The sequence below is a fragment of the Malaclemys terrapin genome, chromosome 8, assembly GCF_027887155.1.
Source record: "Malaclemys terrapin pileata isolate rMalTer1 chromosome 8, rMalTer1.hap1, whole genome shotgun sequence".
Lineage (NCBI taxonomy): Eukaryota > Metazoa > Chordata > Testudines > Emydidae > Malaclemys > Malaclemys terrapin.
This window is the reverse complement of record NC_071512.1, coordinates 45,364,490-45,435,366: the sequence shown is the minus strand read 5'-3', so window position 1 is coordinate 45,435,366 and position 70,877 is coordinate 45,364,490. Positions and strand designations below refer to the sequence as shown.

At 50.3% G+C, this 70,877-nt stretch overlaps 2 protein-coding genes across 2 annotated transcripts; both read left to right on the top strand.

The window, feature by feature from the left end:
- The first annotated feature begins 8,216 nt into the window (after positions 1-8,216).
- PLPP6 (phospholipid phosphatase 6) lies at positions 8,217-17,734 on the top strand. Its single transcript, XM_054038042.1, has 2 exons — positions 8,217-8,545; positions 11,184-17,734. The coding sequence occupies exons 1-2, from the start codon at positions 8,236-8,238 to the stop codon at positions 11,552-11,554; spliced, it is 681 nt and encodes a 226-aa protein (XP_053894017.1). The 5' UTR covers positions 8,217-8,235; the 3' UTR covers positions 11,555-17,734.
- Positions 17,735-27,127: 9,393 nt separating this feature from the next.
- LOC128842334 (flavin-containing monooxygenase 5-like) lies at positions 27,128-63,327 on the top strand. Its single transcript, XM_054038267.1, has 10 exons — positions 27,128-27,245; positions 50,025-50,121; positions 54,270-54,448; positions 55,918-56,106; positions 56,541-56,703; positions 58,281-58,423; positions 60,123-60,322; positions 60,838-61,190; positions 62,046-62,118; positions 62,930-63,327. The coding sequence occupies exons 3-10, from the start codon at positions 54,308-54,310 to the stop codon at positions 63,273-63,275; spliced, it is 1,608 nt and encodes a 535-aa protein (XP_053894242.1). The 5' UTR covers positions 27,128-27,245; positions 50,025-50,121; positions 54,270-54,307; the 3' UTR covers positions 63,276-63,327.
- Positions 63,328-70,877: the final 7,550 nt, after the last annotated feature.

Genomic DNA, 70,877 nt, shown 5'->3' with positions numbered 1-70,877 from the left:
CCAGTGCATCCGAGTTCGGATTGCTGTCCAGAGCGGTCACAATGATGCACTGTGGGATAGCTCCCGGAGGCCAATACCATCGAATTGCGGCCACACTAACCCTAATTCGAATTGCTAAAATCGATTTTGGCGCTACTCCGCTCGTTGGGGTGGAGTACAGAAATCGATTTAAAGGGCCCTTTACATCGAATTAAATGGCGTCGTTGTGTGGATGGTTACAGGGTTAATTCGAATTAAAGCTGATAAATCCGAATTAAAGTCGTAGTGTAGACCAGGCCTAAGTGCCTTGCCAGTGTGGACACCTCAGGAGCCAGGGCTGATTTAATGAGCTCTAACTTGCAAGTGTAGCCAAGCCCCCAGAAAGGCTCACCAGGTGGGAGGTAAGCTTCTCCTAAGGCCTATTGTTTTTCCTAATGGCCCATTAACATGAATAGGTCCTTCCCAGCCAGCTCTCTATACTGATAGCATCTTGCCCAGTGGGTGTTGCCCAGGTCTGACTACATGTGAAATACAGATATATAGACAATATTCGTAACTTCAGATACAAAAATGATACATGCATACAAATAGGATAATCATATTCAGCAAATCATAACTTTTCCAAGGACACCTCACATGACTTATTTTGTACAAAATGCATAAATATGCCATAATCATATCAATAATATCACTGTGAAGAATATGGGGTGCAGTGTCACAGATGTCTCACCAGTTACTCTCATAAAGGTTGTGGAACACACAGCAAGCAATTATCATAAGAGCCAGATATTTCTCATCAGCTTCCAACCAAAACAGAAGACATCTCCATCTACCTTTCAGTCTCCCAAGTATACATTCCACTGTCATTCTGCAACTACCCAGACGACAATCTAATAGCTCCTTTCTGTCATCCAAGGCCTGGTCTACACTGGGAGGGGGGGGGGGAATCAATCTAAGATATGCAACTTCAGCCTCGAGAATAGCGTAGCTGAAGTCAATGTATCTTAGATCGACTTTCCTGCGCCGTGAGGAAAGTTCGACGGCCGCTGCTCCCCCGTCAACTCCGCTTCCGCCTCTCGCGGCAGTGGAGTTCCGGAGTCGACGGAGAGAGCGTTCGGGGATCAATTTATCACATCTAGACGAGACGCGATAGATCGATCACTACCCGCCGATCCAGCGGGTAGTGTAGACGTACCCCAAGTGTCCTGTAAAAGGATTCACCAACCAGGGAAGCAGCTGCGTTTCCAAGAATGACTAGAGGAATAGCAATGTCAGCAATGTTCATAGATATCATAGGGTTCATAATGTGTGTTCAAAGGCCAGATGATCCACAGTGAAACATTTTGATTGTGGACAGCAGATACTGTAACACAAAGCAACTCAGGTTACCAACAAGAAAGCTGAAGTGTAGATAAGCCCTCAGTCTCTTCGGCCCACATCCTAAAAGGAATTTAGGTTTCTAACTTCCATTGATTTCAATGGCCATTAGGAGCCTAAATACCTTTGAGGGTCTGGGCCTTTGTATTTCAATTCTCCAACTGTATGATGGGGATAGCAGCAGTGCCCTACCTGACTGATGGGCTGTAAAGATAACGATGGTGAGGTGTTGTAGAGGGTTCGGTTGGGGGGTCACCCCTCTCTGGGGCGGCTGGGAGCCAGGCCGCCTCACTACTTAGGTCCAGTGAATCGGGGAATTAGCCTGGTGGGGCAGGAAACAGTCAAGGGCTCAGACCCTCAGGCAGGGGCTGAGCAAATAGTTCAAGAACAAGCCCAGGCCCTGGGTCAGGGCATCTGGGGCAAGGGGGAGACTGCCACTCATGAGTGGGGTGGCAGGGGGGATGCAAGCCCGCCCACTCCACTGCGTCCCAGCCCAGGGCCCTAACAGCGGCAGGCAGCCTGCTGCTGTGTCAGTGGGGATCCTGGCCACAACACACTGACATCGGCTCTGGGTGTGCCGCAGCCAGACTAGGGTCGGCTGCCCCCAGGCTACTTCCTACCTCCCCATCTAGCAGTACCTGCATCTGGTCGGTGTCCTCCACGGAATCAAGCACCATGGGCTCCTCAGGGTACTCGGCAAGCGGTAGGCTTGGCAGCTCCTCTGGGTCGCTTCTCACAGGTAGGCTTAACAGCTTCTCCGGGGTCTGGTCACCATCAGGCCTTGACTGGTATGGCCAGTCCTCGGGTCAGTCACAGGCTGCAGGAGTCTCCCCAGCAGGAGCTAGGCCCCCAGCATCTGGCTTCTCCAGCAGCCAGGCCACTTCTGAGCCCTGGGGTGGGGCTTTTATACTTCCTGTCCTGGGCTTTGTCCTTTGGGGGGCGGGCGCACGCTCCAGTGGCTCCGCCCACTTTCGCATCCAGAGGGGCTCGTCCCTCTCTGGGGCGGCTGGGAGCTAGGTCGCCTCACTACAGGTGCTCAGGTACAACAGTGAGGAGCCCAGATAAATCCCAGAGACAGATACAGGGGCAGCTGCCATTTTGTGAGGCAGAGTGCACAAAGTCCATGGCAGGCAAGACACACTCTCCGCTCCCTCAAGAAGATGTTACTGTCTTGGTTTGCTGCTTTTCTTTTATTCTGACTCTGTTTAGGCATCTCCTTTTTAGGCTTTCTGCTGCCTTCCTGTTTGAAATGATCAGCACAGCCCCAATTTCAAATACACTGCCATCTACAATCCACCCTGGTAGTTTCGAGGCATGTGCTCTTCAGCCTTTGCAGCCTCCGGTCCAAACATGTTATTTCACACAGGTCAAGGAGGACACAGTCAGTGCTTTAGGGCAGATCCTCTGCCCTGTTCTGCTCACTTTGCACTGTGCCAGCGGCACAAAGGGAGCAAAACCCACCCACAAGTCCCATGCAGAAGGTGTAGAAGCAGCATAGCTCCCACACCCAAGGCCGGTGCAACCACTAGGAGAACTAGGCCGTCGCCTAGGGCACCAAGTGGTTGGGGGCACCAAAAAGTGGTGCCCTGCCTCGTCAGGGAGGAGCTGCCTTCAGGAGACACCGGAAAGCCACAGGGTCCCGCTTGTGGCAGTGGCGAGCCCCAGCCATGGAGGAGCCAGCGTGGCGCAGGGGAGCAGCAGCCCTACAAAGGCAGCGGCACCACTAGCGGGGAGCAGTTGTGTCCCCCGCCCCTCCTGCCCAGGCTGCGGCCCGGCGCAACCCCCCCCACTCCCGGGGGCTTCTGCAGGCTGCAGATGCATGCGGGCGGCGGCCCCCGTGCGCCTCTCCGGCTCTCCCCTCGCCACGCTCGGGCTCTGCGGCTTCCGAGCGTGTGAGCCACCACCGCCGCTGCCCCTCCCGGAGCAGGCTCAGGGCCCCGCACCCCAGCGGCGGCGGCGGCGACTCACATGCCCGGGAGCCGCAGAGCCCAAGCATGGTGAGGGGGGAGCCTGGGGGCGCATGGGGGCAGGCGCCCACATGCATCCGCTGCAGCCTGCAGGAGCCCCGGGGCGGGGAGCGGGGCGCCGGGGCGCAGCCTGGGCAGGAGGGGCGGGGGACACGGCTGCAGTGGCCCAAGCCTGGCAAAGCCAGTGAGTGGACTCGGGGCGGGTGGGGAGGGGAGGGCTCGCGGGGGGGCTGTGCACCCTCCAGGGGAGTTCAGGGGGCGGGGAGGGAGAAACCTGGTCTGGGGAGCAGCCCCCGGGCACGGCTGGCCCCTGGGGTCTATAAAGGCTTGTTGGGATTTGCCCCTCAATGAACCGATGTGCAGGGGGGCAGGCACAATGTAGAAGTTTTGCCTAGGGCGCAAAATATCCTTGCACCGGCCCTGCCCACACCTCCTTTCCTCATAATCTCTGGCATAGAGGTGGTGTTGGAAGTGAAGGGGAGACTGGCTGCGGTAGGATGCTCTCTACTGTCTCAGCTAATAATGAGTCCTTAGGGGCACATTGTCAGATGGTTCAGATAGAGTTGCCCTCAGACTGCTCTAATCTGGACTGGGGCAAAGGATCGGGGAGCCATGACTGGATGTTGGTTCTCAGCTTCTCCTCCTTTCTCCCCCTTTCCTGAGCTGCTCTGGATGGCAGCGTACATAGGAGCTCCCCTAGAGTCAGACAGAGCCAGCCAAGCTCCCATCCTACTCTACTTGCAGCTCCCACACCCAAGCAAGGAATGCAATGGAGACAGGGCCGGCTCTAGCTTTTTTGCCGCCCCAAGTGGCGAAAAAAGAAAAGAAAAACCCGATTGAGCTGCTGCCGAAGTGCCGCCGAAGACTGCAGCGGCGCGATTGAGTTGCCGCCAAAGTTCCGCCGCAGACCCGGACGTGCCGCCCCAATAACGGACGGAGTGCCACCCCTTTCTATTGGCCGCCCCAGGCACCTGCTTCCTTCGCTGGTGCCTGGAGCAGGCCCTGAATGGAGAAGACAGAGCTGCTCTCCTCCCTCCTGTGATACTGCTGGCAGACAGCAGGGGAGCTGCTTTGCAGCTGCACCAGCTAAGGCCCAGTGAACTCTCAGGGGGCTCCCAGCAGAGCTGCTGTAGGGGAAGCCATGGGGAGGGAGACAGGGAGGCCAGGCACAGCACCGGATCTGATTCAGACACTTCAGTTCCCGCATAGAGGGGCTGGCCCAGAGAGCACACTGCCAATTTGTAACCAAACCTCCACTATCTTAACACTGTTGCCTTTGAAGGCCTCAGTTCAGAGACTTGAGGGCAACCAGTGGCCCCTGGGCTATGGTTGGACAACATTGCTCTGCAAAATGGTTAAAAAAAGCCCCAAAACATTATCAGCTTCTTCAGTACAAAATAAGCAAACAAGGGAAACAGATAATCCTTACTAGGGACAATGAAATATGGGTGGGCAGTTTGCACAGTATGCAGGAGGAAGAGTAAGATGCAACACAGTCAGCCACCAACCCAACACAAATGCACGCATACATCATCAGTAAGGCTATGTTTTAGTCATGGGTATGTAACCCTTCTGCCCATCTAAGTTGGCAGCAACAAGGGCCGGGTTCTGTATCTAGGGGTTCCGCTTCAATAACGCAATGCAACACCGGCTCGAGCCCCCACCCAGTGACCTGGGACAATTACATACCACCCCCTGGGCGCCCCTAAGAGGCAATACTTCCCCTCTCGCAAGCACAGAGTCTGAGTGTAACAGAAAGTGTTTAATAACATGAGGTAAACGACATCAGCATTAAATTGGAAAAAACACCACAAACAGGATTCACAACACAAACCATGAGCAAAAAACCCACCCCAGCAAGTTGGGCTGTGTCCTTTCCCTTGGGTTCTTGAAACCAGCAACCCAAGGTTCACCAAAGTCCCAAAAGTCCAACAACCCCCCAAAGTCTCTGTCCCGGGTCAGTGCAGCCCCAGAGTTCGGGGGGGGGGGGGCACGCAGGGTGTTAAGGGGCACCTTACGTGATCCAAGGCCAATGGGGTTCTGCCACAGCCTTCACCACAAGCCACTCCACTCCACCAGCTGCCCCGTGAGCTGCTCCCGCCATCCCACGAACTGCTCTGGCAGCTGCTCCACTCTGCTCACCGATCTGTGAGCCGCTCAGCTCTGCTCTGCTCCACTTCAGCCGTCCCTTGGGCCACTCCCACAAGGCTCTGCTCTGTTCGCTGCTCCTCCAGCCGCTCCGCTCCGCTCGCAAGGCTCCACTCTGCTCGCTGCTCCGCCAGCCGCTCCGCTCCGCTCGCAAGGCTCCACTCTGCTCGCTGCTCCGCCAGCCGCTTAGCAATACAGCTTCAGGCTCCCCCACTAGCTAACACAGCCTCAGTGATCTCAGCTCTTTTGTGATTTCAGCTCTTAGCAATCTCAGCTCATAGTAGTAGGGGAGCCCCAGTGCTAGTGCACCATTGGCCCAAAGTGAATTCAGCTCAGCAGTCAGCAACTAGGCTTCTAATGGAATCAAAGTTAGCTCTGATATTCAACAGTGGGGAGAGAAGGTAGTTCAATTGGTGTTTCATCCCCTCAGGCACTACATTTAGACCACAGCTCAAAGAGCCTGTCCCAATCCTCTCTCCATTCACTGGGTTTTGTAACCCATGCCCCTTGTCAAGCAAGTGCTACTTAGGTAATGGTGAAGGACTCCCTCAGTCCTTCTGTCATACAACAGTTCCACTGGCCTTGATTCACAGAATCAGGGTAACAAAACTTTATTCTTCCTGCCCCAATAACAGAGAAACTGGGGATCCCACACCAGCCAAAGTAACCACTTTGAGTTGCTGTTGTTTCATGCCAGGCGAGTGGGTGTGCCTATGCAAACAAGATCAGCCCCTGGAGTTCTTTTCCACACTCGCCATAATTCACCACCAGATGTCAGGGTAGAGCTCACCTGACTCTGCTTACAGGTATTTTTAATAAAAGTCATGAGCAGGTCATGGGCAATAAACAAAAATTCACGGCCTGTGACCTGTCCATGACTTGTACTATATACCCCTAACTAAAACTTAGGCTGGGTGCCACGGGTGCTGGGAGGACAGCCCAGGGGGCACCGCAGGTGCTGGGGGGGGGGGGGTTCCCGGGTCCCCTGCTGGTGCTGGGGGCGGGGGGGAGGCAGGTGGTAGCACATGGCCGGGACTTTCACTGGTGCTGGGAGGGAGAGTTTCCAGGGCCAGCAGGCTCCTCCCCCGGCTATGCACAGTTCCCCAGAAACAGCTCCTAGGGGGAGGAAGGATCAGGGGAGCTCCGCGCACTGCCCCCGCCACGAGTGCAGTCTCCACAGCTCTCATTGGCTGAGAACCGTAGCCAGTGAGAGCTGCAGGGGTGCTGCCTGCAAGCAGAGGCAGCGTGCAGAGCTCCCTGGCCCCTCTGCCTAGGAGCTGCAGGGACATGCTGGCCGTGTCCTGGGAGCCCCCCCAACATCAGCACACTCTGCACCCCAACCCCCTGCCCCAGTCCTGAGCCCCCTCCCACACCCAAACTACTGCTGCTGCTAGGGGGAGAGGTGCGTGGTGGCCCGAGATTGCCCCAGCAGCGGCGAGTGCAACTGGCCCAGGATCTGCCCGAGCTGCGTGGGCAGCCCTGGAGCCAGCCACACCAGCCGCTGCAGAAGTCACAGAGGTCACAGAAAGTCACGGAATCCGTGACCTCTGTGACCTCTGTGCCAGACACAGAGCCTTAATCATCAGCCACTTCTCAAAGGACACAATATGCCATTGTCAGGCCACCACCCATGGGAGTTCAGGATGCAGTTGGCATATGTTGCTGGATTGCAGAACTGTGTTTGTAGCACTGGGCATGTGCATTATGAGGTGTACATGTAAGTATTGTAAGTATTTTCACACTTCTTATCAAACTATCTGTACTGGGCTATCTTGATTATCACTTCAAAAGTTTTTTTTCTCTTACTTAATTGGCCTCTCAGAGTTGGTAAGACAACTCCCACCTGTTTATGCTCTCTGTATGTGTGTATATATATATCCTCAATATTTATTCTACTCTGTATGCATCCGAAGAAGTGGGCTGTAGTCCACGAAAGCTTATGCTCTAATAAATTTGTTAGTCTCTAAGGTGCCACAAGTACTCCTGTTCTTTTTGCGGATACAGACTAACACAGCTGCTACTCTGAAACCTGTCATTATGAGGTGTGTGCATTATGTTTCAGATTTCTGCTGGGAGATTGTTTGCTGTTGTCCTGATTTCCAGTATTGCCAACCCCAAACATTCAAAGGTAGCAAGTCAGGCACCAAAAGATTGGGGAGGGATAGCTCAGTGGTTTGAGCATTGGCCTGCTAAACCCAACTGTGAGTTCAATTCTTAAATGGGCTATTTAGGGATCTGTGGGGGAAAATCCATCTGGGGATTGGTTGTTTTGAGCAGGGGGTTGGACTAGATGACCTCCTGAGGTCCCGTCCAACCCTGATATTCTCTGATGTGATTGGCTTAAAATCATGAGATTACAAAAACAATATATTTGAGGTTCTTTTTGTCTTCTGGTTTCTGATTCTTTAGAGGGCTTGACCTTTTCTAGCTTTCCTCTACAACCCGCTGCCCCACCCCAGAGGGTGGGACCCCCATCCATCCTGCCCTGCAGCATGAGAGTCCCCAGGGCCCACCCAATCTCATCCCACCCCGCTCTGCCTCAGTTAGTAGGATGGAGCCGTCCTCCAATCCTGCCCCACCCCATAGGGAAGGACTGGGCGGAGTCCCTGTGGCCCGCCCATTCCGCACCGCAGGTCCGGGCCCCTCCTGGTTTCCATGGTGACCGGAGGAGGACGCGCGGAGTCACGTGAGGCAGGCGGAAGCGGAAGCGGGCGGCCGGGCGAGGGCAGCCGCTGAGAACAGAGCGGGTCGGTGCCCGGCCGCCATGCCCAGCCCCCGGAGCAGCCCGTCCCGCCGCGCCGCGCCCATCCCCAGCCCGTCCCGCCGCGCCGCGCCTGTCCCCAGCCCGTCCTGCGCGGCCGTGGCGCTGCGCTCCCTTCTGGCCGCCGACCTGCGGTTCTCCCGGCAGCTGGGCGTGTGCGCCGGGGAGCGCTCGGCCTGGGGCAGCGCCAGGCCCCTCCTGCGGCTCCTCGAGGTGTCCGGCCATGGCGTGCCCTGGCTGGCGGGCACCCTGTATGGGCTGGGCCGCAGCGAGAGCCCGGCGGGCCGCGAGGTGCTGCTCAACCTGCTCTTCGGTGAGGGGCCGGGGGTAGGGGCGCCTCTCATCACGGCAGGCTCGGGGCCCAGGCTCATCAGAGCAGTGGGCAGGGGAGAGGTTGAGTCACACACCCCTGTCACCCGCCCTGAGAGCTGCTTCCCAAGAGCCCAGGCTGGGCCAGCGCTGCCAAGCTGGGCCAAGTCACCCAGTGGGGCAAATCCCAGCCAGCGCTGATCTGTGCTGGGATACCAGTCATGCCACTCTTCTGCCAGCTTCCCAGGGCCCTGCCTCTGTGTGCCCCAGTGCAGGGGCTGTGCTCAGCACGGCGCAACCAGTGTGCCATGCAACCCCGGCCCCCCGGGGATCTGCCAAAGCTGCTGCCACAGTGACCGCTTCAGCAAGCTGGCTGCCAGCTCTTCTTGTATCTACACAGTTCCATCGCTATGGCAGAGTCCTACCAGAGGGGCCAGTCTAGGGATTCTGACTCATGATCAGTTCAGGCAAATGTTCCTTCAGTCATCCTAGGGACACAGCACTTTTGGGGTGATCCTGGACATGCTTGGGATGAGATGTCAGTTTTCTGCAGAGGTGGCACATGCTTTCTTCTGTTTCTATGAAACAGCTGTTCTGCCATATCTTGGCAGGTTCTGATCATCTAGATTTATATGGCCATAGTGCTGTGAGCTAAGGTACACCTGAATCCCCCAGCTGGAAATCCTAACCTTCAGTGGGGAGTCCAGCTTGCAGGGTTTCTGGAAGAGGCTTAAGTGGATGAATTTAGTATTTATGAAAGTAATTGAAGCACTAATAGTGCAGCTGCCTACAGCTCAGCATGTAATCATAGTCTTGGTTGAGTCACTCAGTTGTGCCAATGCACCTGAATCCTAGCCTTCAGCATGCCCTGGTATTACCGCTTCCAGACCCTCCCAGTTGGAGACTGCCTTTCATCCCAAACTATGTGGTGTTTTTGCAATGCCTGCAAACCACTTTCATCATCACTTTATTGCCAATTTCGTTTTTAGTAGCAGCAGCCCAGGAGCTGATGCCAGCTGCCTATAGCTCAGCATGTAATCACAGTTAAGGGAAGGCTACGTTTTAGTCACGGATAGTTTTAGTGAAAGTCATGGAGAGGTCACGGGCAGTAAACGGAAATTCACGGCCCATGACCTGTCTATGACTTGTACTGTATACCCCTAACTAAAACTTGGGCTGATGGAGTTCGGGGCAGGCCTGGGGTGCTGTGAGTGCTGGGACGGTTGTCTGGGACCCCCACTATTGCTGGGCAGGAGGCGGGTGGCAGCACGTAGCATGGGACCCATGCTGGTGCTGGAGAGTTGGCGGGGCTTGCAGGCTCCCTACCCACCTCCATGCAGCTCCCTGGAAGTGGCTGGCATGTCCCTGCAGCTCCTAGAGGGAGGGAAGGCCAGGGGGGGCTCAGCGCATTACTCCCACCACTAGCGCTGGCTCCACCACTCCCATTGGCCAGGAACCTCCATCAATGGGAGCTGTGGGGATGGTACCTGCAGGCAGGGGCAGTGCACAGAACTGGTCCCTCTGCCTAGGAGCTGCAGGGAAATGGGGGGAGGGATAGCTCAGTGGTTACCATATCTTGTGTTACCGTATCCTCTGATTCAGAGTTGCGGGGGGGGGGATAGCTCAGAGGTTTGAGCATTGGCTTGTTAAACCCAGCATTGTAAATTTAATCCTTGAGGGGGCCACTTAGAGATCTGGGGCAAAATCAGTACTTGGTCCTGCTAGTGAAGGCAGAGGACTGGACTTAATGGCCTTTTGGGGTCCCTTCCAATTCTATGAGATAGGTATATTTCCATATATTATTATTAGAGTTCCAGAATACAGGTCACAAGGTCATTCTCTTGCTTTCAAGCTAGCAGGGACACAGAGGCTCATGCTGGCTGAAGAAGCCAGAAGGTCAAGCTCTCCATGGAATAGCCCAGGTTCTCTGATGGTATCTGTGGTGGGACTTCTGAAGGAGGGAAGGAAGAGCAGGAATGAAAAGGATTTCAGGGTGGGAGAAGAGGTGTTCTCTACATATAAACCATCCTATCCTGGCAACTCCTGGCCTGCCAAAGATTGATATTGAAAATGAGCTGTTTTCTGTTGGTCTTAAATATGCATTGTAATGTGTAAGTATGAATCTAGAGCTAGGAAAGGAGGTAACAGTTTAGAACGGGAATCCTTTCATCCCTTCTGAAAAAGGGATTTGTGGAAGCCCAGAGTAGAATGGTGAGCAGAAATGTTCCACAGAGGAGAAAAGCACTGGGGCACAATGAGCCAGATCTTCAGCTGGTGTAAATTGATGACACTCCCTTGACTTTGAAGGAGCTAGGCTGACTTACACCTGCTGACAGCCTGGCCCAGTGAGTTTGGAGGCTACCTGTGGAAAAGCAAAGGGTATGGTACTGCAGCAAGCCCTAGGTGGCACTAGGATAGCCATAGGTACACACAGATATACACATAGCCAGGAAACCTATGCTATATTCTGCCCACATATGTGTTTTCGTCATGAGATGGAGTTGGTGCTCATCCAAAATATTTTGTTTGCTTATTACTTTGACTCTCGGTTTCAGTAGCAGCATTATTTATCCCTGGGTTATTTTTGGTTAACTTCTATGACACATGACATGGAAAATGACCACTTTGTATTTGTCTCCTAGCTTTGTTGCTGGATTTAGTCCTGGTGGCGGTGGTGAAAGGGCTCGTGAGGAGAAGACGTCCCACTCACAACAAGATGGACATGTTTGTCACTATCTCAGTGGACAAATATTCCTTCCCATCAGGCCATGCTACCAGAGCTGCCATGGTGTGCAGATTTGTCCTGCACCACCTGGTGCTCGCCATTCCTCTGCGGGTCCTGGTGGTTCTATGGGCCATCATTGTGGGCATCTCCAGAGTCATGCTGGGCAGACACAACGTGACAGATGTGGTCTTTGGTTTCATCATGGGCTACATGCAGTACAATGTGGTGAAATACTTCTGGCTGTCACCCCTTAGTGCACCTGCTCTCTTTGCAGTGTGGAATCAGTGATGGCCATCATGAAAAGGAAGAGGCACACATTGCAGTGTCTTATGCTGCGTAGAGAGCTTGAACCGGGACTGGATGAAAGAATCATCGTAAGCCTCATCTGACAAGCAAGACTGACGATATCAGCAACATCATGCTTCGTTCTGTGGGATATGTGGACTCAGGTGGGACAAAACGAGATCTGTTGGAAAGCTACTCTTAGTGCCATCTTGCTCTCAATGTGCTGCTGGGCCAAAGCATGTACCAGCCCATACGGTTGCACTGACCATCCCAGGATACGATCACTCCACATCTCCTGGTGCTGTAGAAGTTGGACGGAGATCTGCACACTAGCCAAGCAGCTAATTCTTATTTCCTTCGTATTTAAGAACATGCATCAGTAAGATTTGTGGTTAGTAGAAATACTGTATTTCAGCACACAGCAGAGGATGCCTGTAGTATAACCGGCTTACTATCTCATATAGCATAAATAGTAGATGTAACTTCTTACAAATATTGTTAGATAGGGACAGTTTTCAGCAAGTAACTATGTGCTGTAAATATACTGATTGGTGCTGTTGTGGCTGATTAATAGTGGGTGTGCCCCCTAGTGGCTTTAGTACATTATTCTGACTCGTGGAGTGGATGCACTTCCTCTGCTGCCTCTTCTATAATGTTGAGATTACCAAGGTTTTGTAAATCGATTCTTTCTCCTTCTGAAGCAGCCTGCCCCGCGCTTGCCAGCCACATTCCAGTTACAGAGCCTCCCTTTGTCAAATGGGTGGCTTGCTGGAAAGGTGAAGGCATCTGGTTTTGAATACCTTGGGAATTGGCAATTTTGGGAGTGGAAATGCACAAATAGGGTTTTATTAAAGTGTGGAATGAATACCCTGGGCTCTGGGGTGTCTGTACCAGCTCTCCTTTAGGCAGGATGCAGTTTGTCACTGCTCTCCTAGCAGTTGGGTAAGCAGAGCTCCCTCTCATGTATTCTTCTGTCATCAGAGCAGGGCGTTCAAGCAGTTACTCCCCCTTACCTCTCAGTTAAAAGGCAGACAACATGCAAACAGTTAATGCCATATGAGAACATGTATTGTAGAGTTTTTAGGTCTTTAAAAATAAATAAGCTCCATGGAGATCCTGATCTGGGGTATGTAGGCCCCAATTCAGCAAGAGGCTTCAACACGTGAGCCTGTGACTAGTCCCACTGATTTTCATGGGCTTATTCATGTTCTAAAACTTCAGCACATTGGTTATAGTACTGCTGTCCACTACAGAAAAAACAGTAGAAATGACATACGCCAAACTATATTTTGTTATTTTTCTCCATTGTATGAAGCTGATTGTAGCTGAGCAAAATCAGTTCTATAATAAATGGAACTCTACACTTGGTGAGACAAATAGGAAAGAACATAAATGTTGTCATGTAGAATGGCGATGAAAAAGCAATCAACAAAGTAGCCAAAGAGGCAGAAAATAAATTCTTTAGCTAGAGCACTAGCACTGGGTGGAAGTCCCTCTGGGTCTGCTGGCCTCCAGCAAGGAAAAGCTATTCAAATAGTTTCTTTGCATAGCCAATGAGGAGGAAATACCCACTAGATAGTTATTCTTTTGGGGTTGTGGAGGGAAGGCACTGTGTCTGAATTGAAAAAAGAAATTGCAGAACTACTTGAGAAATTAAATTCCTATGGGCATATTGTATTCATGCAGGAGGTCTGGTGGAAAGAAAAAACTAAGGTCACTTTAAAAAAAAGAAAAAAAAAAGTGCCATGCAGTGTAATGTATGCTTAAAACCAATTACTACACCAGGAGTACTAATGATCTATTCCAGTATGGCAATTCCTGTTTTCCTAAGCAGCTGAGAGATGAACAGATGAAGGGTGTGTGTGTGTGTGGGGGGGGGGGATATTAAAGTAAAAATAACAGATCTGTGATCTAGCTCTTCATTCTTCCAGTACATCAGTCATATGGCCTTGAAGATGTACATGCGTTGGAATGTGTGGAGAACTGTCTTGTCCTTATAAATCTAATATAAAGGATGTGTGACCACAAAGGTGTATTATCCCACAGAGTTACCTCAAGAGAGGAGCCAGTAAAGCATTCTAATATCTCAGAATGCATCAAATGTTAAACATATTTTGCAATATAAACAAGACTTCTGAGCTTTGGGAGTTAGTCTCTAGTCTGATGACTTTGTGGTGTTAGGTTGTGTAAAAAGTCTGCAGGTTGAAGGTGAGCAACAGTGCTCTTGCCTAAAAGGTAAAGATTGTGACAGGGGAGAGGATATGGGTGCTATTGCCCTTGTTCAAGAAGGATGAATTCAGACTGGAGTAGGTGCACAGAAGGGCTACTAGGATAATCAGGGGAATGGAGAGCCTGTCTTAGACGAGGAGACTAACAGCACATCTTCACTACGGACCTAAATCAGCGCTGCTGCAATTGACGCAGCGGCATCAATTTAGCGGGTCTGGTGAAGACGTGTTAAATCGATGGGAGAGTGGTCTTCCATTGATTTCTGTGCTTCACCTCACCAAGAAGCGTAAGGTAAGTTGGCGGGAGACCATTTCCCGTCGACACAGCGCGGTATAGATACCGCAGTATGTGGATCTAGCTACGTCGACTTCAGTTACATTATTCACATAACTGAAGTATCATAGCTTAGATTGATTTACCACGGTAGTGCAGACCAAGCCTAAAAGAGCCTGGTTTGTTTAGCATAGCAAAAGGCATGCTGAGAGGAGATCTAATTGCTCTCTATAAACACTTTAGAGGTAAACACCAGGGAGAGAGAAAAGCTGTTTAAGCTAAAGGACAGTGTTGACACAAGAAAAAATGGGGATGAACTAGCCATGAATCAGTTTAGGCTGGAAATTAGAAGAAAGTTTCCTACCATTAGAGGAGGGAGGTTCTGGAGCAACGTCACAATAGCAGCAGTGGGGCAAACAACCTAACTACTTTTAAGATGGACCTTGATAAGGTTATAAACAAGATGATCTCATGGGGTTGCCTGTGATAGCATGGGACTGGACTCAGTGACCCAGGAGGTCTCTTCCAGTCCCATGTTACAGATGTAATTAGCTCTCCAATTTTAAGGCAATTGGGCAATAACTGACCTCACTGAGAAAATACAGAGATATTAGAGCAGCTGATTTCCTGTCTATGGTCACGTCCCAACCTCCATCCAAAGAGGTTGAAAGTAATTCATTCCGAACTCTGGTTTTGATGCTCTCATAACTGAGGCATTAAATTGCTGTGTTTCAGCTCAGCTGAAAGTGAAGTCACTCAGAAAGCTTCAACAAGATGATTTTAAGTGAGCCTTGGAGTGTGCACGTGTCCCTTTTAGACAAATACTAGATGCTGTTTTCATTCTTATGGCTGTGCAGGCCCATTTTTCTTAAAATGTTTTTTGCTCCCCCAGTTGTCATGTGAAAGGATCCTGCAGGGGTCCAAAACAAGTCAACAGAACCTTGTGGTCCAGGTTACACAATGCTACTTATGATGTAAAAATCAGTGTGGACATCTTACCCTTGTCCATCACTAGTGCGAACACAGATATGAACACAACCTCCATCCCCTGCCCAAATTGAAAAGCAGAGAAGTGGGGTCAAAAAATCAATAGAATTCAGATCTAGTTGGACTTGTCCTCATTTCCATCTTCTAAAAAGAAAGGAAGTTCTAGCAGTGATAGCAATTGCCATAGTTGGTAGCTAATATCTAGAGATGGTTTACTGAGCAGGTTTATACTCTCAGCTTGTTCAGAGCTGCCCATCAACCCCTCTAAAAGGAAGACAGCTATAAGGAGATTGTCAGAGTGTAATCTAGTCAGGGTGAAAAAATGAATTAAAGGTAGTTTTGGGTGCCATTCCTGCCAATCTTTATGACTTTCAAATCAGTTTTCTATATCTTAAAATGCTGTGCTTTGCTCCCTCCCCTCCCCCGTTGTGTGAAAGAGCCACACAAATTGATGGGAAATGGACTCTACCCAAAGTGCTGGTATGTGCTCAGAATGCAGGTAAAGTACACAAACAGAGAAATGTTTGTCTCTGATGCTTCAATGGCAGTAATCTTAGATATTACTGGCTGTTTCCAGAGAGGGGTGAATTTTTGTTTTAAATTGAAGTTGTCCCTTTAGCAATCCCCGTCAATAGCTTGTCTGATGTTCACTCCAGGATTGTCCTTCAGTCATTCTGTAAAAAGTTTGGTATGAACTTTACAAGTTCTCCCCTGTGCCTTCACCAGCTGGGTGACTCTTAGGGGTGCAGCGTCAGTAGCGAGAGAGTAACTATCTTGCCAGAAGATATGGGACAGAATAGGAACTGATTCTCCATCCTGCTGAGGTCCCTTTACAACACTCTGGTGGCATAAAAGGGGCAGAATCAGACACTGGGAAGTAGTTCCCTCCATAAGGGGGTGTCCCCACTATTGCAGCCCTACTCCTCTCCACTCCAACAGGCTGTAGACATATGGGACGGTGTCAACTCCAGAATATGGGGAGTGCAAAGCTGGCTAAAACTACTTTCTCCCCCTCCCTCCCTCCCTCCCTCCCTGTTCCTGCACTCAGCTGTGAGGAATGAGGGACTTAATGCATTCGCATTTCTAGATATGCTGGAGTAGAATGTGGCCTAAATGGTTGAAGAATTTTAAGATGTTTACATTAAATTCCTTTGAGTGGTTTTTTTAAGTATGTATTAACTCTAGAAGCCTAAAGGCCAATATCACACACTATCTTACATTTTTATACTTATCATCATTTGTAATATTGTCAGAGCTTAAAAATAAAATGTCACAGCCAAGGCTAACACTACTAGCTTAGCAAATTAAGCGCTTGTCTTTTATTGGAGCTTGAAATGCACCTAGTGTTCTTATTTACTTCATGGACTGTGTGTTGTACAATGTGTGACGGCTACAGCTCTGGGAGTTGGATTTGTAAACCTCAAGCCCCCTCTGCTAGGTACATTTCTGTGTACTTCCTATATAAGCAATGTCCATTTCTCCAGCTGTATGTTAATGTTTTTAGTGCCTTGTGGCCACCAGTTTTCAATATGGTCAGACTTCAGGGCTGATTAGGCTGAGAGTGGTCAAAACCACTTTGAACCATACTGAAATCTTTGAGAAATGTAACTTTTCACAAAGGCCTTGGCCTGGAAACGGCATGACCCTTCATATCTTAGTTCCTCTCTGCTTATCCACTGGCTCATCCCCCTGTCACCCACCCCCTTCACTCTGGCAACAGTGGCAGCTTCTTTCACCCACTTCTCCCACAAGGCCATTCACACCTCTTCCATGCTGCCCTTGGTGTATAGAATGCTCAGCTCAAATCAATTCACAGCCACTACCAGCTCCTGCACATCCCTGCATAAGCGCTCCCTGTTCTGTCGCACCCAGGGTAACCTGCTTACAGATAATGGCTGGACACTTGGAAACCTCCAGATGGTGCACTTAGTTAGAACTACAGGCAGCTCTTTGTGTTCCTGTTACTGTAATCCTTGCTTTCCTCACCTTCCCCTGATGTGTTCTACACCCCTTGCTGTATCTTGTCCCTCTCTAGACTGTAAGTTCCTTGGAACAGAGACTGTTTATAATTGTACATCTGTACAGTGCCTAGCACAATGGGACCCTGCCTGGATTGAGGTCTGGGTCTTACTGAACTACATAAATAATGACGCATGCAGCCCTTTTGCCAGCTGATGTCCCAAATTACATAATTTAGCAAAACTGTCGTCTTCATCCAATATGCCACTAGATTTCTGTGCTAGAACAGAATTTGAAATGTTCTCATTTGAAACGTATTGTCACAGCTCACTTAACTGCAAGAGTTCTTGTCTGTCAGACCATCCGTGCAAGGAATTAGTTACCCAAGTGTTTAAATAAAGTGGATTATTTGCTGTGGTGTATAGCTCTTGTGTATATTATTGTGCACTTATTTTGAGAGTGGAGAGCTCTCGTCCCCTCTCCAGGCCTGCAGAGAAATGTAGGCAGCACTTAGCCCTCAGCACAGTGATTTATAGCAATATAGTCAATCTGAATGTAGTGACCTCAGGTTGTATTTTTCAGCTTTTCTCTGGTTTTCAGTCTTCCAGTGAGTTCTAATAAGGTGGGAATGTGTATTCATGCATATCTGTGACATATATTTTTCTGTGTATTGTGACAACTACAGTGGAATCAAAGATGCCTGGTTTAGATTAAAGGATTTATTATTCCAACTCACCGTGGCTCGTGTGAGCTGATGTTTCACATTCCTCTTTCCTGGTTTGCACAGCTGCCATTTATAAAACAAGGTAAATGGGTTGTCAGTCCCCTCATGCACGCCATACTTTAAAGCAGTCACTCCCCATGTTTCCTCTTCCCAGTGATCCCTGTCCCCATGCGCCTTCCCTGCCTTCTCACATTCCCTTGCTCCTTCCCCATCTCATGCAGGAGGGAAGAGTTGGCACCAGACCTGGAACCTGTTGTCAAGGTAGCCGTCTCCTCTTCGATGCCTGGGGTCCTCTCACCCAGGCCAGAGAGGGGACTGCCAGAATGGGTGGCTCAGGCTGCCTGGGTCCAGCTCCTCTGTGGGTGGCCAGAGGGCAGAAGGAGCAGCAGATTTTTTGTGCTGGTGTGGAGGACCCTTTTAGACATGGAGCAAGCACGCAGTGGCAGCATTTATTACACATCTGCTCTTGTCCCCAGATGCCCCTGCAAGAGGGGCGCTGCTCTACCCTGTGCTGGTGTGCAGAAAATGTCTCCCTCCCCAGAGCATCAAACATTCCCAAACCTAACCCTCTCCTGAGATTCAAAATATTCCCAGCGAGAGCCAGGAAAGGCCAGCCATTCTTCCACACACCTGCCTTGCTTTTGACCCCATGTCCTTGTCCACCGTGGGCTTCTCTCCCCTCCCCTCTTCTCAAGGCAGCGCAGCCGGGCCAGCCCTCCATTCATACCTCACTGTGGGCTGGGTTCCCTCAGGAACTGGATCCAGAAGCTGTTTGGCTGTGTCCAGCTGTGTGGCCTTTTAAAGGATGTGTGGGAACTATGAGACTAGCCCACAGGGAATCTGGGGGAATGGGACCACCAGGCTATGCCCTGGAGATATTGGGGCGGATTAACAAGCTGCTGCTTCTCCCAAGGGACGTTACCACAGTACAGTAGGTAAAGGGTATGAGGGAGGAGGGTCCATAGGGATGGCTAGATGGCTGTGGGGACAAATAAAGATCAAGGGTGGGAGAGTCATACGTTTGGCTAATTCAGCAAAGCTTTCTAACCACGCCTGCCCCTTTGGATGCTTAGACGGATGCTGAGCCTGTGCAGCATGGCTAGCTGTGCTCATTAGCTGCCCTTCTCCCCCAGGAGAGCCGGCTGAGTCATCTGTAAGCAACAGAGTGGTGAGTTTGGCCTCTGTTTGCATATTGCCTTCAAACTTGCCAGCATTTCTCAGATCCATTGCTTCAAAACTATTCGCTGAATAACATCTGCAAATCATTCTTTGCCTGCCTTTAATGAGTGAAACATTAACTGCTTGTGGCCCTGGCTGGATTCGTCAGGAGAGCTGGGTTCTGTTCCCAGCTGAGCCCCAACCTGCTGGGTCACTGGCACAAGGTCACATCCCCTCTCTGTGCCTCAGTTTCCTCTCACACACTTTGTCTGTTTCGAGTGTAGACTTTCCCTGTGTGATTGTGCAGCACCCAGCACAATGGAGCTGTGAGCTGTACTCTGCTAATACAGGTAATACTAACGATCAACCCCCATCTGACAGAGGAGAGATGGATGAGCCAGAGAGGCACTTTCTACCCCAGCTAGAGAGACTTCCTCAAACAATCAGGAATCAGAAAAGGCATCTGATCAAAAAGGACAAGGAAAAACTGTGCCCAGGAGAAAGGAGAGAGAAGGTGTCCTGCTACGTAGCAACCTTCCACTTGCTCAGACATGGACACAGGATCAAACAGCAGGCACGGTGAGTTGCTAATGGTGAACAGATCTTACTTGGGGGTCGGTCTCTTTCTTATGGTTTGACAACACATAGTGTAGCTTGTCTCACCAATAAAGTTTCAATTAAGGGAGCTGACGGAGTGAGACATGTTAGAAAATATCATCGAAGAAAGAAGACTCAGGTGGCTAGGACGTGTACATTGTATGGAAGACGGGTGGGCTGTTCTGTGGGGGGTGCTGGCCATAAGTGCAGCAGGTGACATAGCTCCCCGGGCTCCGCCCAGCTTCCCCCAAGGCTCCATGCACACCACTCCAGAGGCTAGTTCTTTTCCAGTGCCAGCAGATTGGATTTCAGACCAATTAAACACATAGATCATAGATATCAGGGTTGAAAGGGACCTCAGGAGATCATCTAGTCTAACCCTCTGCTCAAAGCAGGACCAATCCCCAGACAGATTTTTGCCCCAGATCCCTAAATGGCCCCCTCAAGGATTAAACTCACAACCCTGGGTTTAGCAGGCCAATGCTCAAACCATTGCGCTATCCCTCCCCCCCGTGGGGTAATAGGCCTGGCTGGCCTCCCTTGCACTGATCAGAACATCGGCGAAGACTCGTCATATAGGCCCGCCTTGCAGCCCACAAGCCTGAACTAGGCTAAGTGACACAGCCTCCTGCCAAACTTGGTCAAGGGTCATGACCAGAGGAGGGAGGGGGGGCCAAAGAGGGAAAGAATAAAAAGCCACAGCAGCAGCACTAATGAAATATGTTCATGGCTGATAAAATATAATAACCGCTTGTGTGAAGCAATAGGTAACTTTAGCTAAATGCAAACTGACTAAATGCAGCTTCTTCTTTGAGTGATCTATGACACCCCCCCGTGATTCCAGCTAACTGCCAAACTAGCCAATCATATATCTTCTTTGGGCGTCCTGTTATAAACCCCTACGCCCTTAACCATAAAACCCCGGAAAAACAATATGTACCCTGATGAGAAAAACACCCCAACTAGGTGCCAAGTACCACCCATGGCGGAAACCACCAAGAAATCCCTCACCCAATAGGCACCCAATTCTCATAAAATAATGAGGAAGGTACCAGGGAAAAAGAGACAGACCCCAACTCTTATTTCACGCAAATGACGTATTATTTATACTATGCTTGCAGTTTGAAGGAATAAAAGCCGCCTGCGTGCTGTGCTGGATGTGGTAGTTTTCGGACTGCTACCCCAACGCATTGGTATGTTTTGCAATAAACTGGCCTCAGGTTTGAGTCTGTGAACTAAAATCAATGCGTGGGTGACTTTTTCCACGACACCCCCATGGGATATTGTCTTTTAAAACCACATGAAAAACCCATTGGACACAAAAGACAGACTCCGCCATTCGATGCTTTGGTGTCAAATCATCTGTAGGATTGATGGGGAGGCTCAGACACTTCCCTAGGGTGGTTACTCTTAGAGTTAGTCTCCTGCAGAGCATGCAGCTCTTCAGGTCCCATCCAGATGCATCCACAGGCAGCTGGGGAGAGAGGTAGTGGTATGGTTGATCCCTGCCTGTTGGCAGCTCCTGAGGTCTGGCCCTTTAAGGCTTATGCTCAGGACAGTCCGATTTTGTCAGAGGAAATTGATTTGTATCATGTCCCCTTTGCCAATGGCCACAGATTTGGGGGCTTAGCAGGTCAGCTTCCTGTTTGAAGCAGGGATCAGTGACACAGCCTACTGTTTTCTTAGTGTGATTTGTGTATTTACAGAGCATGTTGCAAGGGTGGCTGCAGCTGCACCTCTGTCCCTCCCTGATCTCTCTGCGTGCACCCCTAAGGTACCAGGCCTTGTGCCTTTACCTCTCCTGGGGTGGGATTTTGCAGTTCTCCCATGCTTAGACCAGGACCTGGGCTACAGTCTCCTGTGTACCAACTGTGCTCACCCCATAGGTCCAAGTGGGTGTGGCACCCACAGCTCTTCTCATAGGGAGTTTGTGTCCAAAGGGGAACAGAGCGACCAAAGAACCTGCCTGAAACCCAAAGTTGTGGTCATGTAACAGTAAAGCAAAGCATTCAGAGAGAGGAATTTAAACCAAATCTGCCCACATCTCTCTCTCCTCACAGCTTGCCGTCCCATGAGGGCAGCCTACGCTGGCCTCTCTTCTTCAGCACCCCAGAAGATGTCTGGGTTCCCCCAAAGAATGCCTGAACAGCTCTTCCACCCGCCACCCCCCCGCCGGACAGGGAGTCCCTTTGTAAACAGCTGGAGCTCCCAGACCTATTTCTGACCTGCCATTGTCTCTGAACAGCTCACAAGTGTTTGCACCAATGTGGATTATCGTGAGCCATTCTGAGTCCTTCCTGCATGTTTTCCTTACAGCCCCCCTGTTAAACTAAATTAATATAGCCATACACTAAACATCAGCTAACCAGTGCTTCTCAAAGCTGGTCTGCCGCTTGTTCAGGGGAAGCCCCTGGCGGTCTGGGCCGGTTTGTTTACCTGCCGCGTCCGCAGGTTCGGCCGATCGCGGCTGCCACTGGCCACGATGCACCTCTCCAGGCCAATGGGGGCTGCAGGAAGTGGCGCGGGCCAAGGGATGTGCTGGCTGCCCTTCCCGCAGTCCCCATTGACTAGAGCAGCGAACCGCGGCCAGTGGGAGCCGTGATCGACCGAACCTGCGGATGCAGCAGGTAAACAAACCGTCCAGGACCGCCAGGGGCTTTCCCAGAACAAGCGGCGGACCGGCTTTGAGAAGCACTGAGCTAGACCACATCAGGGGACAGGCCCACAGATCCCAGCTCACATGGGGGTCTCCACCCTCACTGCTATGCCACTCCCTTCTTTGTAGGAGGCACATCCCCCTCTGACCCACAGCCAGTGCCCTGAGAGATGGGGATGTGAATGGGAAGCTCCTCTGCCTATTGCCCTGCCCAGTCAGGACAAGAGGGCAGAGGAGTGGGTGGTGGCTTCAACCAGGAGGGGAAAATGTGGGGCTGACAGAGTAGTTTGCTCTCATGGTCAAAGATGAGAGGAAGGCAGAAAGGAAAATAATAATCATCCCTAGCTCTTATCTAACACTTTCCATCATCAGATCTCAATGGAGTCAATGTCATTATCCCCATTTAACAGTGCAGGAAACTGAGGCGCAGAGGAATGAAGTGACTTGCCCAAGGTCACCCAGCAGGACAGTGGCAGAACCAGCATTGATTGTAATGGGTACCTCAGTGACCAGGGGACCAGCCCAGAATCCTCTCCACTGGGGACTCTGTTAATAGACAGGACGCGATCAGTCTGCAGGTTCTTGAGAAGTCCTCTGGAAATGGAGACTTGAGGGATGAAAAGCTGGCTCCAAACCTCCCAATGACTTCAGTGGAGCCAGGATGTTACCTGCGGCCCCAATCCCACCCTGAGAACTGGGCAGCAGGGCCCTGCACCCACAGGTCTCTGAATCTGTACCAGTTCCATGCATTTTCCTCCAGCTCATCACTGCCAGAGAATTGGGTCTTGTTTTCAAACAAATGCAATTTGTCTTTCCTGTCCCTGGAAACTCCTTCTCTCTCAAAATATGCTTATGTCTCAAACACTGGGGTGAAATGTGGTTTGTTAGGGCGTACTCCGGGTCAGAGAGGAATAATACAAACTTTGCAAACCTTTTTAGAAGAGCACTAGGCACACCATTTCCCAATGGGAAACACAAATATTTGCTGGACAGGTATAGCACTTAACATGAAGAGAAACATCTGGAGTATAGAGCAGAACCTGAAGACCTTCAGATTTCAGGCAACAGGGGTCCACAAAAAGGTGAGAGAATCCCATTAAAATTGATATTTTGGGAATTCTTATTACTGTGTCTTTGCATCTGCCCAATTTTCATCAAACCACCATGAAAAATTCAACTACTAGTCAAAGTTTAGATTCGACATTTTGTCTCTTGTCCTTTTAATGAGATTTTTACCAACTAAAGGTTTAAAACTCCTGTTAAACTAAGAGCTTCTGGCTTAACTTTAATAAACTAGATTATATTACATGCAAAAAAAGCCCCCTACATTAAAAGAACATTATTATGGTTGCAAAACCAAGCACTCAGAAGTTGGCAAATGTCTGTTGAACATTAATTTCCCCCAGCCCCTGTGCATGTACATTATGATAGTCTTTAATTACATGGTTTTTTCCCCTGCCTCATGCAGCGGACAGGATGGATGGTGCTCAGGGGATGAATCTTGTTTGTGTAGTAACACCCTCATTTGTTGCAGGGGCTGGAAGGTTTGTGGTGAATGAGACGGGATTGCAGGCAGAGAAAGGGGGTTGGACTAGATGGGGTTGGACTAGATGACCTCTTGAGGTCCCTTCCAACTCTGATATTCTATGATTCTATAAAGGAGGGGAAAGGAGTCCAGGAGAGCTGGCTGTATTTTAAAGAATCCTTATTGAGGTTGCGGGAACAAACCATCCTGATGTGTAGAAAAAATAGTAAATATGGCAGGCAACCAGCTTGGCTTAACAGTGAAATCCTTGCTGATTTTAAACACAAAAAAGAAGCTTACAAGAAGTGGAAGATTGGACAAATGACTAGGGAGTATAAAAATATTGCTTAGACATGCAGGAGTGAAATCAGGAGGGCCATATCACACTTGGAGTTGCAACTAGCAAGGGATGTGAAGGGTAACCAGAAGGGTTTCTACAGGTATGTTAGCAACAAGAAGAAGGTCAGGGAAAGTGTGGGCCCCTTACTGTATGGGGGAGGCAAACTAGTGACAGAGGATGTGGAAAACACTAAGGTACTCAATGCTTTTTTTGCCTCTGTCTTCACGAACAAGGTCAGCTCCCAGATTACTGCACTGGGCAGCACAGCATGGGGAGAAGGTCACCAGCCCTCTGTGGAGAAAGAAGTGGTTCAGGACTATTTAGAAAAGCTGGACAAGCACAAGTCCATGGGGCTGGATGCACTGCATCCGAGGGTGCTAAAGGATTTGGCAGATGTGAGTGAAGATCCATTGGCCATTATCTTTGAAAACTCATGGCGATCATAGGAGGTCCCGGATGACTGGAAAAAGGCTAATGTAGTGCCCATCTTTAAAAAAGGGAAGAAGGAGGATCCAGGAAACTATAGGCCAGTCAGCCTCACCTCAGTCCCTGGAAAAATCATGGAGCAGGTCCTCAAGGAATCAAGTTTGAAGCACTTAGAGGAGAGGAAAGAGATCAGGAACAGTCAGCATAGATTCACCAAGAGCAAGTCATGCCTGACTAACCTAATTGCCTTCTATGATGAGATAACTGGCTCTGTGGATGAGGGAAAAGCAGTGGACGTGTTATTCCTTGACTTTAGCAAAGCTTTTGATACCATCTCCCACATTATTCTTTCCAGCAAATTAAAGAAGTATGGGCTGGATGAATGCACTATAAGGTGGATAGATCATCAGGCTCAACAGGTAGTGATCAATGGCTCCATGTCTAGTTGGCAGCCGGTATCAAGCAGAGTGCCCCAAGGGTCGGTCCTGGGGCTGATTTTGTTCAATATCTTCATTAATGATCTGAGGATGGCATGGACTGCACCCTCAGCAAGTTTGCAAATTACACTAAATTGGGAGGAGTGGTAGATACCCTGGAGGGTAGGGATAGTATACAGAGGGACCTAGACAAATTGGAGGATTGGGCCAAAAGAAATCTGATGAGGTTCAACAAGGACAAGTGCAGAGTCCTGCACTTAGGATGGAAGAATCCCATGCACTGCTACAGGCTGGGGACCGACTGGCTAAGCAGCAGTTCTGCAGAAAAGGACCTAGGGGTTACAGTGGACGAGAAACTGGATATGAGTCAACAGTGTGCGCTTGTTGCCAAGAAGGCTAACGGCATTTGGGGCTGCATAAGTAGGAGCATTGCCAGCAGATCGAGGGATGTGATCATTCCCCTCTGTTCGGCATTGGTGAGACCTCATCTGGAGTACTGTGTCCAGTTTTGGGCCCCACAGTACAAGAAGGATGTGGAAAAATTGGAAAGAATCCAGCGGAGGGCCACAAAAATGATTGTGGGTTGGAGCATGTGACTTATGAGGAGAGGCTGAGGGAAGTGGGTTTATTTAGTCTGCAGAAGAGAAGAATGAGGGGGGATTTGATAGCTGCTTTCAACTACCTGAAAGGGGGTTCCAAAGAGGATGGATCTAGACTGTTTTCCATGGTAGCAGATGACAGAACAAGGAGTAATGGTCTCAAGTTGCAGTTGGGGAGGTTTAGGTTGGATATTAGGAAAAACTTTTTCACTAGGAGGGTGGTGCAGCACTGGAATGGGTTACCTAGGGAGGTGGTAGAATCTCCTTCCTTAGAGGTTTTTAAGGTCAGGCTAAGCCCTGGCTGGGATGATTTAGTTGGGGATTGGTCCTGCTTTGAGCAGGGGGTTGGACAAGATGACCTCCTGAGGTCCTTTCCAACCCTGATATTCTATGATTCTATGAAAGGATAGTCTCCTGGTTAAGGCGGTCGAATGAAGCCATGGAGAATTGGATTCCATCCCTGGTTTTGCCACAGAGTTGCTGTGTGATGCCGGGCAAGTCACTTAAACCAGACTATTCACAAGTGGTCATTAGTTGTGTGCTCCTCAATTTCTGGTTGTCCAATATGAGATAACGTGGACCAGATTTGCAGAAGTGCTGAGCACTCACAACCACATTGTGCTCTTACACTAGACAACCCATTGACTACAGTTGCGGTTGTGATTGAAAACACCCACAAGCAGCCTTTCAGGTACAACAGTAAAAAGGCCAAACAATGTTAATGGCTTATTGAGGAAATACACACAAGCACAAGGATTAACCCCAGAACTGCGTACAATAGAAACCTCTCAGAGATAGCACTACACAATGGGAACTGCTTGACCCCGGTCACAGCAAAAGTGGGAAGAAGATGTAAAAGGGGGAAATGACATCATGACCTCACTCTCCCTACAACAACACACCCGGAAACACCTGAAGAACAAAGACTGAACAGGGGGAAGTGATGGTCCCAGGCTAAAGGGATTTCTAGCCTGTGTATGAAAACTTGGGAAACCCAAGCTGCAAAGTAAAGGCAGTTTGTGCTTTAAGAATCTGCCAGATCATTTATCACTCAGGGTGAAAATCTGCTAATTCATATCCTGCCTATTTAGTGTGTTAAGATCAGTTTTCAGTTTTGTGTGTATTTCCTCAATACGCACTATGCTGAGATACACTCTGCATATACTGATATATGCGGTACTGTGGGATCAAAGATTGTAGCAGAGCATTCAAAATTACATGATACCTCCTGTGGGTTTCCCCACGTATCTTGTTTTGTCATGTCCGTTTCATAGACTGCACATTCTCCGGGCCAAGACCTATATCTCCATGCTTTACACAGCTGCACATCATAAAAATAACATAACTAATGAGGGTGATTTCATCTACGGTCCCTGACAAGCCAGGTCTTAACACTAGCACTGTGCAGACTAAAGAGCTAGTGAATACATGGAGTCAGAAGTGAGTTACTGATTGACCTTTCTGCCAAGGTTTTTTTTTTTTTTTAAATTATTATTCTGCATTCTCTGGCCAGAGAAACAGAGAAACAGGCTGTTTAGTTAAGGACACTAAACCTTGTTCTGCATCCTGTTCCTGGTGTGTCTTAGCCAATGAGAGAGGAGTGAACCATGGGGCAGTGTCACTACGTATGAGAAAACTTAGATTAAAAAAACATGCAAAACCGTAGTTAGCAGATTCCGTGTGCGAGAGGCAAAGAGCCAGATGCAGCCCTTGCAGAGGGTTTAAAAGAGCATGCACCATTGAGCTGTTGCCTGGACATTTAGTCGTTATCATTGCAGTTGCAGGTTTGTTGCATGTTTCAGTGATTTTAAACATAGTTTGGTGTTGAATAGCCTTGCGCATGATAAAGTTTCTAGCTGTACCTGGTGAATGGAGGGTCACCTTTCCATGGGCATAGCCAGGGCTTTGAGAACTGGGCTGCTTGCTGAAAATCTACAGGTGGAGGATCTTGACAATGGATGCAGCTGGTCAGGAGAAGCATAGAAAGAGAAAGGACTCGGGCGGATATGGGCTAAATTAGAAGACACATCCCTCCACCAGCAGCCATGGAGTGGCCGCAGCAGCACGGGTAGCTTGGAGAGCTAGAAGGGCCAGCTGATGTTGGTATTTAAAAAGCAACAGAGGGTCCTATGGCACCTTTAAGACTAACAGAAGTATTGGGAGCATAAGCTTTCGTGGGTAAGAACCTCACTTCTTCAGATGCACATCTGGTATTTAAAGCATTCAAACATTAATTACTATGTAAAAACAAAACCTGATTGCTTTTGAAAGGAGTGGGACTGATTCTCAGCTGATGTAAATCAGCGGAGCCCCATTGACTTCACTGGAGCTATGCACATTCACACCAGATGTGGATCTGGCCCAGCATACATAAGTGACTTTAAAACCAATTTCCCCCCTTCAAATTAACTTTATGTTTTTTACATAAATCAAAATAATTATTTTATGCCCAAGCAAAAGCGCCCAGCTGGGTGTTTGTCCATCAGTCAATGGAAGCACCTCGCTGGGGATGGGTGCACCACACAGCCAGTTGTGGGCTTTGTCACCATTTACTTAAGTCAGGTGCTGAAAGCGTGCTCTGTGCTGTATACAACATTACAGTGCCCCAAAGAGCTGGCACCGGGCTGTGTGAGTGTCCAGGGCGATTGGTCTGGTTTGGGGCAGAGATCAGGAGCAGCCCCAAAATCTAGCCAACAGACACACTGCAAACATGCTGCTGCAGGTAAAGCCACTTCTCGCCTTGCTCCCACTTGAGCGCCTTCTGTCACTGGCCATGGGAACAGCACAGTGTACACATACAAGGCAACAGCCTTGTAGCCCAAGCATCTCTTCTGTGCTCCTGTGGTACCCAGCTCAGCTGTAGGTAGCACCAATGCGTGCAGTCCACTCTTGGAGGCATGTAGCTTTCTGGTGAGGAGGGCAAGAGGCAAGAGTTTCACAGGGGGAGAACAGTCAGCAAAAATCAAACACAGAGCAGAGCAAAAAGAATGAGCAAGAAAGAAAAAGGGGAAAAATATAAAAAAAAAAAAAAGAGGAAAAGTTGGCAAGAAGGAGTTAAAATGACAAACTGGAAAGCAGCCATGGCAGAGCCTGTTTGTGGAGATATGGGCTGGGATGTGCCCTTCCACCGATCTCTCCCAAAGCATGTGTGTGCTGGGTGTGCTCCATGCACTGGGAGAATCAGAAAGGAGCATCCATTATCTAGACCCAGGAATGTTCCTTCATCGCTCCCCCCTGTAACCTGCCCTGCTTCTGCTTATAAATGTTAGCTTATCTAATCAGGGAAGAGGAGCATATCACATGACTGAGGCAACTACTTGCACAATCTGAATAGCCAATCTTTGCAGGAGGCCTCGCTATGGACAAATAGCCCTCCCACCCCTCCCAGACGGAATGAGTTCATAAAGAGTGTTTCTCAATCAGTGATAGCGTTAGCACATTGGAGGGCTCTTTCCAGATGATCCTGGATTTGGAGGAAATGGGCCAAATGCAATGAAACAACTGTCTGCAACAAATGATTGGAGCAGCTTTAATCACAGCTGTGGTGACATAGGCTGCAGCTGGGGAATGCAATACTGCATGTTTGTATCGTGAAACGTCTTGTGTGTTTTGGAAGGACAAATTTATCCCTGGTTTAACTGCACTGACTTCATCAGTGGAGAGAAGCCAGAGGGCTTATGATGTGTATTTTTGGAACACCTAAGGAGTCCTTAATGCAGTTTCAACATTTGGGAAACATTCTATCACATTGGATTCAGGGATAACTCGGTACATCCAAATAGATTTGCTTTTGTCATCTTTTCTCTATATATCTGAGAGTGGTGTGAATTCAACAAATTGAAGAAATTCTTTAGTAAAATCTACTGGGAGATCATCTGGGTACTTCTGACACAGACGTTTGATACCTTCACTGATTTCAGAACTTGAAATGTTAGGCAAAAAAATTGTCAGTACACTAAAGGTTTTGTCAATATTTTCGTAAGCCTCGATCCAATATTCTAATGAACTCTTCAGTTTGTCAATGATTGCAATGAGGGTATTACCTCTGAAGGTCTCCTTCTCACTGAATGAGTGGGCAGTTGCATCATCACATGTCTTCTGTCTTTTGCTGCATTTGACTGACTTATACTCATGGTTAGTAGTCCTTGCAGCCCCCCGAATTTCATACTCATCCAAACTATCCAAGCATTTGTTGAAGAACAGTTCCAAGACTCCTCATTAGGTTTACAGCAGTAGAAAAGTCAATTTGAGCACTTTGCAAGCTTAGACTGCACCCGCTGAATGACTGAAGTATATCATTCCAGACCTCACACAAAATACAATTTTCCAAAATGCTCATTACATCACTCAGGATCTTTGCATCTTTTCTTGTTGCTGATTTTTGCTCTCTAGCACTTCAAGGATGTTGGGGTATCCCAGAACCACTGCATCCACAGCTTCAGCATTGGCACTCCACTGTGGCCCTGAGAGTGATTTGGGCACTAGGCATCCCTTTGATAGTGAATCACTAAGAATCATCCAATGACTGGTTGATGCAGAGAAAAAATTGTACAATTCTTGGACAAATCCAAAAAAATAAACTGCTTCAACACAACAATCCATGGCAGACTGGCCAACAAGGTTGAGTGAGTGTACAGAACATGGTATGTAATCAACCAAAGCATTGTGCTCTTTTATTTTTGCCTACATTCCTGAATATTTGCCACTCATATTACTTGCATTGTCATAGCTTTGGCCACGACAAAGGCTGATGTCAATCCCATTTTTGGTGAGGAAACCGAGTAGGTACAAGGCAAGTTTCTCCCCTGTGTGGCTGGTGATGTTTATGAAGGTCATGGAACACTCAATTGGTCCACTGGGTAGCACATAACGCAAGATGACAGTCAACTGATCTACATGTGCCACATCCAAGTTGACGGACACTGAAAAATAACCCATATCTTTGATCTCCTCTACACTGACTGATAGGGTCGTCTTTGCCAGCAGTGCAATTAATTCATTACTAATAATCTTTGATAAATATGATGTATGGCCTTTTCCATGATTTCCATGTTCATTGATGTGCTGAGCTAGAAAGGGTCGAACTTAGTGATTAGCTCTAGAATGCCAAGGTAATTGCCATTGTGTTTCGATCCAACAGTCTCACCTGAGCCACAGAATGGCAGACCATGCTCAGCAAGAAATACTATGGTTTCAACTATGCGTCTGAGACCATTCTTCCAATAAGCACGAGCTTCCAAAGACTGGTTTTCCATTTGGGTATCAATTCTGTCACTAACTTTATTTCAGGCATGGTAACTGTTAACTGACAATGTATGTTGCTCACTCATTGCATGATTGGTAATATATGCAGTATTCTTCCAATCATTGAAGCCTTCGCAGAACATTCCCCACTTTTTGGTATCAGAAAACAGGCAATAAAAACAGTACACTTTCTTCTTAGAAAGCGAATAGATGAACCATTCTCACTTGACAATCTGTTTGTTAGGCTTCATATATTCAAACACTGATTTGGTCAGATAAGGATTCTGGTAGGTATACTCTCGCTTTGTCAATGAAAAGTCAGCATCTAGATTCTGGCATTTCAGTGGGCCCTTCTCAATCCAATATGCAATGAGATCTTGAGAAGTCATGTCCCAGACCCACTCGCCTGGATCATTGGGGAAGGATATTTTTGTATTACTATCATTGGGAAAGTCTTCAGAGAAGTGGGGTGAGGCTGCAGCTAGAGAAGTCACAGGAGACTGCTCCTTTTCATCAGGCACAGACGCGGCAGGTTCACTTGGGCTGGTATCGCCTGGACTTCCTCATCATCAGCCTCAGTAGGAGGAAAAATCGTTAGGTGAGAAGGATTAATTTTCAGCAGTACATCTTCTCTTTGCCATCTTTCTTTGGCCTCTTTCAGTTTTTGCCATTCTCTTTTCTTCAACATGGTTTCTATTGTCCAGTGTAGGCCTACTGTGTACAAAGTTCAATATTGCTTGGGCCCACAAACACTTCTTTAACCCACAAAGACAAAATCACAACCACCAGAAATTGAATTGATAATCTTGATGGATTAATTTGTACAAAGCAATAACTAATGAGACAAAAAATTTCCAATGGCCCCGCTACTGTCGCTCAGCTGTTACTTCAATATGGAATGGAGGGCCTACAGTATGGCCTAAAAATAGGAGGGGCCTAAAAATTAGGGCCTAAAGTAGGGCCTAAAAATAGGAGAACCTAAGGCTATAGCCTTATTAGCCTATGGGTTAATCCAGCCATGCTAATGACCCTAGCCCTGGACCAAGACCCCATGGAGTAAGGCACTGAACTTACACAGAGCAAAAAGAAAGTCCTGCTTTTGGCCCATTGTCTCCAGTGTGCACTCCTAGGAACTGGACATCAATATGAGCACTCGTTATTTGAGAAGGGAGAAGCACCCTCTTCCTCTGTTTTCTTACAAGACACTGAACGATACTGTGCTTAGTATGGGCTAGATGCTTTCCATGCACTTACGGACAGCCCCTGCTCTGAGGAGTTCACAATCTAAAGGCAGAGGTCAGGGAAAGGGGAACAACAGCAGGCAACTTATATATAAACCAATGAGAGTCACCATGGACAACATGGCAGTGGTGGGTTGTGGTGTGTAGTAATAGGGTAGTTTCCCTTTAAATAGTTTGTGAATCTGCTAGTGGTGGTCATTGCCAGGGGCGCCAGTGAGGATATTTCTTGTGTGTGTTAAATTCCAGTTCTCTCCCCTCCAGGAGGGACCCTGTTCCAGTCCTTGCTCGTCATGCCACCTGCAGGAACCCCGGCTTTCCCCCAGCCAGGGAGTCTCCCCCCCTCTCGCTCACACAGCGCATGAGCCAGGGCCGCCAGGAGTCGGGTTGTCGGCAGACTGCCCTGCGTGCCACATGCACCAGTCACAACTACCATTTGCCCTTCCCCCTAGTGTGTTTGTGTGGATTTAGTAAACCTGGTTCTCTGGGACCCAGCTGTGCCTGGGCCAGAGGGAGGGGGGTGGCATGTATTTCTCCCTATTGCTTCTGTTGTGCAAGGAATACAAGATGCAATGTGGCTCTGTAAGAGGGACTGAGCTGTGGACATGGGAGGGGCCTGTGGATGAGCTCAGGGAGTTCAGACCATGTCTGAGGGTTACGGGGTAGAAGGTGTGAAGGGGATTGTGAAGGATCCACAGATGTGTGGACAGGGGCATTGGTGGGGACAAGGCAATGTGAAGCTTGACAAGGGATGATAAGTCAGGAGCAACAGTTTTACTGAGCTTTGGAGGTGGTAACAGGAAGCGTAAATGTGATATGATACTGGATGGTGTAGTAGTTCCGGGGTGGGGCTCGTCCCTTCCTGGGGCGCCTGGAAGCCAGGCCGCCCCGCTACAAAGCGAATAACAGTTCTGAGCTCAGGCCCTTTGGGCAGGGGCTGAGCACACAATTAACAGTTCTGAGCTCAGGCCCTTTGTGCAGGGGCTGAGCACACAATTAACAGTCCTGAGCTCAGGCCCTTTGTGCAGGGGCTGAGCACACAATTAACAGTCCTGAGCTCAGGCCCTTTGTGCAGGGGCTGAGCACACAATTAACAGTCCTGAGCTCAGGCCCTTTGTGCAGGGGCTGAGCACACAATTAACAGTCCTGAGCTCAGGCCCTTTGTGCAGGGGCTGAGCACACAATTAACAGTCCTGAGCTCAGGCCCTTGTGCAGGGGCTGAGCAGACAACAGTTCTGAGCTCAGGCCCTTATGCAGGGGCTGAGCAGACAATTAACAGTTCTGAGCTCAGGCCCTTTTGCAGGGGCAGCAAACCAATAGTCAGTCAGAGGCCCAGGCCTTGTAGCAGGGGCTGGGTCAGTTTGGGTTAGCCCAGGCCCTAGGTCAGGGCAGGGCAGCCAACGGATAGTCTGTCACGGGCCCAGGCCCCTTGGACAAGGAGGAGGAGAGACTGCCACCCGGCGCGGGGTGGCAGGGGGGAACACAGGCCCGCCCACTCCACTGTGTTCCAGCCCGGGGCCCTATCCGCAGCAGTCCGTCTGCCGCGCAGTCAGTGGGGATCCTGACCGCAACACACTGACATGGGTTCGGGGTCTGCTATCCCCGGGCCACTTCCCATCTCCTCCTCCATGGGTACCTGCTCCTCCTGAGTTCCGTCTGCTGGGTCACAGATCATGGGCTCCTCCGGGCCCTCGGCGGGGGGAAGCTCAGACTGCTCCTCAGGATACCGGGCTCTCGGCAGGCTCGGCCAGTCCTCCTCAGGGTACCGGGCTCTCGGCAGGCTCGGCCAGTCCTCCTCAGGGTACCGGGCTCTCGGCAGGCTCGGCCAGTCCTCCTCAGGATACCGGGCTCTCGGCCGGCTCGGCCAGTCCTCCTCAGGATACCGGGCTCTCGGCAGGCTCAGGTCCGCGGGAGCTCGGGCACCAGCGTCTGTCCTCTCCCGCTGCCGGCCAGCTACTGAGCGCTGGGGCCTGGCCTTTATACTTCCTGTCCCGCCCCTTGACTTCCGGGGGGCGGGGACAGGCCGCGGTGGCTCCGCCCACTCTGGCGGCTTTTCTGGCTCATCCCTTCCTGGGGCGCCTGGAAGCCAGGCCGCCCCGCTACACGGCCCCCCCCTCAAGGCTGGCTCCCGGGTACCGGGGCCAGACCCTTCCATACCTCCTAGGCGGGAAAGGAAGTCGGCGTTTGCGTGGTCCCTCCCAGCCCGATGGCGAACGGTGAAGGCATAAGGTTGCAGCGCTAAGTACCACCGCTGCAGCCGCATATTATGGTCCTTCATGCGGGCCAACCACTGGAGAGCAGAGTGGTCGGTGACCAAGATGAAAGGGGCTCCCAGGAGATAGTACCGCAGGGCGTCACAAGCCCACTTCGCGGCTAGGGCTTCCTTTTCCACCACGGCATAGTTCTTTTCTCGGGGGAAGAGCTTCCGACTGATGTAAAGGACCGGGTGCTCTTCGCCGCCAACCTCTTGGGAGAGGACCGCCCCGAGACCCACTTCCGAAGCGTCGGTTTGCAGGATGAAGGCCTGCTTGAAATCGGGGCTATATAAGACTGGCTCTTGACACAGGCTTGTCTTGAGGGCTTGAAAGGCTTCGTCACACTCACGGGTCCAGACCACTTGCCGGGGGCTTTCCTTCGTTAAGAGTCCCGTCAAGGGGGCTGCGATCGCCGCAAAGTGGGGAATGAAGCGTCGATAATACCCCGCTAGCCCCAGAAACTGGCGTACTTGCCGTTTCGTGGTGGGCGGGGGGCAGGTCGCAATGGCCTGCACCTTGTCCACCAGTGGTTTCACCTGGCCGTGCCCGATAGCGTACCCCAGATACTTAGTTTCTTGTCGGCCGATGCAACACTTCTTCGGGTTGGCCGTTAACCCGGCGGCCCGCAGGGACCTCAGGACGGCGGCGACCTGTTCCAGATGGTTTTCCCACTGCGGGCTGTAAATGACTACGTCGTCCAAATAGGCCGCCGCGTAGTCTTGGTGGGGGAGGAGGAGGCGGTCCATCAGGCGCTGAAACGTGGCCGGGGCTCCGTGGAGGCCGAAGGGCATTCGAGTAAACTGGTATAGGCCCGTAGGGGTGGCGAATGCAGTTTTCTCCCTTGAAGTAGGATCCAGGGGGATTTGCCAATACCCCTTGCTGAGGTCCAGGGTCGTGATGTAACGAGCTCCTCCTAACCGAGCCAACAGCTCGTCTATCTGGGGCATGGGGTAGGCATCGAACTTGGAGATGGCGTTCACACGTCTAAAGTCGATGCAGAACCGTTGGGAGCCGTCGGGCTTCGGTACCAATACGATGGGGCTTCGCCACTCGCTGTGCGAGGGTTCAATCACGCCCAGGTCCAGCATCGCCCGTACTTCCTCATTCACGGCGCCTCTCCGGTGATAAGGCAAGGGTCTGGTCGCGCCGCGAATCACCACCCCAGGCTCCGTTTGGATCCTATGGTACACCAGGGAGGTGGCTCCTGGTTGGGCAGTGAAGGTGTGACGGAATGCTCGTAGGAGGCACCGGGTTTGCTTGAGTTGTTCCTCCGTCAGGGTCTCCCCAAGTTGGGGTTCCTCAGGGTCCCGGGTATGGGCTACCTGGGGCCCTAGCTCGGGCTCTGGTGGGTAGGGGTTAATCAAAAGCGCTTCTCGTTCCCGCCAGGGCTTGAGCAGGTTGATGTGGTACTGCTGTATCCGCTTCTTTCGGTCGGGCTGGTCGATCTCATATGTAACCGGGCCCACTTTCCGGACCACCTCATATGGTCCTTGCCAGCGAGCCAGAACCTTCGACTCACTGGAGGGGAGAAGGAGTAATACCCGGTCTCCGGGTAAGAAGTCCCGTGCTTGGGCGTCCCGGTTGTAGGCCTGGGCTTGCGTCTCCTGGGCGGCTTTCAAATTCTCTTGGGCCCGGTCTCCCGCTTGCTTAAGACGCTCCTGGAGCTGGATCACGTACTTTAAGAGTCCCTGGGCCGGTGACGGGGTTTGCTCCCAAGTTTCCCTCACTAGGTCCAATAGGCCTCGCGGTCGACGGCCGTAGAGCAGCTCGAACGGCGAGAATTTCGTCGACGACTGGGGGACCTCTCGGACCGCTAGGAGCAAGGGTGGGAGTAGCTGGTCCCATCGGCGAAGGTCTTCCGGGGGGAACTTACGGAGCATGTCTTTTAAGGTCCGGTTAAACCTCTCGACCAGCCCATCCGTCTGGGGATGATAGACTGACGTTCGCAGTTGCTTGACCCCCAGAAGCTCACACACCTGGCGGAGCAACCGCGACGTAAAGTTTGTCCCTTGATCCGTGAGGATCTCGCGGGGTAGGCCGACACGGGCAAAAATCTTCACTAGCTCATCAGCGATGGTGCGGGCTGTAATGTTCCGGAGGGGAATTGCCTCGGGGAACCGGGTAGCATAGTCCAACATCACCAAGATGTATTGAAACCCTGCACTGCTTTTGGGAAGGGGCCCCACTAGGTCCATGGCCACGCGCTCGAAGGGTGTCTCAATCAGGGGCATCGGGATCAACGGGGCCTTGGGAGTCCGGGCCGGGGCAGCCAACTGGCAGCGCGGGCAGGAATTACAGTAGTTCTTCACCTCCTGGTACACCCCTGGCCAGAAGAAGCGTCCCAAAATCCGGGCCAGGGTTTTCTCGTGACCGAGGTGCCCAGCCGCGGGGACGTCATGGGCCAACTTCATGACGGACTGTCGATGAGGCCGGGGAACGAGGAGTTGGGTTCGGGTCTCCCCCGTGTGGGGGTCCCGCTCGACCCGATACAGGCGGTCTTGCCGCAACTCAAAGTGTGGCCACTGGGCCGCTCGACCGGGGTCGAGGATAGTCCCATTCGCCATGGCCAATTGTTCGTATACTCGCTGAAGAGTGGGGTCGGCCCGTTGGTCCCGGCAGAAGTCCATGGTGGCCGAGGAATCCGTCGCCGCCCCTCGGGAAGCATCCTCTGGTTCTCCGGCCGAGCTGGTTGGCTCGGGGGTTTCCCTTTCCTCTCCTTCACTCTCGGGGGTCTCCCCTTCTAGAGCGGGCATGGCCCGCGGGTCGTCTCCTGCGTGCCGGCGGAGGAGTGCTGGAAACTCCGGCCAGTCTCGGCCCAGGATCACGGGGTATGCCAGTCGTGGGGCCAGTCCCACCACCATTGATCGGGTGACCCCCTCGATCGTCAGCTGGGCCCGGGTACTCAGGTAGGGCCGTACGTCTCCATGGATGCACTGCAGGCGAATTTCACCCAATCGGGCGTCAGCCGGGGGACCGAAGCGTTGGCGGACTAGCGTCTGTCCGCAGCCCGAGTCGAGGAGGGCCACCGTCGGGTATCCTTCAAGGACCACCGGCACGGTGATCTTAGCCGCCTGGGAAGGACGGGCCCGAGCCTCCCCTGCACAGACCTGGCCAAAGGTACACTCCAGCCCTGGGCAATCCCGCTGGAGATGGCCGTACTCCCCGCAGGAGAAACAGGGCCCCGGGGTGGCCCGCCCCGTCCGGGGCCGGACGCCAGGGGGGGGTCCCGGCGGACTTCGGTGGTCTTTTTGCCCTATGGGGGTCGGGGTCCGAGCGGGTCGCCCGGGTGCCACCGGGGCCCGAGTCCCACCCTCGGCTCCCCGGGACGAAATCCGTGAATCTGCTCGAGCGGGTGTTCCTTTCTTCTCGGGGGTAGGGCGCTCCGCCCCGGGTGGGGGCCCTCTGAGTCCTGGGCCTATCGGCGTGTCAGCCGCGAGGAAGTCCTCCATTAGGGACACGGCGGCGGTCAGGGTCGCTGGTCGGTGCCGGAGGACCCAGGCCCGCCCCCGTGGTGGAAGAACATGGGTGAACTGCTCCAGCAGCACCTGTTCCATTACCTCCTCCGATGTTCGGTGCTCGGGTTGTAACCACCGCTTGCAGGTTTCCCGGAGTTCCTGAGCCACCTGCCGAGGTCGGGCCCCCGTGGGGTAGGTCAGACTCCTAAACCGCTGCCGGAAAGTCTCGGGGCTCACATCCAGGGCATCAAGAATGGCAGCCTTTACTTGGCTGTAGTCTTGGGCGGCTTCCACCGACAGGCCTCGGTAGACCATCTGCGCCGTCCCAGTCAGGTATGGGGCTAATATGGAAGCCCATAGCTCCGGGGCCCAACCGGCGACAACGGCCACCCGCTCGAAGGTGACGAGAAAGGCTTCGGGGTCATCGCCGGGCACCATTTTCGTCAGCCGGATCGGGGGGCTGGGCCGCGTAGTCCCGGCTGCGCCTCCAGGCTGGGCCAGCGTCGCTGCGAGTTGCTGGAGACATTCCCGCTGGAACTCCTGCTGCTGGGTGACCAGGTCTTGCACGAGCTGGTTCCGTTGAGTTCCAAGCTGCTCCATGAGCTGCTGCTGCTGTTGCAGCTGTGCGGCCTGCTGCTCCCTTTGCTGTTGCAGCTGGGCCGCCTGCTGCCGCTCCTGGGTTTCTGTCACCAGGGCCAAGAGCTGGGACAGATCCATGTCTCGGGAGGGGGATCTTTCTCCCCCGGCCCCTCTCTCCCCGGAGTCGAGGGTTCGCGCCCACATCCTGGGCGGAACTCCTGCCTGGCTCGCCACGTGTAGTAGTTCCGGGGTGGGGCTCGTCCCTTCCTGGGGCGCCTGGAAGCCAGGCCGCCCCGCTACAAAGCGAATAACAGTTCTGAGCTCAGGCCCTTTGGGCAGGGGCTGAGCACACAATTAACAGTTCTGAGCTCAGGCCCTTTGTGCAGGGGCTGAGCACACAATTAACAGTCCTGAGCTCAGGCCCTTTGTGCAGGGGCTGAGCACACAATTAACAGTCCTGAGCTCAGGCCCTTTGTGCAGGGGCTGAGCACACAATTAACAGTCCTGAGCTCAGGCCCTTTGTGCAGGGGCTGAGCACACAATTAACAGTCCTGAGCTCAGGCCCTTTGTGCAGGGGCTGAGCACACAATTAACAGTCCTGAGCTCAGGCCCTTGTGCAGGGGCTGAGCAGACAACAGTTCTGAGCTCAGGCCCTTATGCAGGGGCTGAGCAGACAATTAACAGTTCTGAGCTCAGGCCCTTTTGCAGGGGCAGCAAACCAATAGTCAGTCAGAGGCCCAGGCCTTGTAGCAGGGGCTGGGTCAGTTTGGGTTAGCCCAGGCCCTAGGTCAGGGCAGGGCAGCCAACGGATAGTCTGTCACGGGCCCAGGCCCCTTGGACAAGGAGGAGGAGAGACTGCCACCCGGCGCGGGGTGGCAGGGGGGAACACAGGCCCGCCCACTCCACTGTGTTCCAGCCCGGGGCCCTATCCGCAGCAGTCCGTCTGCCGCGCAGTCAGTGGGGATCCTGACCGCAACACACTGACATGGGTTCGGGGTCTGCTATCCCCGGGCCACTTCCCATCTCCTCCTCCATGGGTACCTGCTCCTCCTGAGTTCCGTCTGCTGGGTCACAGATCATGGGCTCCTCCGGGCCCTCGGCGGGGGGAAGCTCAGACTGCTCCTCAGGATACCGGGCTCTCGGCAGGCTCGGCCAGTCCTCCTCAGGGTACCGGGCTCTCGGCAGGCTCGGCCAGTCCTCCTCAGGGTACCGGGCTCTCGGCAGGCTCGGCCAGTCCTCCTCAGGATACCGGGCTCTCGGCCGGCTCGGCCAGTCCTCCTCAGGATACCGGGCTCTCGGCAGGCTCAGGTCCGCGGGAGCTCGGGCACCAGCGTCTGTCCTCTCCCGCTGCCGGCCAGCTACTGAGCGCTGGGGCCTGGCCTTTATACTTCCTGTCCCGCCCCTTGACTTCCGGGGGGCGGGGACAGGCCGCGGTGGCTCCGCCCACTCTGGCGGCTTTTCTGGCTCATCCCTTCCTGGGGCGCCTGGAAGCCAGGCCGCCCCGCTACAGATGGGAAACCAGTGGGGAGATTCCCGAAGGGGAGTTATGTGATCACACAGATGGGCAGGGCCACTGCGCTTTGCAGCAGTGGCCTGTGCGGACGACATGCCACAGCATGTCAGGGCTTGGTTCCATGAGCAGGTGTGGGGAGCTGCAGGAGTGGAAGCGGGGAGCAGGTCTGCAAGGGGCCGAGCATTCTGCATCGCTATGTGGGCACAGTGCATGCCACTGGCAAGGGCAAAGGGGATTTTAATGTGTCTCTCTTGGAGGGGCTCAGCAGCCGAGTCACCACAAAGGCAGGAAAAGCATGGTGCCTCCCTCTGTGGGCTGGCATAGTCCATAAAGACTTTTCCTCAATCAGTGACAGCGTTAGCATGTTGGAGGATGTGCTGGAGCACAGAAAAAATGGGCCAACTGCAATGAAACACCTGTCTGCAACAAATGATTGGAGCAGCTCTAATCGCAGCTGTGCTGACATGGGCTGCAGCCAGGGGAATAGAATGCGGCATGTTTGTATCATGACACATCTTGTGTGTATTGGAAGAGCTGGGCCAAAAGTGAGCCACTTTGTGTGACCCTAGGGTAAGTAGGCAGACGTCACCCAGTGTTCCTGTCCCCCAGTTCAGTTCTCCCTCTAGTTGTGGTTCGTCTGTGACCTAACCCTGCCCTGGGGTAATCACTGCGGTGTTGGATGCCTGTAAGTGTTGCTAGAGCCCTCACACTGAGTGGCCCTACTGGTGTTGGATCAGGAATCGTTTCAGTCCCTGTGATGCACACATCATGGGAATGCTGGCTGTACCCCTAGGTGCCAGGGGATGGGAAATCCACAGCCAAGGCAGAGGCACAGGCTGCCGGATCATACTTAAGCACGGCCAGGCAAGCCATTGTCCCACTGTGCCCACAACCTTGTCTGCTCTTCCCCCTGGGCACGCTTGCACATGGGACCAACAGAGCCATTCTCTTGGTTAGCACACAGTGGGATGCTCCCCACACTGTGGAAGTGCTGCACAGGGGACCCACCACGCTCTTCTGGCACATAGCTACCGTGGGAACGCTAGGTCGAAGCAGAGTCCTTCCAGATGTTCTGGGGCAGACAGGCTTCTGGCCAGTTTAGTCTCTGTTCCAGAACACTTCAATCTCCCAGGACACACAATAGCAGATTTAAAGGGTAGCCATCCTGCAGCAAAAAAACTTCAGGACCAGACTTCAAAGAGAAACTGCTGAGTTTCAGTTCATCTGCAAATTTGACACCATCAGCTCAGGATTAAAGACTGTGAATGGCTAGCCAACTACAAAAGCAGTTTCTCCTCCCTTGGTGTTCACACCTCAACTGCTAGAAGAGGGCCTCATCCTCCCTGATTGAACTAACATCGTTATCTCTAGCCTTACTCACTCTTGCTTGCATATTTATACCTGCCCCTGGAAATTTCCACTACATGCATCCGAAGAAGTGGTTATTCACCCACGAAAGCTCATGCTCCTATACGTCTGTTAGTCTATAAGGTACCACAGGACTCTTTGCTGCTTTTACAGATCCAGACTAACACGGCTACCCCTTTGATACTTGTTCCAGACTCATGGAGCAGCTGCCATGAGAGCTCCATCTCCAACCAGTGCCGTAATGAGGGCGAGGCGAGTAAGGTACTTGCCTCGGCATGCAAAGCCAAGGGGCACAAGTGTCCCTGCCGGACTGAAAGCTGCAGCTCTCCCAGCTGCTGCTGCCTCTATGGCAACCAGAGACGCTGGCTGGCAGAGGGCTGAGGGCGAGCAGCTGGCTGCTGCAAGTCAGGAGGAGGGGAGGGGAGGACGGAGGCACACACGTGCTTCTCAGACGCAGCCCTCCTCTTCCCCGGCACCCACCTGGAGGAGATGCTGAGGGGGCTTCCGGTGGGAGACAGGATCATCAGCAGTGGACCTCACTCACCTGAGCAGCTGCTGGGGCTTTGGTGAGTGTTTGACACTGTGATCGGCGTCCCCCCCCCAGCCACCACTCCTGCAAACTGGGCAAGGGGCAGCCCCATCCCCCACTCCCAGTGAGGGGCAGCAGAGGAGGAAGGAAGCCACATGTGATGGCAGTCCCCTCTCCCCCAGCACCCACGAGCCCCTCCCAGAGCCCACTCCCCCTCTCCGGCCCCCAAACTCTGTCCCAGAGCCTGCACCCAGCCCTCTGCATCCCTCCCAGAGCTTGCACCCCTCCACCCATCCTGCACCCCCACCCCGTGCCACAGCCCGGAGCCTGCACCCAGCCCTCGACACTCCCTTCCAGAGCCTGCACCCCGGACTCCATCCCAGAGCCCAACTTCTTAACCATCCTACACCCCAATCCCCTGTCCCAACCCAAGGCCTGCACCCCAGACCTCCTCCCCACACCCAAACTCCCTCGCAGAGCTTTAGGCAGGTAGGGGGGCAGAGTTTGGGGAGGGTGGGCTCTGAGTGTTCTGGGCACCACCAAAATTTCTACAAACCTGCTGCCCCTGATACTTGGATGGGGGGTGAGGAGGCAAGTCGGTGGATGGAGGGGGGCATCCATTTTCAGTATTTTAATTTTTGGTACTGCATTGATTGACTGGTGTGTGCATTAATATAATGCCCCCCTGGGTCTTTGAATGAGGCTTTATGTTTGGAGGGGGAGGCGAGCTGCGAGTTGGGGGCGAGCGGGTGGGCAAGCGGTGGATGGGCAAAGAGGCGAGCAGTGAGCCAGCAAGGGTTCTATGGGCGGGCATGGGGGTTTCTGGTAGGGGAGGGAGAAGATGAAAGGATGAGAATGGTGGGTGAGGGACTGTCTAGGAAGGACGCAGCAAGCCAACGGGAGGCTAGGGGATGAAGAGGGGTGTGATGGTGGGACCGAGCGGGGAGGGGCGGGTCCTATTTTACTACTGGTCACCCTATGCGTGTTGTTTCTTCCCCCCACCCCAAACCTTCCTTTTCGGCTGTGACGTTATTGACATAATCTGGGACCGTATAGAACATGGGTGCAACCAAAGTCCTGTAGTGGCACCAAATCTTGTATAAAGGGGGTCCAATGAGGTGTCTAAGACAAGGTTATGGTTTGCTGGTTATGATTATGCTCTCTTTATGTGTGTATCATTTATGTAGCGAAGTTATGAAGGTTGGCTTTATACTGTCTGTATTTCAAACTTATGCTATGCTTCTGGGTGACATCCCAGACAAGTTGGTGTTAGCTCTGCCTAGCCTGCTTGATGGCCCATTAAGGACCATCAGCTATACAATGGACCCATTGAGAGAAGGCAGATATGCCTTGTAACTCAGCAAAGTATGCAGGGACTTGTCCATGTGACTCCAGACTCCATTTTGCTGTAATATTTCACAGTGAGAACAAAGAGGTGTTCTTACACCTGGGAAAGACTATAAAAGGCTGATGCCTCATCTCCATCTTGTTTTCAATCCTGCTTCTTACCTCTGGAGGGACTTGGCTACAAACTGAAGCTCTGAACAAAGGACTGAATGACCCATCCAAGCTGTGGATGTACTCCAGAGATTTGATTTAAACCTGCAGTTTATTCTATCACTGCTACAAGCCTGAACCAAGAACTTTGCCATTACTGTATGTAATTGATTCCATTTAACCAATTCTAGCTCTCGTCTATATTTTTTTCCTTTTATGAATAAACCTTTAGATTTTAGATTCTAAAGGATTGGCAATGGCGTGATTTGTGGGTAAGATCTGGTTTGTATATTGGCCCGGGTCTGGGGCTTGGTCCTTTGGGATTGGGAGAACCCTTTTTCTTTTACTGGGGTATTGGTTTTCATAACCATTTGTCCCCATAATGAGTGGCACTGGTGGTGATACTGGGAAACTGGAGTGTCTAAGGGAATTGCTTGTGTGACTTGTGGTTAGCCAGTGGGGTGAGACCAAAGTCCTCTTTGTCTGGCTGGTTTGGTTTGCCTTAGAGGTGGAAACCCCCCCGCCTTGTGCTGTAACTGCCCTGTTTTAAGCAATTTGTCCTGAATTGATACTCTCAGTTGGGTCCCACCAGAACCAGCATCGTTACAGTGGCATAGTCATGCTAGGATCCACAGAACTGGGTCAATTAAGCTTTGGGTCAGAACCCCACACTATCCAAAATTTGAATTTTGGGATTGAGAGTTTGGTTGGTTAAAGAGCAGTTGCAATGGATGAGCAAAGAGCATATGAGGGCCTTGACAAACAAAGCCCTGAAAGATTTGCGTTCAGAAAAGGGGATAAGGTTTAGAAAGAAAGCTACAAATCAAGAACTGAGAAATCTGTTAATGGCCAGTAATCAGAAGGCAGGAGGCAAAAGTGGAAAGACTTCAGCTCCAAGTCAAAAAAACAAGGGAAGAACAGCAGAAACTGTATCCTCTTGAAAGTCCAGTTTATAACATGTGGGGATGTATCATCCCTACACCAACCTAATGAAAAGTTCCATGAAGAGGTAAGGGTCACGATGGGACACTTGCAAGGTAATAAATCATGGCCTTATGTAAGACCCCCTGGTGGTCTAGGATTATATAAGATGATCATGGCCTTATGTAAGACCCCCTGGTGGTCTAGGATTATATAAGATGATCATGGCCTTATGTAAGACCCCCTGGTGGTCTAGGATTATATAAGATGATCATGGCCTTATGTAAGGCCCCCTGGTGGTCTAGTATTATATAAGATGAGGTAAACAAATCATGGCCTTATGTAAGGAACAGTTAAACCAATCGGTGTGGGGCTATACATGTGATAAACACATGATTCTCCTTCTTGTCCAATCCGTAGATGTGTTATTATAGCCTAATTGTGTTATGTAATGTTGAGAAAAACTATAAAAGAAAGCTTGCAATAAACAGATTCAGATTCAGCTTGCAACCACATTGGTCGTGTGCTTTATCCGCTCCGCCTGGAACGCCACAAATGGTGACCCCGACGTGATTCGGCTTGGACATCAAGGCAGCCAGGACTTTGCCCAGAGTAAGCTAGCAAAAATCATACTAAACACAGCCGCCAGTGGAGCAGGGATCAATGTTCTCAGACAGTAGACCCAACAGGTGTTGTCTCAGAAGCTAAGCAAAGAGAAAGCAGATCCAACCAGAAAAAGGATCTGAGTGGTCAGACTCTATGTCATCTCTCATGAAGAAACTGGAACAATTGAATTTAGATATTGAAGAGGCTCTCAGTGCTGGCTCTTCTCCTTCCAGAACTCCTTCTTCCAAAAAGCGCAAACAGCCATGCCCTGTTAAGGTGGAGACAGGCCTTCTTCACAGAGATAAAGGGAATCTGTGGGAATAAGAGGGCAGGGTACCAAGATTTAAATGGTTTGCCAAGCTCAGTGTCAACTGGACCACGACCAAAAACTGAACATGGTTTGAGAAAGGCGGAGGTGGCAGCTGCGGCAGGAGGTACTGGAGGATACCGGCTCCTGGTCGTCCGAGAGAGACGTTCGTGAGCTCACAGCCGACTGAAGCGTTCGGTGAGAAAAGGCGGAGGTGGCAGCCGCGGCAGGAGGTACCGGAGGATACCGGCTCCTGGTCGTCCGAGAGAGACGTTCGTGAGCTCACAGCCGACTGAAGCGTTCGGTGACAAAAGGCGGAGGTGGCAGCCGCGGCAGGAGGTACCGGAGGATACCGGCTCCTGGTCGTCCGAGAGAGACGTTCGTGAGCTCACAGGTGAGCGGCTGCATTTAATAAAATGGACTCTGCTTTTTCTGCAGAGGAGGAGACGGTGCATAATTTTTTATTACGCATCGCTAAAAAGCGGGGAGAGAAGCTTCCCTCTGACGCGTTGTCCCGTTTGTTGAAATGGGGGCAGAAACGCGGGAATGTACAAACAGGGCCTTCAGCTACAGGACATGCTGAATCAGTTGTCCCATTTGGCCGGTAAGAGCCATCCCCCGCAGTCCCACACATTGCGAGCCCTGAACCAGCCCGGCTTTCCTGTCACCAGTGATGTTTGTACCCCAGAGTTCCGGGCGGAGTTCCCGGGGCAGGGTGAGAAGTTGCGGAATAGGTTGAAAAGAATGGCGGAGCCAGGCTTATCTAACTTTGAAAGGACATATAGGAAAAAACCGCCGGATAAGATCCCTCCGGCGGATGATGTAGCTACCCCCTGTCCTCATTGTGGTTTGTGGGGCTGCGCGATTGGGTGCACTGGACGGGATAACGTGTCCATGCACCGGCCACTGGATGTCGCCAACCCGTTTGCTCCAAAGCCTCCGGCATACTCATCTGATGTTTCCACCCTGCAACATGCTTCGGACAATATCCCGGGCGGCTCGGGCCCCCCGGACCCCGTAAGGCGTTGGCACGGACTTATTAGGGAAGCCCATATAGAGGGGGAATTTGCGCCTAAGGCTTATCCAGTAGTAACACCGGATCCACAGAACCACGCAACACCGGACCTGCACTTGTTGTTTGCTACAACCTAGACACCTAATAATGCTGTACTTCTGTTTGTTCGGACTCCTTATTATAGGAGCAGGGGTCTTTGTATGTCCAAACTCTGTACCTTTTGTTAACCCACGACAAAATGTTTGAATCACCTGGGCGAACCAAACTGGCCAAAAAGCCCTTTTTGCTTGTTCATGGCCACCCCATCGGATCCCCAATGGTTTTCGTATTTATGTAATATTATGTTTTTTAATAGTTCTCTATATATTTCCCAGTTGTTAAATGTCACCTGTCGTCAGTTTTATAGGTTCAAAAAAAAGTAGTCAGGTGGCTAGTAATTGTCCTAATGTTAGTTAAACCCTCCTATAGGCCTTATTTAAGAAAAAGGGGGGAGGTGTGGGGATGTATCATCCCTACACCAACCTAATGAAAAGTTCCATGAAGAGGTAAGGGTCACGATGGGACACTTGCAAGGTAATAAATCATGGCCTTATGTAAGACCCCCTGGTGGTCTAGGATTATATAAGATGATCATGGCCTTATGTAAGACCCCCTGGTGGTCTAGGATTATATAAGATGATCATGGCCTTATGTAAGACCCCCTGGTGGTCTAGGATTATATAAGATGATCATGGCCTTATGTAAGGCCCCCTGGTGGTCTAGTATTATATAAGATGAGGTAAACAAATCATGGCCTTATGTAAGGAACAGTTAAACCAATCGGTGTGGGGCTATACATGTGATAAACACATGATTCTCCTTCTTGTCCAATCCGTAGATGTGTTATTATAGCCTAATTGTGTTATGTAATGTTGAGAAAAACTATAAAAGAAAGCTTGCAATAAACAGATTCAGATTCAGCTTGCAACCACATTGGTCGTGTGCTTTATCCGCTCTGCATGGAACCCCACAATAACAATGTTGGTATGTTGTATAACTCTGAGCAGTTGTCTGGGTGTAACCAAATGTACCCCCAACACTGCCACCTTTTATGTAAATGCTGTTACTGTGTGTTCAGTAGAGGGTAGCTCCATAACTTGTGCCAATGCTATGTATGAGAGTGATAATGAAAAATTCATAGAGAGTGTAAAAGTCAATGGTAAAAGCTGTTTAGGGCAAATTATGGCTTCTAACATCACTCTTGTTAAAGCAGATCTTGTCAAAAAGGCAGATTACTTACCAAATCAGAGTGTGAATGTTGTAGTCCTCTATGAGTTTACTGTAAGTGTGCCTTTGGCCAGAATTCACCTTGAATGGAATGGTATTCAGCATGAAGTTATAGTTATAAGGAAGTTATTGCCTAAGGATCTTTTGATTGGGGAAAATGTTAAAGCTTTGTTCAGTCCAGGTAGCCAGTCACAGGACAGGAATGATCTTAAACCTGTGTCTATCGTGGGCAATGATTTGCCTGGGGAGGGTTTCTCCAAAGGTTTGTCTGAGGAGAAGAGCTGTTTGTAAATGAAGTTTCTGAATGTCTGTCTAATGTCTCAGAAGTAAATCTGGAGATAGATCAAGAGCAGAAATATCTCATTGGTCAGGAAAATGTTTCTCAGGAGCAGATTGAAGTGGATGGTCCGGTGAAAGCCCTAACTGAGGAAGGAAGGAGTAGATTTTGGATGGGTGATGGATTGTTGGCTAGTACAGCTTGTAAAAGTGAACCTGCAAAGGGTAACTGTGATTTGCTGGAAGTAGCTCAGTGTAGTGAGAAGAGCAGCAGTTTATCTGTTGGGAGTGGCAATGTGCCTGGTAAGGAAAGTCTGGATGAGCCTAGGCAACCTTGTGAGCTGATGGCTTTATCTAGTCAGCAATTTGGGAAGGCAAGGATAGTGGAAGATGGGTTTGTTTCCACAGGGCAGGCGGCGCTGGGTGTGTGTGTGTGTGTTTCGGGGTGGGGGGCTGGGCAGCGCTGGGGGGGTGCAATTTTATATTCTTGCCTCAGGCGCAAAAATACCTAGTTACGGCTCTGTCTCCAACACTCCTTGGTCTCACCCATGTGGGTGGCAATGGACAGTGAAATGTAGCAGTCGTGGAGACTGAGCTAGGCCCTTATGTAGCTTGGGCCACTTTCATGGAGGGCGTTGAACATCAGGGCAGCAGTCTCAAACTGGATTCAGTATTCAACCGGAACCCTGCACAGGGAATGAAGCATTGGGGTCATGCAATCTCAGCAGCCTGGGCTGCTAACTAAGTGGGCTGCTGCATTTGGAGCAGTTTCATTCCTTGGGATGCTGCATTGCAATAATTAAACAAGGAGCTCAAAACTCTGTAAATCTCCAGAGCCAAGTCCCAGAGGAAGAGATGATATCGACTGGCCAGGCCAGCCTTTCCCATGATGTAGCTGTTTGTGTGACTGGCAGCAGAGTCCAGGGGGACCCCAACGTTGCAGACCAATTTGATAAGCTGAAGGCAGACACCCTTCACAGAGAGCATTGTCCTGGGGATTGGAAGTTCTAGAAGTTCACTGTCCCCTCCAACTTCACCTCAATCTTGACTGGGATTAGCTTCAGTCAGCTGCTGTTCATACAGGTGCTGATGCCTCCCATGCATTTGGTTGTCTGGGAGCGAGTGGTAGAGCGGTGTATACAGGAGGCAACATTTTCCAAAGCACTCAAGTGCCTTAGGAGCCTAAGTCTTGTTCTCAAGTGATGAGGCACATGGGATGTGCAGCGAGATTGACTTGCAGTGAGATTTGGGCCCCTAGATGGCTAGATAACTCTTGGTAAATGGGACTTGGGCTCCTAAAGTCACTAAGGCACTCTTGAAAATGTTACTGAGGGGAGGCAAGTCTTTAGAGGAACTCGTTATCCAAGAAAATGCATTTGAATGAAAGAGAAATGAACCTCTATGATGAACCAAAAACACAGAGGCTCTGGCAACCCGACAGGAAGAGTCCTGCTCCCAAAAACTCCATTCTGTTCGCTATAGGTTCCTATACCACCATAGTATCTGAGCACTGTCTCAGCATGCATTAAGTGACGTGACTAACATGTGGGTTCGTTCTCTCTCCCGCTGGGGGTAACTGTCTGTGCACTGATGTATTTGGGTTTGATAGGGATTTTTTCACTGTTGTGTGGAGCCAGCAGGTCTCTGCAGCTGCTGTTGTATCCCTACTAGGGGGAGAAGGGAGGTATTTCCTTCTAGGTCATACCACATGCATGAGAAGGGCAGGGATTTTCTTCATTCCCTCCCACCAGAGGAAGCAGTGATCTCGACATCACCATTTCTGACCTCATCACTAGAGCTTTATCTGAAGACCCAAAGCACTTGCACACTGAGATGGACAAGGATCTCACAGGAGGAAGCCCCTGCAGCATCTGTCTGTAAAGGAAGGAGGGGTACAAGAGGGTTGAGCACTGGAGCTGGGTGAACAAGGGAAGTTATCTGTAAACACCAGGGGGAACTCTGACTCGTGGTTTGATTCCTGTTTGCATGGTTTGTTGTTCATTTTTCCATGAATATTTGTGCAACCAGGTTTGATTAGCACAAATGCTTGGGGAGAAACTTTGACTCATATGCCAGTGCATATTGGTACAAGGACACCTGTTCTTTAACCAGGTCTGTGATTGATGGTAGTCATTGCACCTTCCAGTATAACAGTACACGCACGGGAATGAAAAATGAATCCATGTGTCACTACATACCTTCTGCTCCTCCACGCAGAGGCACACCCTTGCCACTGCCACACTGTCCGTACACCACAAGCAGCACCCCACAGCTGATTCACTAAATGTCTAGCATTTCCTTCCCCAAATGCCCCCATAGTTTGCTCTGAGTAAAATCATCCGACACCTATGTTAATTTACCATGAGTTAGTGAAACACGTGATTTAGTCTGACAAGTGTCTGGTGTTTGTAAGATAGGAAATTATTTTTTAACTCATAGAGGTAAATCTGGATTAGCAATTAACAGATGCCAAGTTAATGTGTTACTTATACAGTACCAAGAGTACAGCTCTGGAACAAAGGATAGAAGGCAGAAATTGACTGTGTGGACTCTGGCAGCACTGCTGACCCAGCAGCTACTCGGGAGAGCAGGTACGTGGTAGTGTCTGTGCTGGACTGACTTACCTAGTTGCTGTTTCTGTAATAGGTGCAGTGTCGTGTGGAATAGCACAGAAGTGTCGGATTATGGGTTTGGCCGGAAGTTTTGAGGAACTGCGCAGAGGGATTGTAGAATCCTAGCATCTGTGGGTCTTCAATGTCTGTTGGGATAGTGGGGGCTTTACAGTATGGCCAAGAGTTTTAGAAGTGACTATTCATTTGGGAAGCCTGACTAGAGACACCTTAAAGGGGCTGGATTTCAGAGGGTGGGTGCACAACACTCTCAACATCATGTCCTTTTAGATTAATAGATTCATAGATTCTAGGACTGGAAGGGACCTCGAGAAGTCATCAAGTCCAGTCCCCTGCTCTCATGGCAAGACCAAATACTGTCTAGACCATCCCTGATAGACATTTATCTAACCTACTCTTAAATATCTCCAGAGATGGAGATTCCACAACCTCCCTAGGCAATTTATTCCAGTGTTTAACCACCCTGACAGTGAGGAACTTTTTCCTAATGTCTAACCTAAACCTCCCTTGCTGCAGTTTAAGCCCATTGCTTCTTGTTCTATCCTTAGAGGCTAAGGTGAACAAGTTTTCTACCTCCTCCTTATGACACCCTTTTAGATACCTGAAAACTGCTATCATGTCCCCTCTCAGTCTTCTCTTTTCCAAACTAAACAAACCCAATTCTTTCAGCCTTCCTTCATAGGTCATGTTCTCAAGACCTATAATCATTCTTGGTCCTGTGGCACCTTTAAGACTAACAGAAGTATTGGGAGCATAAGCTTTCGTGGGTAAGAACCTCACTTCTTCAGATGCAAGTAATGGAAATCTCCAGAGGCAGGTCTAAATCAGTATGGAGATAACGAGGTTAGTTCAATCAGGGAGGGTGAGGTGCTCTGCTAGCAGTTGAGGTGTGAACACCAAGGGAGGAGAAACTGCTTCTGTAGTTGGATAGCCATTCACAGTCTTTGTTTAATCCTGATCTGATGGTGTCAAATTTGCAAATGAACTGGAGCTCATCAGTTTCTCTTTGCAGTCTGGTCCTGAAGTTTTTTTGCTGTAAGATGGCTACCTTTATATCTGCTATTGTGTGGCCAGGGAGGTTGAAGTGTTCTCCTACAGGTTTTTGTATATTGCCATTCCTGATATACAATGTCCACCAATGTTATATATGCCATCATATGCCAGCAATGCCCCTCCGCTATGTACATTGGCCAAACTGGACAATCACTATGCAAGAGGATAAATGGACACAAGTCAGATATCAGGAATGGCAATATACAAAAACCTGTAGTAGAACACTTCAACCTCCCTGGCCACACAATAGCAGATGTAAAGATAGCCATCTTACAGCAAAAAAACTTCAGGACCAGACTGCAAAGAGAAACTGCTGAGCTCCAGTTCATTTGCAAATTTGACACCCTCAGATCAGGATTAAACAAAGACTGTGAATGGCTATCTAACTACAGAAGCAGTTTCTCCTCCCTTGGTGTTCACACCTCAACTGCTAGCAGAGCACCTCACCCTCCCTGATTGAACTAACCTCGTTATCTCCATACTGATTTAGACCTGCCTCTGGAGATTTCCATTACTTGCATCTGAAGAAGTGAGGTTCTTACCCATGAAAGCTTATGCTCCCAATACTTCTGTTAGTCTTAAAGGTGCCACAGGACCCTCTGTTGCTTTTTTACAGATTCAGACTAACACGGCTACCCCTCTGATAATCATTCTTGTTGTTCTTCTCTGGACCCTCTCCAATTTCTCCACATCTTTCTTGAAATGCGGTGCCCAGAACTGGACACAATACTCCAGCTGAGGCCTAACCAGCACAGAGTAGAGCGGAAGAATGACTTCTCATGTCTTGCTCACAACACACCTGTTAATACATCCCAGAATCATGTTTGCTTTTTTTGCAACAGCATCACACTTTTGACTCATACTTAGCTTGTGGCCCACTATAACCCATAGATCCCTTTCTGCCGTACTCCTTCCTAGACAGTCTCTTCCCATTCTATATGTGTGAAACTGATTTTTCCTTCCTAAGTGGAGCACTTTGCATTTGTCTTTGTTAAACTTCATCCTGTTTACCTCAGACCATTTCTCCAATTTGTCCAGATCATTTTGAATTATGACCCTGTCCTCCAAAGCAGTTGCAATCCCTCCCAGTTTGGTATCATCTGCAAACTTAATAAACGTACTTCCTATGCCAACATCTAAGTCGTTATTGAAGATATTGAACAGAGCCGGTCCCAAAACAGACTCCTGCGGAACCCCACTTGTTATACCTTTCCAGCAGGATTGGGAACCATTAATAACAACTCTCTGAGTACGGTTACCCAGCCAGTTTTAAGGTGACTCCAGCTCATCCTCCCAAATCACTGGTCTCCTCTGAAAATCTAGGCCCATGCCTCTTGCCTGTCAGAGGTGACATTAGCCCTTGTTTGCACACCAGGAGACAGCTTTGGGACCGGACCCTGCCATCCGTCTTACTCGGGCAAAATGAGCTTTCTAAACAAATCCTGCCTTGGATGGGAGGAGAGAGGCCAATTAAACAAGGTGCCGTGATCATTGCATCCTGCACAGTTATGGACTCCACTGCCTGTCCCCAGCCCACACCCAACATTGCCTGTGAAATCCTGCATTAGGCAAGGAGAAGATGCACCTACCAGGGTTTCTGCTGTCCTTTTTGGTGCTAGGTTGAAGCCAGTGGGAGATTTATGGCAAGGTGTATCCTGCCAAATGTGTCTATGTTGTCTCTGTCACTGGCACTCGTTCTGTTCAGAGTGAGCACTGATCAGCAGCCTTTTCCTGCACAAAAATCTTCCTTTAGAATGACAGAAATAAGACCTAGGAGGTCAGCTTGCCCAGACTCCCATGCTCTCCTCTCAGTCCTGACCAGAGTCAGATTTTTTCACTATGGTGCTTTTTTTAATTGCATTCTCCAGCCCAGTTTTAAATGGGACTTCCATTGTTTCCCCTGCTCTGTGGTTTTGTAGTCCTTACTGCCAGAAAGCTTATATTTGACCTTATTTGTCTTTTCCTCAGTTTCTGCCCATTTCACCCACTTGGATTCCACTAAATAAATCTTCTCCATCACAGCGTATGTGTCTACTGCAATCAGGGGTGTGACTGCATCATGTGCAGACATATTAGAGCTAGCTTTAATCTAGCTAGCTCAGGTACCGGAGCAGTGAAACCATGGCAAAGCCTGCCTGGAAGCCTGGGTAAAACCCTATCTGCAATCACACCCCATGACTGCAATATAGATGTCCCCTTTGTGCTTAATCTTGTATTATCATATTCCTCACCCCGGCTTTACTTAATCCACATTTAGCTGTTTTAATCTTTCTGTAGCAAGATTCCGAAGAGGACTGGACATTTTTCATGGAGACTTGCATTAGTTAGGATTTAAAAGAGCTGCATAGAGAGATACTCTATTTTCTGTTACATGGCTCTGTGTTAGCTTTCATTTGTTGCCATCTTGCATTGAAAACCATAGACACCAACCTGTGACATATTTTGCCAAGGACAGTTCTCCTAATAAATTGAGTGTCCATTTGCACAAGGGGATGAAGTTTAGGTTACTTTGTTCTTAGACCTGTGCAATAGCACCTAGACACAATCAGGACATTCCCCCCCACCCTTCACCCCACTGTGCTATGTTTGTGCTGTACAAATATAAAAGAAGAGACAGTCCCTGTTAGGAACAGTTTACAATCTGCCATGAGCATTCCAGATCAAAGAGCCTTAGGACTGTTTGCACAGGAAAACTGACCAGAATAGATGTCCCGGAATAACTATCCCACTATAACCCTTCCGGAATGACTCCCCATGGGGACACACTTATTCCGAGATACAATTGTCCACACGGAGAGTTACTGCGGAATAGCTATAGCCCTTTATATTCACCCCAACCTTATTCCAGAATAACTTCCCCATGGAGACAAGCACTTACTGCGGTTTAGTATCTTTGGCTGATCCAGTGCCTAGGGGTTAGAGAATATAAAGAACAAAGCCGTTTCTGGGAGGGATTCCTTTGCTGGACTGCTTGGCTCATGCAGAAGTTGTAGGGATTCTTCCTGAGGTAAATCTGTAAGTGATGTGAAAAGAAGAGGTACATTTTCCCTTCCCAGAATCCCTCTACAACTCTCGGCACCTCCTCCTGAGACAGATGGCCATGGCCAAGAAGAGGATTGCAGTCATCGGTGGTGGATCCAGTGGATTGTGCACCATTAAATGCTGTTTGGATGATGGGCTGGAGCCCACTTGCTTCGAGAGAAGTGAAGATATTGGGGGGCTCTGGAGGTTCAAGGTAGGTTTGAGTTCATCGTGAGTTTGGGTGCTTTTCTTAATTCTGGCTATTATTTATTATTTGTATTGCAACAGCACCAAGCAGTCACTGTCAAGCATCAGGACCCTCTTGTGCCAGGTGCTATACAAATTCAGAACAAAAATATAGTCCCTGCTCCAAAGAGAGTTCAATCTAAGTATCAAATCGTATTATTATTTCTACCAGATGAAAGCCCATACTGTCACAAAGGTGTAATTCCTAAAGTCCCCCTGTGTGTAAAAAAGCCAAAAATGGCTGAGAAATTTAAAAGCAGGACGGTAACAGACTGTCAGTCGCAGTGATGTCTGAACCTGGTGATAGTGTGAGCACGAAGAGCTCGCCGCCATGCTTGTAGCTGTTCCCATCACTTCACACTGACCCAGCAGACATTCTAGGGTTCACAGTGACAATCCTGAAATGATATTCTATACAGAGTACCCTGGGTGTGTGCAGGTATTAACAAGGTGCCTGCCCAGAGGAGGCTGCAGGGTGACATAGTTGCTGGCAAGGGTCTTTTCCACCCATCTGGAGGATGCAGTCACCTCACCCAAAGTGCTATTATGGCTCGGGTTTAGGGCCTGATCCAAAGCACATTGAAGTCAGTGGAAAGACTCCCATTGATTTCAGTGGGCTCTGGATCAGGCCCTTGCTTCTGATGATCGGGTTGCTAGGAGGCTGGAGGGGAAGGGTCAGCGCAGAGGGGCTTCAGCTCATAGCAAATCCTTTAGGTTGGAGAAGAACAAACCAGACTAATCTGGAAATGGGACAATGTTCCTTTCACAGGCGAGTGAAGGCTTCTCTCACAGCACTGCTGCCAGAATCCGCAGGCTCCCTTCAGACAGAGGGCCCGTCCTGCTCCCACTGAATTCAGTGGCAAAACATTGATTGATGTCCAATGGGGCACAAGCAGGTGGGAGTCCACAGCAGTGACAGGCTTCCCCTCCAGCTTCTTCTGCCCCAGTGAACTTCTGCTGCGTGGCTCACCCTCACCAGGCCATCGTAGGGCTGCCTGCCTGCATGCGTCGATTGCAAATCTCTCTCCCTGCCACACCCTCGGTGTGGATCATTCACACCATCACGGGGAGACAGGGACATCCTGGCAAATGCCAGCAGAAGAAGCGGGCCAGAGGGTGTGGTGTCAACATAGGGCATGGAGGGTGTTTGTGTGTGGCCAAGAGGTGAGAATGGGGTGATGGGGACTGAGGCTGTACATGCGATGGGGATGGGGTAAAGGGAAAGGTGTGTCGTGTGTGTTGGCAGGTTGAAGGAAAATGTATAGGATGCTCAAGGCGTATTTATGCAGAGCAGGGAGGCTGCCACGGCAACATCTGTGGAGATCACATATTAGGGGAGATCATACCACCTGTGGCTTCATGCCACCTTCATCGCTACAGCTTTACTTTCCTGAGTCAATATTCAAAAGTAATGTCCATGTTCTGTTGCTCCTGCAGGAGAATCCCGAAGAGGGCAGAGCCAGCATCTACAAATCTGTCATCATCAACACCTCCAAGGAGATGATGTGCTTCAGTGACTTCCCTATCCCTGATGATTTCCCCAACTACATGCACAACTCCAAAATCATGGCGTATTTCCGCATGTACGCCGACCACTTCGATCTTCTGAAATACATTCGCTTCAAGGTGAGGAGAGCTGGCCCAGCGAGCAGGGGTAGGACTGTGTGTGTGTGTGTTAGTGTGTGAGTGTGCACATGAACGCACAGGTGTGCAAGACCTGGATGAAAGAATCCCCCCCGATGAGGAAACATCTCACACTCGTGGAACAGGGAGAGCTGGAGGGGCTGTTCTGGGACCTCCTTTTGTCTGGGGGCTGCCAGGCCGAAGTTACAGCCCAGGTCCCGGGAGCTGCTGCAGCCCCATTCCCTGTGGGAGCCAGTGAATCCACAGAGGCCATGAGGCAAAAGCCAGCAGAGCCCAACTGGCCTCCTGCTGCTGGTCCCAGCTGTGCGCTGGCCTTGTGCTTCCTGGCTGGGTTGCTGACTCAAGCACGGGGAGGAGGTTAGTGTCAAGGATGAAATTTCCTGGTGCCAGCTCTGTGAGTGCCCTTTTCCTACCAGACCACTGTGGTCAGTGTGACAAAGCGCCCGGATTTCTCCTCCACGGGCCAATGGGATGTTGTCACGGAGTCCGAGGGGAAGCAGGAGTCGGCCGTCTTCGATGGGATCATGGTATGCAGTGGCCATCACACCAACGCCCATCTGCCACTGGACTCCTTCCCAGGTACATCGCAGAGCGGAAGGGAAAGGGCCTTAGCTGAGCAGTGACTTTCCAAAGGGATAAGCAGAGGGAAAGCAATGAGCACGTGCGCCTGGGCTGGTCCTGGGACACACATTAGTCCTGGGCTGGACTCATGGGCCCCTAGCAGTCCCTTCCAGCCTCAGAGGAGTGAACTTCTGGAAAAGCCTATCAAGTGGAGAAGTGGGGGCAAAAAACCTAACTGACCTCAGGATGGTGCTTGATAAGTTTATGGAGGAGATGGTATGATGAGACTGCCTACAATGGAATATAGCTGATACACGACTGCTAGCAGCAAACATCTCCAGTGGCTGGTGATGACTAGGGTGACCAGATGTCCCGATTTTACAGGGACAGTCCCGATATTTGGGGCTTTTTCTTATATAGGCTCCTATTACCCTCCACCCTCTGTCCCGATTTTTCACACTTGCTGTCTGGTCACCCTAGTGATGACACACTAGATGGGAGGAGTTACTGATAGAGTTGTTCTTTCCCAGTTATCTAGCTGGTAGGTCTTGCCCATATGCTCAGGGTTTAACTGATCACCATATTTGGGGTTGGAAAGTAATTTCCCCACAGATCAGATTGGCAGAGACCCTGGCAGTTTTTCACCTTCTTGTGCAGCACGGGCCATGTGCCATTTGCAGGTTTAAACTAGTGTAAATGGTGGATTCTCTGTAACTTAAGCCTTTAAATCATGATTTGAGGACTTCAGTAACTCAGCCAGAGGTTATGGGTCTATTACAGGAGCGATTCTGTGGCCTTCAGTGTGCAGGAGGTCAGATAATATGACATCATGATCCCTTCTGGCCTTAAAGTCTATGAATCTATGCTGGGGCAGGAGGGAAGACCCTCCCACCCCCACCCCCCCCCGAAAGCTTAGCTGCTACAGCAGAGTCTCTTGTATTCGTTTTACCCCTTCCCTTCTTTGCTCCATATCCCCACAGCCTCTCACTCCCTTATTACTCTGAGGCAAGGCTCCAACCCACACACCAGCTCCTTTACACCGGGTACATAACCAGAGCAGTGTAGAGAGCTCCGAAAGGCCCAGTTCCAGCTGGGGCACAGTTCCCCTGATGCAGGCGCTGCAGAAGATGGCTATATGGCTGCCTCCAACCAGGAGGCCTGTACAATCCCTGGCTTGGCGGGGGAGGGGTGTGCCAGGGGACAGGCTGACAGTGGGTTTAGCCTCAGGGTAGAGATGTAGCAATCAGCACTGTGGCTAATAGAAGAACTTGGGGAACTGCCATAACTTAGATAGATTGGGGGCATCTCCAGCCTCCCACAGCAGCTCAGGGTCAGGAAGGTGAAAGAGTGGCTTCAACCTATCTTCGCTCGACTCTTCCTCTGGGCTGATAGGTCTATGGTGCACCTCTTAGAGGTGCAGCCCAGAATGTCACTCTGGTCCCCACCCAAACTGTCTCCCCTAGTCAGAGGATATCCCCCTCACTGTTTGTGTTGAGCTCCAGAACCACAATGTTCAAGTTGGCAAAGACACAGGCCAAACATGCTAGCTCACCCCTAGCACTCAGAGCCTGAGCTGCTCTGCTCTCTCCTGGCAGGGATTGAAAAGTTCAAAGGCCGCTACTCCCACAGCCGGGATTACAAGAACCCTCAGGAGTTCTCGGGGAAGAGAGTCATTGTGATCGGCATTGGCAATTCGGGAGGGGACCTGGCCGTGGAGCTCAGCCATGAAGCTGATCAGGTTTGGTTCAGGAGGGACGGCTCTCTCGTTCATGGCACAGTGCAGCACCCCCCCACCTCACTGGGCTAAAGGCAGCAGCACCGACCAATACACCACACCACAAACCCCAGAAATGCCCAAACTAAGGGCCTCTGCTGAAGTTCATGGAAAGACTCCCATTTGAAGCAGCCCCTAAGTGCAGAGAGGAGATATGGAAGTTTATATGGTTCATCAGAGTTAGTATCAAAGCGTCATCATGGGCAATCTGCACTTACCGAGTGGATGTAATGGACATAGGGAATTGCCTACAGCTGTAACTTGTATGGCAGCTGCTGTCTTGGCCTAAAGCAGGGATGGAACTAGACCGTTCTAGATCTACACTCCACCAGGAGCTAGAGAGACCAGTGCTATAGCTAGGGACTGTAGCAGAGTCCTAGCCGCTGTAGATTGGGTACAGGGTGGGACACAACATGCACTAACCAGCAGGTTACCCACAATGCTGTGCCCTCAGAGTAGCATGTCCCACTCCCTCATTAGCCCATCTGCCACTGCCTACCTGTACCTTGCGTAGAGTCATGGGGAGGCGCCTGCAGCAGCATCCCTACCTGTTGTGCAGGAGCCCAGAGGTGGCAGGAAATCAGATGGGGCCAGGGAAGAGCTCAGTATTGTGTTGAAAGATGTCAGGAGCCTCCAAAGTTTGGAGAATGGCGCAGTTGCTTCAATACAAGAGGGTTTGGGCTGCAGGGGAAATAAATGCAGAGGAAGGAAACAGAACTATGGGCAGAGGAAAGAAAAGGTGGCAAGGTTTAACAAGGAGAACAGGGTCTCCAGTACCCAGAGCCATTTCATAGCCGGCCCAGCCATATCCCCACTAGCGGCCCAGCGTTCCCCAGGGCATCCCAGAGGATCAGTGTGTTTAGCAGTGACAGGATGCACAGCAGAGGTGGAGGGTCAGGGAAGGTCCCTGTAATGAGACATGTCGCCTCCTATCGGTATGTGCAGTGATGTCTGGGTTAAGGGTACTGACATGGAAGCATCTGCCAGTCATTACCAAAGCTGTCCCAGGCCGAGGCCTGCCCTCTATGTGATCCCACAGTGCTTCACTATGTGATTCACTGGGGTTGCACACAGCCGTGGACTAAGGATGACCACTCCCTGCTCTGGGTGCATGGCAGATGTCCAGCCAGAGCCTGACAGCAGGGCTCTCAACAATGGTGCAGCATAGGCAGTGACACCACAGAGCCCACAGATAGCAGTGCGGTGTCAGCCCCGAGCACTGGCTGCACCCTGCTATGTGCAGCCCTGCTCTGTTAAACAACCAGGGACCAAGGTCAGAGCTCAGTGAGATTCCTCACAGTCCCAGCCAGGCTTCTCTCTGAGATCCCCAAAACCTTCAGTGAGTCTACAGCTGGGAGTCAGAGACAGGGGAGGTCAGTGGAGATGTGCGTGGAGGGGATGCCAGTGGGAAACAGGGCCAAGTGGGCAGGGATGAAGATTGAGACTGTCAGCTCTTTGGGGCAGGAACATCCCTCACAATGTGGCTGTACAAGTGTCCAGCACACTGGAGCTTTGATCTCACCTGAGGCCTGTATTACTCACCCTATCGCAGATAATAATTCATGACAGTAACAATCCCTGCCAGTGCCACAAAGTGCCAAGTGGTGTGACGCAGTACAGTATGTGTCAATGTCCAAGAGCGCTGTCTTTCTCCACTATCTAGGTCTTCCTCAGCACCAGGCGTGGGGCGTGGGTGCTGAATCGTGTTGCGGAGCAAGGGTACCCTGTGGACATAGTGCTCTCCACCAGGTTTAAAGCCTTTTTCAAGAGGATGTTGACTACATCCATGGTTAACCAATGGGCGGAGAACAGAGCAAATGCAAGATTCAACCACGCACACTACGGTCTAAGGCCTCAGCACAGGTGCTTTCAAACACACGGGATATTCCCCTCAGCCTGCTGGGGCAGAATGGCAAATCGAAGGAGTTACATAAAACACCTAGGTCCTGACTTTTCCCTTCTACCATCACTGCATTTGGTGTAGGGGTGGAAGGGTGATTTTGTGTTTCCTGTGTTCTGGCACCATGCAGGGCCCAACCCAGCTGTCAGTGTAAGTTAGAGCACCCTCAGAGCTCACGCCCTCCTTCCTGTGATCATTGGGAAGAATGGCCATAATGCGGTGCCTCCTGCCTGAGGATAATCTCAGGGGGCTGTTTCTGCCCCCTTTAAGGGCCCGTTACGCTACTGGAGCCATAACTGACACCAAGCACCTTCAAACAGCTTTTTGCACTCATGTTGCTAGTAACATGGCTGTGCTGCCCAGGCCAAATTCTAGTAACAGAGGAGTGGAGACCTGACCATCACACTGATCCTCCCCCACTTTCAGAGTATGCCATTTGTCCAGACAGATCTTGACACACCTTCTCTTTGCCATGCAGGATTATGAGCCAGCACCCAACCATCAACGACGACCTGCCAAACCGCATCATCTCTGGCAAAGTGCTGGTGAAACCGAACATCAGGGAGTTCACTGAAACCGGCGCCATCTTCGAAGACGGCACCAAAGAGGAGGACATTGATGCAGTTTTCTTCGCTACAGGATACAGCTTCTCTTTCCCCTTCCTCCAGGATTGTGTCAAAGTGGTCGAAAACCAGGTCTCCCTGTATAAATTCATCTTCCCTCCTCACCTGGAGAAGCCAACTCTGGCTTTCATTGGCCTCATCCAGCCACTGGGGGCCATCATGCCCCTTGCAGAACTCCAGAGTCGCTTGGCCACACAAGTGTTCAAGGGTACGTGAACCAAAATGCAGGAAATAGCCTGGGGTCTCTGGATTATAGAGCTCTCTGAAACCCTAAGCCTGTGTTAGTAGAGGGTCTTGCTGGATTGACATATTAGCTGAGTTCAGCAGAGCTGTGCAGTCCCTGGGCTGGTGTTGGGTGGCAGACAGTACCTGTATGAGTGCCATGATGATGAGCCAGCCCATATCCGTTTCCACCATAGTGCTGTTTCAATCCCAAGTATTCCAGGATGGCTGCTCACCAGGTGATTGGGCCTTCGCTCCTCCCATTTTTGGAAGCATGGAAGTGTTGTCGGCCCAGGAAATGGGGGAGAGGAGTCACAGGAAGTACTGCAGCTCTGGGGAAGGAATCTCAACTCTAGAGCCAGGCAGTTCCCTGACAAAGATAGACAGGCCTGCCGACACCAATTCCAGGCCCCAGGGCAGAACAGTCAATGGGTCCCCAGGCCCGGCATGGTGCACGGATGCACAAGCCATGCCCATACGGGACATGGTCCACCTGATATTTCGACTCTGCTGCGCCTGTGTTGGCTGGTGCCCATTGAGCTGCTGCCGGCTGGGCAGTTGCCCCCTTTGCCCCCTCCCCTGTCAACAGGCTTGAAGATAGACTGTCTAACCCCCACGTCTCTCACAGAATCAGGCTGCCCACTGGGCTCCAGAAGCTCCAAGCTCTGCAACTTTGGAGACACAAAGTCATCAAGGCCTTCCCAGCCCAGCATGCAGTGCTTCCTGTAGGAAACAACAACTTCCTCCACCCTCCATACACAGAGCTCTTTCTGGAAATGGCTAATCCCCTCCTGAAGGAGCCAGACACATCTCTACTCATACTCTGGCTTTTCTCTTCTAGGGCAGATCAGGTTGCCCACAGCGAGCGACATGATGGTCAATATTACACAGAAGAAAGACGAAATGTCAAAACGGTAGGAACCTTTATGTGAAGTAATAATTACTGGGCATGCTTGGAAGGAGTCTTTCCTGAGGATGTCTTAAGTTTCTATCATTCTCTAAAATACCTCCAATGTGTCATCAATTTGTTGTAAAGAGTCTGGTATTTCCAGCCTTAGCTCTCTTCATTAAAATTTATGTGGAAACATTTATTTGATCTGGAATTGTTCTCCCATCTCTATTTTCCTTCTACACATAAACATGACATAAAAGAAAAAGATTAAGTAATAAAATTATAGCTGTAGAAAACTAAGCAATATGATCCTCATGCCTATCCCCCAGATCGTGGCTGAATCCAGCAGCGAATAGGGGAGAAAATCCCGTTTTAGCAAATAGAAGGCGACAAGGACTCACCTTGTCTACAGATATCCCCACCTGGAGAAGTTCTTCCTAAGCCTGTTAGATCTTCTGGCATTCGAGCCCCACGTTAGGCACCACTTTTAAAACCAACCTATATGGGACTGATGGTGGAGTTTGAAGACGGGGCTTTCAGTGCTACAAGCACATATCTTACCAATTGAGCAAACTCCATTAGCAGTCTTATAAATCTCTTCTGGAGACCTGCCATTAGAAGGGGACAAAGACACTTATACCCACCTGGCATGGGTTACGACTTCAAATGGAATCGTGACCCAGTTTTTCCTTTAATTCCAGTTATAGTGGGAATTAGTTCCAGAGAAGGAAATTCTCCAAATTTGGTGCCCCTCAGGAATGTCATTTCCTGGTCAGTGCAGTCTCCATTTTATCACACTACAAGGGCACCCGTACTTCTCTCTCTTGTTTCAGGTATGTGAAAAGCCAGCGCCACACTATCCAAGTGGATTATGTTGAATACATGGATGAACTTGCCTGCCTGGTAGGAGTCAAGCCCAACCTGCTGTCTCTCTTCCTCACGGATCCAAAGCTCGCCATGGAGGTTTTCTTTGGCCCCTGCACGCCATACCAATACCGCCTGAGAGGGCCAGGGAAGTGGGATGGAGCCAGGAAAGCCATCCTGACTCAGAGAGAACGGATCATTAAACCTTTGAAAACCAGGGCAGTTGAAGATTATACTCACCACACCTCAATGCCCTATTTGTTTAAGATAGTTGGTGCTGTTACTCTCTTTGCTATAATTTTTGCTTACTTTTAAATGCTTGTTCTCTGTATAGGAAAAAGAGATTAAGTAAAATGTGATTATCTGATTTCTGTTGGTTTCTAATTTTTTCCCTGCAACTTTACCACACATCCAGTGTAACCGTCCGCTTCTGCTCATGTGTTGAGAATTTCCTCCCTCTCAACTATGGCTGCTGATTATTTTGTCTGCTGTTGTGTTAGAGATCTTTGGTTCCATTAAATATTCCTTAGGCTGCTAGCTGTTATGATTATAAAGGCCACAGACAGGCACAGGTGGCAATAGCTCAGGAAGTTTAAGTGGGGCCATTGTGACATGAGACATAACCAGTCACCACCCTTCCTCTATAGGTAATCTGCATGCAATAATTCCATTGGTTGTAATGTCTCAGCAGCAGGAGGGAGACTGGACACATATGTCAAGAGTTCTCCATGGTAGGCTACTGGGCCAAACTCTCACTGCTCTTTTACTGGTTGCTTGGTCCCTTGCTAGTTAGGGCACCAGTGCCTGAAATGGCACTTCTGCCTTGGATCTAGTGCACATTGAGATGGTGCTGCTGGGGTAATTGAGGCAGGAGCACAGGGGAAGCCCTTAAACTGCAGAGACATTGGGATTCAGGGACTGGGCTCAGCCTTAATGAGTGGGTGTAAATGTAATGGAGTGTGGGGTTCAATCCACAACAATCCACTTGCCCTGTAACCCTGGGTGCCTCACAATGCTTTGTTGTTGTAGCTCACACCCTGGGATGCTCACAGCCACCCGACAAACATGCAGGTCTCATCCTGTGTGTCTTGTGCTAGACAGCCCTGGTTCAGCAGCTCTGACCCCAGAAGCCTGTCTACAGTCCCTCTCTGGCTTCCACCAGCCTTCATTACAACCAGCAAGGTGACTCAAACACACTCCCAGTCCACCCTTCTCCTGGAGAGTTCAGAGAAATTATAAGGGCCATTTGTTCCTCCAGAGACACACAAAACCCACCAGCTTGCTACATTAACTCAGGGGCGGGCAAACTTTTTGATCTGAGGGCCACATCAGGTTTCCAAAATTGTATGGAGGGCCAGTTAGGGGAGGCTGTAACTCCCCAAACAGCCATGTGTGGCCTGGCTCCCGACCCCTATCCAACCCCCCCCCTGCTTCTTGCCCCCTGACAGCCCCCCCTGGGACTCCTGCCCCATCCAACCCCGCCCCCCCGTTCCCTTTCCCCTGATGGCCCCTCTGGGACCCCTGTCCCATCCACCCCTCCCTATCCCCAGACCACCTCCGGACTCCCCGCCCCTGACTGCCCCCTGCTGCCCCATCCAACACCTTCTCTCATTCCTGACAGCCCCCCTGGAACCCCTGCCCCATCCAACCACCTCTTCTCTCTGACCGCTCCCGGAACTCCTGCCCCTGACTACCCCCCACCGCCCCATCCAACCCCCCCTCCTTCCTGACTGCCCCCCCAGACCCCTGCCTCATTCAACCCCCCTGTTCCCCGCCTTCTGACCACCCCGACCCATGTCCACACCCCCGCTCCCTGATCACCACCCCAAACTCCCCTGCCCTCTATCCAACCCTCTCTGCCCCCTTACTGCGTTGTGTGGCACACCAGTGGCTGGCAGCACTACAGCCGCGCTAACCAGACCACCAGAACAGGCAGCTGTGCAGCCCAACTGGAGCCAGCCACGCCACTGCACAGCACAGAGCACCCCGTCAGGTTCCCTTCATTTGACCCTTTGACCTCACTCCCGTCCCTGTTCTCTCATTAGTTGTCGCCTGGATTCATTTGGTTGCCGGGCCCAGTGGTTCCTCCCCTTAGGCTGGGGGGAGGTCCTTTAGCAGTGGGCAGGCTCCGTCCGCCCACTTCCTGGGTCCCAATAGGAATAGCTCGCAGCACCGCCGCCCAAGCATTGCATTGTCAGCACAATGAGCTGAGGCTGCGGGGGAGGGGGAAACAGCAGGGGAGGGGCCAGGGGCTAGCCTCCAAGGCCAGGAGTTCACGAGCCAGGCAGGAGGGTCCCGTAGGCCGGATGTGGCCCGCAGGCTGTAGTTTGTCCACCTCTGCATTAACTGGAGCTGACAATCACTTTAATTCAAATACAGCACTGTAGGTTTCGATTAATAGTAAAACCAGTTCATTAACAAAGGAAGATAGGAACTGAACTGAGTTCAAGTATGAGATAAAGTTAGAAATGGTTACAAGCAAATAAAAGTGAAAACGCATCTAAAAGTCTAAAGCTTAATCTTGCCTAAGAAGGTTTCTCACCTGTACTCAGTTTCAGAGACTGCAGCCCTCCGTTGGATGAAGGCCCCATCTTTCTCTGCTTGTAAGAGCTCTGTTCGGTTGTGTCTGTCAAATGATGGATGTCAAAAATTACTTCTATCTTTGCTTGAATGTTCCCAGATTCAATGACTTTGTTTTAAGAGGCATGATGACCTCATGTTATTCTTCCCTTTCTGTGGGCTTCCCGTTCCCTGTATGGAAATGGGGCTTCCACTGTTTTGCTTCTATCATATTTAATTGACAGATGGGACAGGTAGATAGCTGCCTTCTATCCTGTCTGGCAGGGAACCTGTTTCTCCCTGGTTGGCCACAGACTTTAAAGCATAATATCATTAAATATCCATATTATCTCCTACAGTATTAACATAGATATCTCACATTGCTGTTAATCATGAATGTGTCATTAGCTTTCAAAAAAGACCTCACTCTATGCATTTTTATCATACAGTAGAATTGTATACAGCCAGTTGATTCACTTGCTTGTCACTGGAGGTACAGCCCCCTTCTTTACAGACCAGTAACCCTTTGCAATGTATTCCTTGAAAAGTAAAACTCAGACCAAGCTTCTTTCTCCTGCGGGGTATAGACTCCATGCCGTCTTCTTCCCCACTTGTTAGCATTAAGTTTGCTTTCAACCCTTGTTAGCTTGATATGTAAATAAATTCTCATTGTCTTTCAAACTACTTTGGAAGTAACTCACAGGTGGGGAAAGCACATTCCTATGTCTAGTATAGACCCATTTCTCAACTACACACAGTTGAGTCGTAATTCCAGCGTATATTACTGGAGCTATTAATATCCACTGGGTACATACATCAAGCAAGAACATTGTAATGCTGACAGGCCAGCGGAATAGGAATGATGTTGTCTTCACTTATCTGTAACCTGTTGAATGCTATCGCATTACATTATGTATGTCCCTGCACTTAATCAACTCTAGATCAAAAGTGTGTGTTAATATTAGGATGAGTAGATTTTATGTGTAAACTGCATAATAACTAATGAAATGTTACTTACATTGTTTTCACTTATCTATCCCTATTATAAAAATAGTGACAAACAATTGCATTATGTATATCACTGTGACTAAATTACTTATGAATGCAAAGGAAGTAGAATGCTTACTTCAAAACAAGGGTCATTGGGAATTCACAAACTCAATCTGTATTGCTCACTCACCATCAACAAAGGAAGGCCCACATGGATTAGAAAGCCTGTAAGCTTGTCTTCTGTGAGAAGACATAAGTACTGATTGAAAGGAATGATCTTTATCTCTGGACTCTTTGGATTCTAACAGGGTGGAATTACTAAGCGAGTGGACAGTGATCTCTAAAGTTCTCTTGGGTTACCCTGAAAGACTTTCGGAAACTGACAAATTATTACATCTCTGCTAATATTTGGAATTACAAACTTGGACTCACCTGTTAATGTATTTTACCTGCTTTAACTTTTCAATAACTCTCATGTGGGAACTTTGTTACAAAGGCTGAGAGAAGCCAACCTCACTGTCAAGGTCTCCAAATGCAAGATAGGGGTTGCAGAGGTGTCCTACCTAGGACACAGGCTGGGCTGTGGGATTGTTTGCCCCGACTCTTTAAAAGTAGAGGCAACCTGCCCAGTCCCAAGAAGCAGGTCCAGTCCTTTATTGGTGTGGCCAACTATTCCCATAGGTTTGTAAAGGGGTTAGGGACATTGTGGCCCCCATAACAGACTTTATGAGCAAAGGAAAACCAGACTGTTGTATGGACAGAGGCTTGTGAGAAAGGCTTCCATAATAGAAAAGAGATTTTGTCTAAATTACTTCTGAATTCAAAGGAAGTGGAATGCTAACTTCAAAGCAAAGGTCACAGACTCAATCTGCATTCCTCACCCACCATCAACCATGGAAGGTCCATGTTGGTTAGAAAAAACTGTCAGCTTGTCTTCTGTGAGAAGAAGATATAAGTACTGATTGAAAGGAATTATCTTTATCGCTGGACTGTTTGGATTCTAACAGGGTGGAATTACTAAGCAAGTGGATAGAGAACAGGGTTGGGTCATGTAGCAGGGCCTCCTGGCTCCTGCCGCTGTCCCAGTCTACAAACTACTCAGGAACCCTTGTGCAGTTTATTTACAAATGGACTCCCACCACCTTCATAATATATACAGCTCCTGTAACAAGCAGGAGAGAGCGAGCAATCGGGGGGAGGGATAGCTCAGTGGTTTGAGCATTGGCCTGCTAAACCCAGGGTTGTGAGTTCAATCCTTGAGGGGGCCACTTAGGGATCTGGGGCAAAATCAGTACTTGGTCCTGCTAGTGAAGGCAGGGGGCTGGACTCGATGACCTTTCAAGGTCCCTTCCAGTTCTAGGAGATGGGATATCTCCATTATTATTAAAAATCAATCAATCAATCAATCAATCTGTCTCCAGCCTGCTTCCCCCTTTCCACTTCCTTCCTGTACCTATTTGTGGGCTCAGCCTAATGGCTTAATTAGCTTTCTGCCCTGCCCCACCCACACATTAGGCACAGCTCTGCTTAATCAGCTCCATTCTACCTTGCTTGATTGGAGCTACAGTGAACAGAGTGCTGCCTCAGTCTTTCTTGCCTAGCACTCTGTTACAGGGCTGAACAGGATTGGGGGCAGAGCTGGTCTGGGAGTGGAGTGCGGCTGGAAGCGTAGTGCTCCCTCCTCATCCCCTGGGGGTCTGACCCGGGCCTGGAGGCAGAGCGGGACTGGGGGCTGAACAGGGTTGGGGGAGGAGCGAGGCTGCGGGAGGTGTGGGACTGGGGACTGAATGGGGTTGGGGGAGTGAAGCTGGAAGTGTGGCACTCCCTCTCCACCCCCTATTGGAGGCTGACCCTGACCCCACCATGCGCCCCCCCCTCCCCGAATGTTCCTGTGCAGTGAACCCCACAGTTTGGAAACCTCTGTCCTAGACAATACATCACAGTCTGTCTCATTAATATACTCCTCTTCTCGGAGAGCTCGTAGCAGCACACTTGGTGCATCCAGTCAGTCCTGGATCGGCTCTGCTGACATGGTCTATATGCAAGGCTCCAGAAATGCACCTTTGAGCAGCACTCCGTGGAGTTCTTGGGTTACATCTTTTCCCCTGAGGACCTCTAAATGAACCCCAGGAAGGTGGACACTGTTCAGACCTGGGTGGTCCCATGGAACACAAAAAGCTGCTAAACTTCCAGGGATTCGCTAATTTTTATAGACATTTCATTCCTGGGTTTTTGGACCAAACAACCCTGATGACCATGCTCTGCGGCCAATGTCTCCTTCACCAGGTCTCCAGAGGCTCAGTGGGTGTTCAGTCAACTCAAGATGGCCTTCACCAGCTCTACAATCTTGATCCATCCCGACCCAATGTGAGCCTTTGTCATTGAGACCAGTGCATCTAATGTTGCAATCAGGGCAATACTTTCCCAAAGATGTGGCCCCCAAGAGCACCTGCTCCCTTGTGCCTATTATTTTTGGAAACTCAAACTGGCAAAAGAAAATCATGAGATTTTACATAAGGATCTTCTAGCAATCACAGCCACTTTCGAGGAATGGTGCTACTACCTCAATGTTGCCGAATATCTGAGGGAGGTGTACACAGATCATAAATATTTGGAGTATCTCCATAGGGCAAAGGCACTGAACCAAAGATGGGTTCTATGGCCCTGTTCTTCACAGGCTTTAATTTTACCATCACCTGTAACCCATAAGCCCAGAACAAGGCAGCCAATGCCATGTACAGAAAAGGGAGAATATCTCCCCGACTGCGATCTCTCCTGCACAGAGCCACCATGCATCCCGAATCCCCATAATTTCCTGGATGCCACCATTCCCCAAGCCCTCCTGTCCCTAATCCATTCAGGTATGAAGGAGGGGCCCATTCCCAGGAACACTGAGTCAGGAAGTAAGGGATGGCTTGCTCTACATAAAGGGTCACTTCCACATTCCACCAGGCTGCCCCCATGGGAGGTGCTGTGAGTCTATCTTGACAGTCCATCAGCCAGCCAGTTTGGCCACATCAAGACTTATCGCTTGGTTGCCTGCTCCTTCTGGTGGCCCCAGATGCATGCAAAAATCCTCTCCTATGTCAACTTCTGTGAGCTATGTGGTCACACCAAGAAGCCGGGAACAAGCCCCTCAGCACCTTAATGCCTTCAGAAAGTCCATCTAAACCCTGGTGCCCATTACCCTGGATTTTATGATTAAGCTCCTATGTCTGCTGAGCACACAGATGTCCTCACAGTGGTAGACCAACTAACTAAAATGTGCCACTCTGCCGCTGTTGCACACCTGCATTCTGCAGAAGAAATAGCCCAGCTCCTGGTAATACACATCTTCCATCTCTGTGGTCTCCCCAAACTGATCACGTCTGACCGAGGGCCGCAATTCATGTCATGGTTTTCGTGCAAAACTCTACAGTTGTTTGGGGACCGCACTCATATATCCTCTGCTCACCATCCACAAACTGATGGCCAGTCTGAGAGGGTAAATCAGGTTTTGGAGCAATGCCTGTTGTGATACTTTACAAATTATCACCAGACTGGTCAGCCTGTGACAGGTTCTCCCCAGGGTGCCACCTGGAACTAGGGTACCACTGAGCCCTCTTGAGTTCTTGGATTACACCCAGCTGCAGTTACACACAGGCTCTCTAATCACCAGCTTCCCATCCTAGGACCCCAGAGCAGCACCATCCTGCCCTGGTCAAATCTGGCCAGTATATGGGTTTAATACTCGATCCACCACTCCCTCAATGTGAAGAGAACAATGCACACTTGTGGTAACCAAGCAGAGATTTTCCCCAAGCACTCCAGTCAAAGCTCACTGGTTAGATTAAAACAAAAACAAGTTTATCAACTATAAAAGATTATAAGTGATAGCAAACAGATCAAAGCAGATTACATAGCAAACAACACACAAAAAGCATTAGCTTTACAGCTTGGGTTTCTCAGGTCTTCATACATAGGGTAGAAATCCCTTTAGCCTGGGTCCAGCACTTCCTCCAGTTCAGTCTTTGTTCCTCAGGTGTTTCCAGGAGTCTTCTAGTGTGGAGAGTGAAGAACCCCAGAAGATGTCACTCACTGCCTTATATAGATTTAGCATATGGTGGGAACCCTTTGTTTCAAAGCTTGGTTCCCAGACCAGTTTGTGGAAAAATACTGACATCCCAAGATGGAGTCAAGCATCATGTGGCCTGGTCACATGCCCTTGTAGAGTCATAGCAGTCATTACTTACAGGCTGTTTGTAGCATTCTCAGGAAGGCTCACCAGGTGGGGGATAAGCTTCTCCTAAGGCCTATTGTTTTTCCTAATGGTCCATTGCCCTGAATAGGCCCTTCCCGACCAATTATCTAGCCTGAAAGCATCTTGTC

Bases quoted from the DNA above. Each gene is read 5' to 3' on its own strand.
- PLPP6 (XM_054038042.1), top strand. From the start codon at position 8,236: ATGCCCAGCCCCCGGAGCAGCCCGTCCCGCCGCGCCGCGCCCATCCCC. The intron at 8,546-11,183 runs GTGAGGGGCCGG...TTTGTCTCCTAG, and splicing joins GCTGCTCAACCTGCTCTTCG to CTTTGTTGCTGGATTTAGTC.
- LOC128842334 (XM_054038267.1), top strand. From the start codon at position 54,308: ATGGCCATGGCCAAGAAGAGGATTGCAGTCATCGGTGGTGGATCCAGT. The intron at 58,424-60,122 runs GTTTGGTTCAGG...TCCACTATCTAG, and splicing joins TCAGCCATGAAGCTGATCAG to GTCTTCCTCAGCACCAGGCG. The intron at 62,119-62,929 runs GTAGGAACCTTT...CTCTTGTTTCAG, and splicing joins AAAGACGAAATGTCAAAACG to GTATGTGAAAAGCCAGCGCC.